This window comes from Oratosquilla oratoria, chromosome 9, assembly GCF_046742065.1.
Source record: "Oratosquilla oratoria isolate Oo_2021 chromosome 9, ASM4674206v1, whole genome shotgun sequence".
Classification (NCBI taxonomy): Eukaryota; Metazoa; Arthropoda; class Malacostraca; order Stomatopoda; family Squillidae; genus Oratosquilla; species Oratosquilla oratoria.
The window spans coordinates 25400597-25472685 of record NC_134785.1 but is presented as its reverse complement, the minus strand read 5'-3'; the positions used below and the strand labels follow the sequence as shown (position 1 = coordinate 25472685).

Sequence of the window (72089 nt, the reverse complement as noted above, 5' to 3'; positions counted from 1 at the left end):
TACATTCTACCTCCACCTTCATTCCACCTTTTCCTGCCACATTTGCACTCAAGTATCTAAAACTATCCACTTCCTCCAGTTGCTCCCCCTTAATGCTCTCTTCCAGTCTACTACCACTTTCACCCCTTGTACATCTCATCACCTTACATTTACCCACATTTATCTTTAGCTTTCTTCTATCACATACTCTCCCAAACTCTCTCACCAACTTCCTCAATCCCTCCTCCGATCCTGCCACAAGCGCAGTGTTGTCCACAAACAACAGCTGGCTCACCTCCCACTTTTCTCCATTTTCTTTAATCATCTCCAATCCCTGACCCACTACCCTTGCATTTACCTCTCGCACTACCCCATCCATGTATAAGTTGAACAGCCAGGGCGACATAACGCATCCTTGACGAAGTCCCACCTTTACCTCAAACACTCACTCTCTCCATTTCTAATCCTGACACAAGCTAGCTCTACTACTCTCATAAAAACTCTTGACAGCTCCCAGAAGCTTTCCTCCTATCCCGTATATCTGCATAACCTCCCACAGTGCCTTTCTGTCTACCCTATCTTAAGCCTTTTCCAGATCCATAAAAGCCCAAAAAACATCCCCTTTCCTATAGCTTTCTCACATATCTGTCTTACCACAAAGATCTGATTTACACAACCTCTACCTGTCCTAAATCCACACTGTTCCTCACCAATTACTACCTCTGTTCCTCTCCTAATCCTCTCAATCAAGATCCTCCCATAAGCCTTCCCAACTACACTTAACAAGCTAATCCCTCTGAAACTACTACATTTACACTTGTCCCCTTTTCCCTTGTAAAAAGGAACTATACAGGCACTCCTCCAGTCCTCTGGCACTCTACCCTCTCTCCAGCAAACAATAAATAACCTCACCAGCCAGTCCACCATCACTGTACCTCCTTTTTTTTTAGACATTCTGCATGGCATCCATCCAGACCAGGTGCCTTACCTGCTTTCATCATCTTGACAACTGCCTTCACTTCATCCTTCCTAATTTCTCCTCCATTTTCCTCACTCATCACTGTCATTTTCTTAGCATTTCCCACTGCAGCTATCTTTCCCTCCCTATCCTCCTTCACATCTAGCAACTCCCTAAAATATTCTGCCCATCTTCCCCTTACTGCCTTCTCCTCCATTATCATCTCTCCATCCGCACCTTTTACCTTTTCTTCACTACTTGATTCACCTCCTCTTCCTCTCTTAATTTCTTTCCAAAACATCTTTTTATTACTTTCAAAATTTTCTGTCAAACTCTTACCCCATTTCACATCTGCTCTCCTCTTTGCCTCCTTTACCTTTTGCTTTACTTCTCTTTTCTTTTCTTTGTACCTCTCATATGACTCCCTTGTCCTATTTTGTAACCAATCTGTGAAAATTTTCATGAAAGTGGCAGTTGCCGACAAGATTGACGAGTTAAACACCATACGAGGACAGGGCCTTTATTTGTACGACGTTTCGCTTATTACAGTTTTTTCAAGTACAAATTGAGATGCATATGCTTGAGATTGAATAAGGGGAAAGGAGGGAATGGGGAGAGAAAAGAAGAAAGGGGGAAGGAAGAGGAGGAGGAGAAGGGGGGGGGGGGATGGAACACTGGGAAAGGTTGAGAATGCTGGCCCAAACGTCCGTGGGCGAAATGTTCACAAAGGGTGGTTTAAATATTTAAAATTTTGCTGGCCATGGGTATTAGGGAAATTATGTGGGGCGAGATGTTAAACATGCCCCTGTTTTGTTCAATAGTGTTCGTTCCTTGAATGATTGCTGCTTCTAAAGACTTCCTGCAGATTTTGTCTGGTTCTCGTATCAGCAGCTCTGCATTCTTCCAGTCCATAAGATGGTTTTCCTTGTTTCTATGTGTCACACATGCATTGGTGGTGACATCATGCCTGACGTCGTAACGGTGTTCACGTATTTGTGTATTCAGGTCACGTGACGTTTCTCCGATGTAAACTTTATCACATCCTGAACACGGAATACGATAAACACTGGCTTTGGTGCCCGGTGTCTGGTTGTTGTGTATTTTTGTTTTCGTGATGTCTTTTATCGTTCTGCTTGTCTGGCACACTACTTCCAAGTTGGTGGTTCTTAAAAGATGTGTCAGGTTGGTGGCAACGTCGCTGGTTGGCAACACGAGATGTCTTGTTGTGCTGTCCTGCTGCCTATGGCTTTCCCGAATCTTAGCGGCCTGCTGTCTGCAATTATCTAAAAGAAATTTTGGAAATTTTAGTGTTAAAAAGTTTAGGTTTATTAAAGAGACCTCTTTAACACTAAAATTTCCAGAATTTCTTTTAGATAATTGCAAACAGCAGGCCGCTAAGAATCGGGAAAGCCGTAGGCAGCAGGACAGCACAACAAGACGTCTCGTGTTGCCAACCAGCGACGTTGCCACCAACCTGACGCATATTTTAAGAACCACCAACTTGGAAGTAGTGTGCCAGACAAGCAGAACGATAAAAGACATCACGAAAACAAAAATACACAACAACCAGACACCGGGCACCAAAGCCAGTGTTTATCGTATTCTGTGTTCAGGATGTGATAAAGTTTACATCGGAGAAATGTCACGTGACCTGAATACACAAATACGTGAACACCGTTACGACGTCAGGCATGATGTCACCACCAATGCATGTGTGACACATAGAAACAAGGAAAACCATCTTATGGACTGGAAGAATGCAGAGCTGCTGATACAAGAACCAGACAAAATCCGCAGGAAGTGTTTAGAATCAGCAATCATTCAAGGAACGAACACTATTGAACAAAACAGGGGCATGTTTAACATCTCGCCCCACATAATTCCCCTAATACCCATGGCCAGCAAAATTTTAGATATTTAAACCACCCTTTGTGAACATTTCGCCCACGGACGTTTGGGCCAGCATTCTCAACCTTTCCCAGTGTTCCAACCCCCCCCCCTTCTCCTCCTCCTCCTCCTCCTTCCCCCCCTTCTTCTTTTCTCTCCCCGTTCCCTCCTTTCCCCTTATTTAATCTCCAGCATATGTATCTCGGCTTGTACTTGAAAAAGCTGTAATAAGCGAAACGTCGTACAAATAAAGGCTCTGTCCTCATATGGTGTTTAACTCGTCAATCTGTGAAAGCTCGCCTCTTCTCTTCTACAACCTTCTTTGTTTCCTCATCCCACCATTCACTACCCTTCCATCTATTTCCTCCTTTCCTTCTTGTTCCACACACCATCTTTGCACACTTTGTGACTCCCTCCTTGAACCATCCCCATTCCTCCTCCACACCTAGCTCTACTCTATCCTTCACTCCCTCCCACTCCTTCAGCTTCTTTTTGTACTCCTTTTCCTTTTCATTCAAAGAGTTCACTCTAAGGTCCTCCCTACCTTTTGCCCCTTTCCTCTTTATCCATCTATCCTCCACTCTCAACTTACCTTCCACCAAAAAATGATCTGATATTCCCCCACCCTCTCCCCTTAGCACATGTACATCCTTAACTCTTCCTATCATAATCCTATTTACCACTACATAATCCATTAACGGTCTATCTACCACCCTTCCATCCACCACCCTCTCCCATGTGTACTTATGCTTGACTTTCTTCCGAAACACTGTATTTGCTATCAACAACTCTCTAGACACATTTCCACCATCAACTCTCCACTACTATTCTTTCCTGGAACTCCACATTTCCCAACCATTCCATCAATTGGACCATTTCCTACCCTAGCATTAAGGTCTCCCAGTACTATTACATTGACATTTCTCCCCAAATCCTCCATGCACTCGTTTAGATCTATCCAAAAGGCCTCCCTTTCTTCTACATTCTTCTCACTGCCAGGCCCATATGCACTTACAAAGACCCACATCTCCTTTCCCAGTTTCACCTTAATCCACATTATCCTTGAGGAAACCTCCTTCCACTCCACTACACGTTTACCTATCTCTTCACTTACTAGAATAGCCACCCCTTCCCTCCCTCGCCCTCTCTTCACTCCTGATAACCTCCCATTTACACTCCCAAACTTACACTCACCTTTCCCTTTCAACTTAGTTTCACTCAAAGCCAACACATCCATCTTTCTTCTCACAAACATACTACCTATCTTTTCCCTTTTACTATCATCTGTACCACATCCATGCACATTAAAAGACCCAAACCTTAGGGTGCTGGTCGGAAAATTCCCAGACCCTCTTATGCCTTTACTTTTTCTTTTAGGAATGTCCCCTGTGGGGCTACAAGGAGAAGGATGCCTAGTCCCAATCCCCGTCACTTTCTTCTCGTCTCTTACGATCCAAGTGGGAATACTTGGTGGCAGTGTTCTTTTCCCCCACCACAGAAAAAAGAATACTCGGAGAAATGGTACAGGACAGCAACAAGGGGTTGGGGGACAGCATAACGGAGGGACAGTCGTAGTATAAAAGTGTCATCATTTCTCTATGAACAGAGTTTTCCTCTATCACAGACAAAATGATGTGTGGCTCTGGTCCGAATTTTTAATGTTATATATACAAATACTGAGATGTTCACCACCAATTTTTATATCATTTGGTTGAAAAACAATGAAGTTATTAATAGAAAAACGTTTTTTGACCAATTACAAACTTTCTCATTTATCCATTGACTGAGCATGCTGAAAAAAATACCACAAATGCTCTATAGCAATACCTAAAAAAAATTCGTACAGTTTTTGGAATTTCCTCTTAGTTTAGGAGAAAGATTTTTTTTTTTTAATACAGTATATTGACTTCTATCACAAAAAATGAAAAACCCCACAATAAAAAGTTTGCAAATTTATTCAGCTTTCAAATGATCCAAACCACATTAAAATCGGCCAAGTAGTTATGGAGGAGATAGAAAAAATGTAGAGAAAAGGGTAGTTTTGAGATATTGAGCTTTGAAGTTCAAAATACATTTCCCTGCTTTTTTTATATATTTCATTTAGATTTTTTTTCTCTGCGACAATCTTCATGCATTCTGTCATTCACATGTTATTCTAAAGTGTAGCTGGTACCTGGTCCCCCCTTTTACGAGGTATTAGCAGCTCAGGAGGCACCACCTCCCTCATTGTCGCCAGGTTTGCTTACTAGAAAGCTCCCGGCTGGAAATTGGAGCTGAACGATAGTTTTCTCTTCCTCTTTCTGGTCTTTGGTGTCCCTTTCTGTTCTGTGTCTTTGTCTTGTTCCTCAAATGCTTTTGTAATGATGGGATTGACTCCAACCAAGTGAGAAAGAAGATTGTGTCCTTCCAAAGTTATGATCAATGACAGTCGCTCTTGTGACGAAAAGCATTCAGAGCATTTCATTTGAAGAGGCACGTGATGGTACGTCACACATGCTCGATGTTTGCGGTGACGTCATTTGAGAAAAGAGGATATGGAGGGGTAGAGGAGTGCGATAATGCGCGGTCAGCGGAGCCAAGCCCGGGCACGCACAGCAGCACTGCTATGAGTCATCTCCAGTAATAACCGAGGCAGAAGTACACTCTTTCTCAATAATTTGATTCAGTTTCTTAGCTTTCATGAAACGCACGTTTCTTCTTCGAATGTTTAGGCATTCTTGAAATGATTATAGCTTCAAATAAAAGTAAATAAAAGTTCTCCAAGGAGCAACAATTCGCTTTCTCCGCCTACTCATAATAATTCAGTTTACTCACGAGTGCGAAGTGCTATCCCCACGTGTAGGACAAGTTTCCAGCTAGTCTATATTAGTGAATAACAAAATACATCACATTTGTGCCATTTTTATTGCGATGAAATAACTTAGTCGAACATATGTGCAGCGAAGGTGTACTGGGAAGTGGGGGGGGGTCAGAAAAATAGCCATAACTCCTTTATTTTTTGGTATTATGCTGAAATATTTCAGTACTGGCTTGCCAAAGGCCACTAGATGGGCGGGGGGTGGGGGGGGAGGTAGTATGTGTGAGCAAAATTTGACGCAGCCCGAAGGGATTTCTCCCCGTCCTCTCCTTTTATGCAATGGGGGGACGGAGAGGGGTGGTCGCCGATTTAATGAAGCGGCCTTGCTGTGGATGTGCTGTGTCTTGCGACACTGCCTCTGACCCAGGGCAGTGGACAAGGTGCAGGGATGACCCGTCATCCAGGAGGTGCTCAGATGGGAGGGAGGGTGGAGGGGTGTGGAGAAAATTCAGGGATGGAATGGGTGGAAATTATTTTATGCCTTTCCCTTTTTGGCTACCTCCCTTGTAAGGGGGAGGAGGCCTTGGTATATGTATGTATTTCGATTTTTTCTGAAATTCATCGCGATGGCCCCCTTAAAGGAAGATGATCAAGGAATTTATTTACTCTAATGTCTCAACCAAGTTGGTCTTCTTCAGTTATCCCTGAAGAAGACCATGTTAGTCGAAACATTATAGTAAATAAATTCCTAGATTATCTTTGTTTTACTTCCACCACCCAATCTCTCATATATACATATACTTAGTATAAGTGGTTAGGAGATTCTCTTTCAAGCATATTTCATTGAATGAAATGGCAAGCTTGCTATGACAAAGCTTCTTGTCAATCTTCTCTCTCTTTCGTAAGGCGACTTTGCCTTCCATAGGCAGGAGTCCGAGTAATTCACCGTATGCCATGAGATACAAATGGGCAGGAGATTCTCTTTCAAGCATATTTCATTGAATGAAATGGCAAGCTTGCTGTGACAAAGCTTTTTGTCAATCTTCTCTCTCTTTCGTAAGGCAACTTTGCCTTCTATACGCAGGAGTCCGAGTAATTTACCATATGAGGTATAGTCAAAAGTCAAAAGCCAAAATGCGTTTTCACACCTGGTGCCTCTTTAGTGGCAATTGAAGTAATGGAGATTCCATGAAGTTCAGCAACTTTTATACCTGGTAATGTGGGTTAGATGAAAAGAAGGTGGATGGTGAATGGCTGGATTGCTGTGAGTTAGGTACAGTTTGTTCTCCCATTGGCTGAGAGGTGCGTGATGTTTTCAGTTTGTGCCCCAGCACCGTAGTGGGCAGACCTAACACTGGTAAAACTTGTAGGTCATGGGCTTGAATATTAAGATTTGGGGAAAGATCTTTTATGTAAAGGGCCTCCAGGATAGGTAATCTTCTAGGGTCTTGGTGTGTAGCTAAAATGTCCATGTTGTTGACCATGGTTTCCCATTGTAAGATGGTGTGGTGAATATCTTTGAAGTGATTCTTAGGTGCACCTGATGTCAGATTATGACAGTCTATGCAACTGCTTCATGGTGGTCATACCAATAGAGGAAGAAGGTTGGGTTGCGCAGTCCCCAAGGGCATGAGATCTCTGAAGTTTATCCTTGATGTGCTTGTTCTTGATTAGTAGGCTTGATGTCTTCTTATTTTGGTAATATATGGTCCTTCCTCAACAAACAATCCCCTTTTTCCAATGCCCCTTTTACCCTATCCATCCATCTTACCCTTGGTTTCCCCCTATGTTCACTCCTTCCACCTCTACCTTCCACACCTCTCCCACCAATCCCTCTCCAGTCACTTCTTCCACGTGTCCAAACCATCCCAACACTTCCACACCAACCCTATCCCCCCACTCTTATATCAGGTATTACTTTTATCAAAAAGTAATCTTGCAGTCATATTCAGATGTGCACATCTTCCTAGTTATAACCTCTTCAGTATGAGTCAAATTCTCGCCTGCAGCATCGGCTGCCATATGAATGATGCATCACACTACTCTAATTATAAGATATAAAGTCACTGCTGTATTACTCGTTCTCTTGTACTCTGAGTAATAAACACACAAAATGTGATCAAACCAGTTCACAGAATCCGGGGGTAACTCGTGTACAACTACATACATACATATACCAAGGCTTTTTCCCCCTTACAAGGGAGGTAGCCAAAAAGAAAAAGGCATAAAAACCATTCCCACCCATTCTATCCCCAAATACACTCAACTCCCCTCCACCCTCCCTCTTATCTTGGCACCTCCTGGATGACTGGTTATCCCTGCACCTTGTCCACTGCCCTGGATCAGAGGCAGTGTCGCAAGACACAGCAAGGCCGCTTCATTAAATCGGCGACCCCCCTCTCTGGTCCCCCCTGCAGAAAAGGAGAAGGGGAGAAATCCCTTTGGGCTGCGTCAAATTTTTCTCACACGTACTACCTCACCCCCCATTCCACCTCGTACATCACATCATCATCCATATACAACCATTCTTCATTCACCCCTGTCTTCTGTCCTCTCCTGTCCTTCCTCAACAGACATTCCCCTCTTCCCCAAAGCTCCCTTCACCCCATCCATCCATCTCATCCTAGAACGTCCCCTCATGTTCACTCCCTCCACATCTGCCTTCCATACCTCTTTTACTAGTCTTTCTTCACTCATTCTTTCCATGTGGCCAAACCATCCCAATACTTTTTCATCAACCCAATTTCCCAACTCCCTTACCACCCCTGTTCTCCTCCTCACCTCCCCATTTCTCATTCTGTCCAGCCTGGTAACCCCCATCTTCTTAGACACCTCATTTCAAACACATTCAAACTCCTCTCTTCCTCTCTTATGTTCCATGTTTCTGCCCCATACAGTGCTGTTGGCACAATCACTCCTTCATACAGTCTTCTCTTAGCCTCCATTCCCAAATGTCTATTCCTCATTACACTTTTTAATCCACCAAGGCATTTACTCGCTTCTCTCAACCTACATTCTACTTCCACCTCCACTCCACCTACAAAAAATATAATCAAGACGCTGATGCCAGCATTCTTGTGAACCCACTCCTGCCTCATGATGCCTTTGTAGGCATCATTGTACCGAAGTGGTTAATGTAATAAAACATACACCTACAGCTTTTACACCCTTACAAGGGAGGTAGCCAAAAGTCGGATGTAATTAAACAATAAAAATGAATTAATGGAAATTTAATTGACATGAAAGTACAGTAGCAGGGCCCCTTAACAGTGATGCTTCAAAAACTATATTCATATTTGTCCCCTTAACCTGTATTAGGGAATATATGTGAACTACTCCAGTATACTGGTACACTCCATTCCTTTGGGTACACACTTATCTCAGCCATTGCAATATATTTACTTCCTTTGCCTGACACTACATGATAAACCTAGGTTTAACCAGCTTTCTTCTCTCTTTCACTGCTTCTTGCCCTCAGTTCTTATTGCCCTATCATTATCTTCTCCAATCACAATTGTTTTTTGGCATCTTTCACTACTACAGTTAAGTCTTCCCTATTCTCCTATACATTCATCAACTCCCCAGAATGCCTTACCCATCTTCCCTTTACACTCCCATTGAATGCATGAGATGCAAATATATTTCATACAAATAATTTTTTATCAACAGTATTTGAAGAACCAGAGGATCCAACCAATAGGAGTTTCTTCAGCGAGATTATATCTTCCATCAGTGATGTCAAGTTTTCTAATAGTGGGCGATATATGATCTCTAGAGACTATCTTTCAGTTAAAGTATGGGACCTGCATATGGAAACAAAACCTATAGAAACATACCCTGTGAGTAATTACACTTAAGAATTTGTTTAATTTTATTATAAGCAGCAGCAGATGATGTATGAAATGTACTTTGGCATTTAGTCATATATAGTGATAAGGTCATTCAAATTATGAACTCTGGTTTCCTCTTCTGACAGGTCCATGAATATTTGAGATCAAAACTTTGCTCTCTGTATGAGAACGACTGTATATTTGACAAGTTTGAGTGTTGTTGGAGTGGAAACGACTCGGCAATCATGACTGGTTCGTACAACAACTTCTTCCGAATGTTTGACAGAACATCTAAACGTGATGCAACCTTAGAAGCCTCCAGGGAAACAGCCAAGCCAAGAACAATTCTTAAACCAAGACGAGTAAGACTGTTCAGATATATCAATTTGACTTAATAATACCCATATGATATTTACCATTGCTACATGTATGTGCCATTTACCCCCAAATTACCTTTCTTTGCTTGTGTGTTACTTATCTCAAATCACCTTTCATTGTTTTTTCCCCATCCTTGAACACCATTGGCTCCCCCCCCCCCCACTCTCTCTCTCTCTCTTGTGTCTGTGTGTTTACCTAATTGTAGTGTACAGGAAAGGAACAACAGTTGTTGGGTTTTGGGTTCTTCTCTTTTCCAGTTTATTATAGGTATCTTCAAATTCTTGTACAGTTCCAACCTAGCCAATATCCTTTATTGCCAATTATAATGTTTAGATTAGAATTCATGTATTGTTCCAATTTGGGCTGTAATAACTTACAAGTCTTTTTTTTTTCCCTTACAAGGGAGGTAGCCAAAAATAAAGGGATAAAAACCACTCCCACCCATTCCATCCCTACCATACTCCACTCCCCTCCACCCTCTTCCCTCCCTCTTATCTTGGCACCTCCTGGATGACAGTTCATCCCTGCATCATGCCAACTGCCGTGGGTCAGAAGCAGTGTCACAAGACACAGTACATCCACAGCAAGGCCACTTTATTAAATTGGCGACCCCCCTCTCCATCCCCTCATGCAGAAAAGGAGAAGATGGGGATATAACCTAAACTATTTTGAGTATTTATGCATCTATATAGAATTTTTTTCATGTCTTTTGACATTTAGTTGTCCTTAATTTGTTCTTATGACGTCTTAAAGCCCTTCTATCCTGATTGTATGTGTGAATGGGCGAAGGATGTGCATATATTTCAAAATTTATCATTTTCTTTGAGAGGCTGAGGAGGGAGGAGTATGCCATGTGAAAGAAGCAATAGGGGTAAACTACCTTTGGTTGTCAGGTCATGACGTAGATGTCACTTGTGACATTGCCTTTGTCTGAAGCACTAGGAATGGAGTATCCCACATCTTGGCATACGTAGGTTGGTCAAAGTATGTTTATCCATAATGACAAGCAGAGAGGAAAAGGTAATGGATGCAGATGGAAAACTTTAATGAAAGTGAGGGTGGTAAGGGGGAGATGGGTAGAATATTTTAGAGACCTGTTGAAAGTAAAAGAGGATAGGGAGGGATTGATTATGGCAGTGGGAGGTGCTAAGAAAATAACAGTGATGGGAGAGGAAAATGGAAGATATAAGAAAAGGTGAAATACAGCTTTGAAGACGATGAAAGCTGGTAAGGCACGTGGGTTGGATGGGTGTCATGTAGTGTCTGAAGAAAGGAGGTGCATATATAGTGGACTGGCCAGTGAGGTTTAATGTGTGTATAAGGGAGTGGAGAGTGATGGAGGACTGAAGGAGTGCCTGTATGGTTTAGCTTTACAAAGGAAAAGGGGACAAACATGATTGTAGTAGTTTTAGAGGGATCAGTTTGTTGAATGTAGTTGGAAAGTTTTATGGGAGTTTGAGAGAAGTTAGAAGGCTTTGGCAAAAGGTAAGGATTTTCTCTGGGCTGGTATGCTGTCCCCCTACTCGACTGTCCTGTACCACCTCTGAATATTAATTTCTCATTTTGCCGAACCCTGTGATGGGGGAAAAGAATCCCCATCCCATTTTTGTCGCCTTTTACGACTCGATTGGAAAGCTTGGTGGCAGTATTCTTTTCCCCCACCACAGGGTTTGGCAAAATGAGAAATGAATATTCAGAGAAGTGGCACAGGACAGTAACAATGAGTAGGAGGACAGCATACTGGATGGACAGTCGTAGTATAATAAAGTATAATTTTTCTATGAATGAATAGATATTTCCTCTACCACAGACAAAAGGATGTGTGACTCTGGTCTGTAGGGGTGCCCCATATATATATATATACCCTAAAGTATCAGCTGTATGCTACTGTTATTTTTCAGGTGTGCACGGGTGGCAAACGTAAGAAAGATGAAATCAGCGTCGACTGTCTAGATTTTAATAAGAAAATTCTACATACGGCATGGCATCCTCATGAAAATATAATTGCAGTTGCTGCCACCAATAACCTCTACATCTTCCAGGACAAATTTTAGCAATGATCCTTACCTGACAGGTTAAGTTGGTAAGTATAGTAACAGGTGAAGAAAATTGTTTAACCCTTTTACCCCTTTCTGGCTGAAATGGTACCATGAAGGTAATTGAAAGTCGACTGGAGACTAGACTTCAAAAATTGATAAACTAAAATAAAATACCTGTGAATACAGAAAGGGTTAAGGCTCCAAGCATTGTTTCTAGTTCAGTGCAATATAAATTGAGATGAACATGTTGGTATAACGAGTTTCAGTGTAATGTGATTAGGTGTAATAATGCCTCACCTTTATGACTTGCAGACAGCAAGATGCAAAGAAGCCAAGAAGTGCTTTTTTGAATCCTCTTATGACGAAGAGGTTTTCACGTCCAGCCAGAACTTGTGCGCTCCCTCAAAATATGGAGGGCTAGGAAGGTTATGTGCTCACCGGATAAAGCGCGCACATGTAGAGACTGCCAAACCTATTACTCCCCTCCAAAGGCACCTCCTAAGGAAGGTTGCGGAGTTTAAATAGAAAATATATGCAGGGGGTAATAGAAGACGGGGTATGGTGGTGGAACCCAGCCAGCCACCCAGTCAGTCGGTCATCCTCGTCTATTACTAACCAGTAGCTGCCCGCCCCTTCCCACTGTGAAGATCATTGTCTAGCGGCCTTTATAATGTCAAGTGTTACTTGTTTGGTCTCAGCCAGTGGACAACTCAGTGTGATCAGTAACCACTGGTTTGGTACATCCAATCCAGGAAAAGTTTTAATCTGTTGGGTTGCTGTATCTTGCAACAATTGTTATTCATTTATGTGGCTGAATAGTTGAAACCAATGTTAAATGTTTAGGAACTTGATTAGTTTAATTGCATAAAAAAAAGGGAAACAATGCAAGACGAAGGCCACTCAAATCAAGTTGTGAACACTTGTTGCCAAGTGGTGTGACCGGTGAATGTCCTCAACACCCAAGTATGGTGAAGACCCCCATAGGTTTGCATTTAGTTGGTGAGCTTAACACAGCCTTGTGATCACACCTGAGCCAGTAGAATTAAATTGTGTGGCTTAATCACACACCAACTTTCTTTCCATCTTCCTTGGTCATGATAATTCATTTCATTTGGAGTACCCACAGATTTCTTGGCTGCAAAGATCTGTTGGCTTGTCAAGGCTACTGTACACTTTTTAAAAAAAAAACTAGTTATTTAATAAACTATTCCATTAGGCAAAAGCCTTGTTTTATGATCATTTATTTTTTTTATAAAGCATTAGAGTTGAATCATTTGTATAGCAGTCTTGTTGACATGAACTAGCAGAATTTTCTTCAAGTCTTTCAGAATGACATGAATCCTTCCACCAGCCAAACTTAGATGGGGCCTATGCATCCAACCAGACAGTTCCAAGTTTCTGTTCCTACATATAGTATGATTGCTAGCAAGCTGAAACAGCTGCTTAGTATTCAGTTACAAATCAGATATGTTTTCTGAAAGTTTCACATCAGGGCTCATAAATTGCAGGAATAGAACGGATAGTTTAAAGGCATTGTTATCGGTTGAGTTTTTATGATTCATTGATTAAACCATTGTAGAATGCCTTTGGGTTTTTGGGTTCTTAGCTACATATATATATATTCATCTGTGGACCTTGGAAGAGTCAAAATGGAAAGGTGCCTTTCTCTACAATAATCAAATCATGACTCCTTTGACCCTGACTTGCTCTGTTTTACTGGTCTTCCCACACATTATTTGTCGAGGTTCCAAGTATCATACCAGTCTCAAAGATTTTTACCCAGTGGTTAAAAATTGGGCAGATGTGGGGTCTCCATGTGGGCTGGTGTGTTCCTCACATGTTTGTGGTTTCTTTTGAAGGAAGGAAGGCTTGAATTTAAGAGGAACGAACTAAGTCGAGCTATGAAGGGGTAGAGTGTTTGGGATGCTTTACCGCCTGTCAAATAAAGCTTAGAAGTGGGTATTAGTGACCAAGGGCTGTTGGCTTGCTTGTATGCATGCATTGTCATAACATAAATATTTTCAATAAGCTGACATGAATGTGAAAATCCTTGCACTGGTATGATTCATAGGTGCCAATATTATGAATGATTAAATTAGGTATTAATATGTTTACTATTTATTCATGATATACTAGACTTTACAAAGGTTATCTTTACTATTGTGAAATCTGGTTATGGTATTCTCAAACTGCTCACTTCTCCCTGTTTTTCTCTCTGGAAGCTTTTTACAAGTGGCACAAGGGGAAACGGGTGTATACAGGGTAAAACAACTTGTACCAAAGCAATGTAAAGTCCACTGCTCAGGCCTATGGCAGACAGCTACTGGCCAAGTACCAGGACTCATCTGGCGCAGCACAAACGTGGTTGGACATTTCAGTTCCCTTTGGAGTACCTTTACTCCAAGCTCTGCTTATTATCACAACAGCCATTTGTGTATGGACGGCTCATAACTCATGCCAGCTTTGCAACCCTGCACATGTTGTCCAGTCCAGGCCAGTTGGTCAGTCGGTGGCTGCTGGTGCCTGCCCTGCCCTGCCCTGCCCTGCCCCAAATGGGACAACATGCAGCACTCCTGTTCCATTGGCCCACTCACTTGGTCCTGTTGCCTCACATCCTGCCACTCCTTCAGTCACTGTACATTGGGTTAAGCAATAGCACTTGACCAGCTCCTTGAAGCCACAACAAATGTACATAAACCCAGCCCAGCCTTATATTCAATAAATAAGCTCTAAAATTCTCTCAGCTTTTATAATCTTGAAAAATAAATCCTCATTCTATTTAGAAAAAAAAAAAAAAAAGAGAAACTGAAAAATTTTGATACTTTGAAGGAAATCTTAAAACATTTTGTGTTGATTAGGTACTAAAGCTGCAATTAATAAACATTTCTAATAATGGTGCAAACACCTTATAACTATACATTGTGCCATTGAAGTGCAGATGTCATGCACCTTGCACATATCACTGTCAAATCCATAGGGGTTGATTCTCATGGCCAACAAATAGCTTGGAGCCATCAAGTTGAGATATTGAACATAACCATTCACTGGAGAAACTGAGAGGAGATAGGCTTAAATTTTACTGTGTTTCAGTTTCAACCAATTATTGACCAAAATTGCAGTAATTTTCAACAAAATTGTATTTCTGAAGCAGTCATAGCCTGTGATATAACAGATTTTAATTATGGAAGGTCTTCAGGAAAATATATTTGCCTAGAATTGTAGAGCACAAGCAAAAATGTGTGAAGTTTAAAAGCTTTGTATAATTATAAGCTTTCAAGCATTTTAATTCCATATGTTCATGACCAAAGATACATATTTTCATATTTGAATTAGGCAAAATTTTTATGTAATGAATGAGCTGTAGGTGAGATTCAAGCCATGATAGGGTAAAGATATTTAGAAGGGGAGGGAGGAAGGTGAAAATTTTCACCTAACCCCATTCCCGTTGTCACCACATAGTCATAAAAGAACACTAGGTCTGGTGCCATCTCTCCCAAGTTCACCTGCAATTGAATGAAAGTTGTATGCCATCGTAAATCTGAACAAAAAAATATCATAAATCATTGTCCATAACTTGGATTTGCAATTAAGTTTTCTGGTCAAACATATTTTAGCAGCAATGAAGAAATACCTCAAAAGATTATGAAAATAGTTTTTATGTGAATGTGCGTCTTTATTAGAGCAAGATGTATACATTGTAGCATATTTAGACCAAGGTTCCACAAGGTACTATGTACACTGCAGTCATATTCTTATAAATTCTATACATATCCTCCTAAGGAATATGGAAAAAAAAAAAAGTGTAGATGTGCTTAGTTGACACACATAAGCCATACATCACACAATGGAGAGGCCTTCCTGCTTACGCTCGATACATACAGAACTTTGTTTTTGTAGTTTTCAAATTGTCTGGAAACTTGAAGGTTAGATGCAGTGTGGCCCATTAATCATAGGTATGAAGTTGCAAGTTTCTGAACATGTTTTACAATAACATGATTCTCAAGACTACTTTTTTTGTACAAAGTTTGGCGAGATGAGATCTAACAAGTGGTATTAATCACAAAGATATGCAGTGTGGAAAAATTATTAATGTAGAGCAGAGTTTTGTGAGATTTTACAAAGAAAATGTTCATCACAGGGCAAAAGAGAGCATAGGTCAGCTAGACACTGGTTTTTGCCTCAGTTAATGACAAGATGTGTGCTGTAACTTAGCTGAATAAGGCAAAGTACATCTCTGATATTGTCTACAAGAATTAGATCCGTCATTCTATTATTTGTACTTTCCCAGGATGAGACAATCATATGGTCCAGCATCTAGGCAGCAAACATAAACGAGGAAGTGAATGCCATACAAGTAGTTAACATGGATATTCATTATTATCAGCACAATTGAACAAAAGAAAGAGGTATGATCGACATTGTAGGGAAATTTTTGAGCTCATAGCTACATAGCACTGAGCCAGGCAGGATCAGATTGACTGAAATATGCATTCAGTACAGCTCATTACATTGCTGACAAATAAAAGAATAGATATGTGTTTTACACACTTTTTTCATTTCATTCCTAAGATTACCACAGGTAAAAACAGGTATGGGGTCACTGTGAAATATATCAAAGGCTTTTCCGCCCTTATAAGGGGGTTAACTAAAAAAACAAAGGCATAAAAACCACTCCCCATTCTATTCCCACATACTCCACTCCTATCCACCCCCTTCCCTCCCTCTTGGCTCCTCTTGGATGACAGGTCATCCCTGCATCTCGCTCACTACCCTGTGTTAGAAGCAGAGTTGCAAGACACAGCACCTCCACAGAAAGGCTGCTTCATTAAATCGGCGACCCCCTCCGTCCCCTCATGCAGAAATGAAGATGGGGAGAAATCCCTTCGGGCTGCATCAATCTGTTTTCACACACACTCCCCCACCCACTCCACCTCATGCATCAGAGCATCATCCATCCATAACCATTCTCCATATCTGTCATCTGTTCTTTCCCGCCCTTCCTCAGACATTCCCCTCTTTCTCAATGCCCCTTTGACCCCATCCATCCATCTCATCCTTGGTTGCCCCCTTAATGTTCACTCCTTCCACCTCTGCCTTCCACAACTGTTTCTTCACTCATTCTTTCCATGTGTCCAAACCATCCCTTTCCTCCGCATATACAAAAAGGCCTGTTCCCCCTAACAAGGGAGGTGGCAGGTCAAGGCATGCACCCACCCTTCATACATCCCATACTCATCCAACACCTCTTTGTTTTCCCATTATCTTGGCTCCTTGTGGATGAAAAGCCATCCCTGTCTTTGAACTCGCTGCTCAGGTCAGAAGCAAGGCAGCAAGAAACACCAAAGCTGGGACCAACATCTAAAGCCGGTTAAAGACATACATATACCAATGGCTTTTTTCCCCCGTACAAGATGGGTAGTCAAAGACTTAAATCCACTCCCATTCACCACCCCTCCCTCTTGGCTCCTGGAAAACTAGTCATCCCTGCATCATACCCACTGCCATAGGTCAAAAGCAATGCAGCTAGGCACAGTACATCATAGCAAGGTTGCTTCATTTAATTGACAACCCCCCTCTCTGTCTCCTTGTGCAGAAAAAGAGAAGATGGCGAGATCCCTTCACTGTATTAAAATATCATTCACACACGATTCCCCATCTCCCACCCACTCCTATGTATCACATCATCATCCATGCACAACCATTCCCCACTCAACCCTATCTTCTCCCTCTAACATACCTTCCCCTCTTTCCCAATACCCCTTTTACCTCATCCATCCATCCATCTCGTCTTTAGTTGTCCCCTCAAGTTCACTCCCTCCACCTCTACCTTCCATGCTTGTTTTGGTAATCTTTACTCATTCCATGTATCCAGACCATCCCAATACTCTTTCATCAACCTTATCTCCCAACTCCCTTTCCACTTTTCACCATGTTTCTTGCTATTCAGCCTAGTAACCCTTACCATACTTCTCAGACAATTCATCTTAAACACATTTAAATTCTTCCTCTCTTATGTTTAATGTTTCTGCTCCATAGAGTGTAGTCACCACAATCACCCCTTCATACAATCTCCTCTTAGCATCCATTTCCAAATGTCTGTTTCTCATTAAACTTTTTAATCCTCGCTTCCAGTTTGCTGCCATCCTCTCCCCTTGTACATCTCATCTCAGACAATTCATCATGAACACATTTAAATTCTTCCTCTTATGTTCAATGTTTCTGCTCCATAGATTGTAGTCAGCACAATCACCCCTTCATACAATCTCCTCTTAGCATCCATTCCCAAATGTCTGTTTCTCATTAAACTTTTTAATCCTTGCTTCCAGTTTGCTGCCATCCTCTCCCCTTGTACATCTCATCACCTTACTTTTACCCACATTTATCTTCAACTTTCTTCTTTTGCACACCTTCCCAAACTTCATTACTAACTTCCTTAATCCCTCCTCTGATCCTGCCACAAGTGCAGTGTCATCAGCAAACAACTGGTTTATCTCCCATTTTTCTCCATTTTCTTTAACCATCTTCAATCCCTGGCCCATTATTCTTGAATTGACCTCTTGCACCTCCCTGTCCATGTTTAAATTGAACAGCCAAAGCAACATAACACATCCTTAGCAAAGTCTCACCTTTACCTCAAATCACTCTTCATTTCTAATTCTAACACAGGCTCTACTACTCTTGTAAAAACTCTCGACTGCTCATAACAGCTTGCCTCCTATTCCATACATCTGCAATACCTCCCAGTGTCTTCCTGTATACCTTGTCATAGGCCTTTTCCAAATCCATAAAGGCCCCAAAAACATCCTTTTTCTAAAGCTTTCTCACATATCTGCCTCATTATGAAAATCTGATCCAAGCAACCCCTACCTGTCCTAAACCCATGGTGTTCCTCACCAATTACTCCCTCTCTTCCTCTCCTAATCCTCTTAAATCCCTCTCAAAAGCCTTCCCAACTACACTCAACAAACTGATCCCTCTGAAACTACTACTTTCACAGTTGTCACTGCCTTACCTGCTCTCTTTTCATAACTGCTTTCACCTCATCTTTCCTTATTTCTCCTCCATTTTCCTCACTCATTACTGTAATTTTCTTAGCACTTCCCACTGCAACTACCTTTCCCTCCCTATCATTCTTCACATCTAGCAACTCTCTAAAATATTCTGCCCATTTTCCTCTTATTGCCTTCTCTTCCATTATCATCTCTCTGTCTGCACATTTTACCTTTTCTTCTTAGCTTGATTTGCCTTTTCCTCTCTTAATTTCCTTCCAAAACATATTTTTATTACTTTCAAAATCTTCTGTTATACTCTTACCCCATTTCAAATCTCTCTCCTCTTTGCCTTCTTTATCTTAAGATTTATTTCTCTTTGTACCTCTCATATAATTCTCTCATCCTATTTTGTAACCAATCTGTGAATGCTCGTTTCTTCTGTTCTACAACCTTCTTTGCTTCGTCATCCCACTACTCACTACCCTTTCTTCTATTTCCTCCCATCCTCCTTGTTCCACACACCAACTTTGCACACCTTGTGAATCTCTCCTTGAAACATCCCCATTTCTCCTCCACTCCTAATTCTACTCTATCCTTCACTCCCTCCCACCCTTCTCTTAGCTTCTTGTCCTTCTCCTTTTCTTTCTCATATAAGGAGTTTACTCTAAGCACCTCCCTATCTTCTGTGCTTTTCCTCTTTCTCCATCTATCCTCCACTCTCAACTTACCTTCCACCCAGGGATCCCATTGTGATCTATGCCAGTTCCCACAAATTAGTGAGATTTTTTCCACAAAATTCCCACAAGGAAATATGTATGTCCACATTTTTCCACACAAAAAAGAAGGAATTATATACACAAATTTCATTGCAACATAGAATTTGCTCACAAAACATACCATGTGAGCAAATTTCTCCCACAAAATGGCATCAGTGCTTCTGCCAAAAAATTATCTGATATTCCCTTACTCCCCTTAGAACATGTATATCCAAAACTCTCCTACTATTCTAGTGACCACTAGATAGTCCATTAAAGCCTTATCTGCAACCCTTCCATCCACCACCCTCTTCCTAAACACTGCATTTGCTATCATCAACTCTTACTAGACACATCACCATCATCTCTCCATTGTGATTTTTTCCTGGAACTCCACACTTCCCAGTCACTCCATCTATTTGGTTTATCTCCTGCCCTAACATTGAGATCTCCCAATACCACTACATTGACATTTCTCCCTAAACCCTCCATGCACTCGTTTAAATCTATCTAAAAAGCCTCCCAGCTACACTTTTCTCACCACCAGGCCCATATGCACTTATAAAAACACACATCTCCCTTCCCATTTTTGCCTTCATCCACATCAACCTTGAAGAAACCTCCTTCCACTCCACCACACATTTACCTACCTCTTCACTTACTAGTATAGCCAACCCTTCTCTCCCTCATCCTCTTTTCATTCCTGAGACCTTTCCAACTACACTCTCAAACTCTCCCTTCCCTTTCACCTTAGTTTCACTCGATGCCAACACATCCATCTTTCTTCTCACAAACATACTGCCGATCTCTTTCCTTTTACTCTCATCTGTACCACAGCCATGCACATTAAAGGACCCAAACCTTTAAAGTTCTGGTTGGAGAGCTCCTCCCAGACCCTCTTATGCCTTTGCTTTTTTAGGAATGTTCCATTTGAGGCTACAGAGAGTAGGATGCTCAGTCCTATTCCCATTCCTTTTTTTGCCGCCTATTATGACTCAAGTGAGAACACTTGGTGGCAGTATTCTTTCTCCCCTACCACAGGGTTCGGCAAAAAAGGAAATGGATATTCAGAGAAGTGGTACAGGACAGTATTAAGACAGGGGGAACAGTATAACAGGGGGGCAGTCACAGTATAATAAAGTAGTATAATTTCCTCATAAATAGAGATTTCCTCCCTCACAAAATGATGTGTGGCTCTGGTCCATGGGGTCGCCTCATATAGACCCTAGAATATCATACTGAGCAGCTTTTAACCCCAGAATATAATGCAGCCAGTACCCCTACACATGTACTAAAAAAAAAAAAAAAAAGCCTCTTCTTTTTTATAATGGTGGTGGCCAGCCAAGGCAACCCACCCTTCACCCATTCCAAACTTTCAACACCTGTTTTCCCTTGTACCTGAGCTTTTTGTGGATGGAGGGCCATCCCTGTACCTTGTCCATTGCCTAGATCAGAAGCTATGCGGCAAGACAGCACCTCCACAGCAGGACCCAACATCCAAAGTGGTTTATCCCTACCATTTCATTGCATGGTGACCCTTCCCCTTAGTTCACTCGAGAAATATAGACAAGAAAAAATCCTATTGGGCTGCATATGTCCATTACCAACCGTACCTGTTCAACAGACATCCTTTTACCCAAGGCCTCCTTTACCTCATCCATCCATCCCATTCTTGGTCTTAACCTCAAGTTTACTCCATGCACCTCAGCCTTCTACACTTTTTTTTTCTGATAGTATTTCATCACACTTTCCACATGCGGAAATTATCCCAGTATTCTTTGATCAACTGTTTGCCAACTCCTCACCCCTGCTCTCAACCTCACTTCGTTTTTCATTCTATCCACCCTCATAAACCCAACCATACTTAAACAATCTCAAATACATTTAAACTCTGCCTCCCTTAAATTCCGAGTCTGGTTCAGTCTTCTCTTTATGATCATCCATGCATACCTATTTTTCATTACTCTTTTCATTCCCTCAAGAAATACACCAACATCCTTCACTCTGCAGTTGACCTCCACCCCTACTACATTTCCTGCTACATGTGACCCTAAATATTCAAAACTTCACCTCCAGCCTTCTTTACGACTTATAACTTGCTGCCACCCCTCCCCTTGTATGTCTCAGCACTGTTAGTTGCCTACATTTACTTTCAAGTGTCTCTTCTCACCCTTCCAAACGCCACAATCTGCTGACCTTCCTTTAACTCAGCCATAAATACAATGTTGTAAACAAACAACTGGCATGTCTCCCCTTTCCGCCACTCTTTTTTACCATCTGCAAACGCCTACTCATCACCCTCACATTCGTCTCTTGCACTACCCCATCCATGTATGCATTTAAACAAACATGGTCACATTACACAAACCTGGCATAGCCCTACTTTCACCTCAAACCACTTAATCTCCTCACTTCCAACCATAACACAAGCTCTATCTACCTATCTATATACCAAGGGCTTCTTTCCCCTTACAGTGCTTGTCACGGCATTATGCCAGCTGCCCCATACACACTTACCAAAATACAAACACATACCATAAAAATATATTGGCACACTTGCCGAGGTTCTAATACTTGGTGCTGCCTCCCTTACGCTTCACAACATCCCTCAGCCGTTTAGGAAGACTCACACAAATTCCTGAGGGTCTGGGGAGGTATACTAATCCATGCCTCACGTACAGCAGACTCAAGCCGTGGAATAGAACTAACAACCTTGCCCATCAAACTTCGCTTCACTATTGACCACAAGTTTTCAATGGGGCTCAGGTCAGGGGAACTGACTGACCAGTCATTAAAGAAGCTCACATTACAGTCCTTAAACCACCCCTACATATCTGGCGGTGTGACAGTGTGCCATCCTGCATAAATACCGTAGCCCCACATTTGTCAAACGCATCAGGTAAATTGTCACACAACACCTCCAAATAATTATATTGGTTCATATACTAGTTTTTAGGGAGCACTATGAATTCACCAACACTGAGCAGTGAAACACCCCCAAACCAAGAGTGAATCCGGGTGTTTGGTGGTTCCACAGGTGTACTGAGGGTCTAGTGGGTTGTTACCTCTGGCCCGGTACACATGTCCACAACGGTAACAGGTGAAAGTGGCTTCATCAAAGCACCTCAGACCACTGTTGAGAAGTCCAATTATAATAGTTAAGTGCAAAATTCAGCCTATGTTTCTTCTGCCGCTTGGTAAGGATGGGTTTCTTAACTTGTCGGTGGCCACTGTAGCCCAGCTCAATCACCCGCCTGTTGACTGTTCTTATTTACCTAGGGAGTTGCTAAATGTGAATGAGGATAGGGAAGGAAAGATAGCTGCAGTGGGAAATGTGAAGAAAATGAGAGTGATGAGTGAGGAGAATGGAGGAGAAATAAGGAAGGATGAGGTGAAGGCAGTTGTTAAGATGATGAAAGCAGGTAAGGCACCTGGTCTGGATGGATGCCATGCAGAATGTCTGAAAAAGGGAGGTCAAGTGATGATGGACTGGTTGGTGAGGTTATTTAATGTTTGCTGGAGAGAGGGTAGAGTACCGGAGGACTGGAGGAGTGCCTGTATAGTTCCTCTTTACAAGGGAAAAGGGGACAAGTGTGAATGTAGTAGTTTCAGAGGGATTAGCTTGTTAAGTGTAGTTGGGAAGGCTTATGGGAGGATCTTGATTGAGAGGATTAGGAGAGGAACAAAAGGAGTAATTGGTGAGGAACAGTGTGGATTTAGGACAGGTAGAGGTTGTGTACATCAGATCTTTGTGGTAAGACAGATATGTGAGAAAGCTATAGGAAAGGGGAAGGATGTTTTTTGGGCTTTTATGGATCTGGAAAAGGCTTATGATAGGGTAGACAGAAAGGCACTGTGGGAGGTTATGCAGATTTATGGGATAGGAGGAAAGCTTTTGGGAGCTGTCAAGAGTTTTTATGAGAGTAGTAGAGCTTGTGTCAGGATTGGAAATGGAGAGAGTGAGTGGTTTGAGGTAAAGGTGGGACTTCGTCAAGGATGTGTTATGTCGCCCTGGCTGTTCAACTTATACATGGATGGGGTGGTGCGAGAGGTGAATGCAAGGGTAGTGGGTCAGGGATTGGAGATGGTTAAAGAAAATGGAGAAAAGTGGGAGGTGAGCCAGCTGTTGTTTGCGGACGACACTGCACTTGTGGCAGGATCGGAGGAAGGATTAAGGAAGCTGATGGCAGAGTTTGGGAGAGTATGTGATAGAAGAAAGCTAAAGATAAATGTGGGTAAAAGTAAGGTGATGAGATGTACAAGGGGTGAAAGTGGCAGTAGACTGGAAGTGAACATTAAGGGAGAGCGACTGGAGGAAGTGGATAGTTTTAGATACTTGGGTGCAAGTGTAGCAGGAAAAGGTGGAGTGAAGGTGGAGGTAGAATGTAGATTGAGAGAAGCGAGTAAATGCCTTGGTGGATTAAAGAGTGTAATGAGGAATAGACATTTAGGAATGGATGCGAAGAGGAGACTGTATGAAGGAGTGATTGTGCCAACAGCACTGTATGGGGCAGAAACATGGAACATAAGAGAAGAAGAGAGAAGGAGTTTGAATGTGTTTGAGATGAGGTGTCTGAGAAGTATGGTGGGGGTTACTAGGCTGGATAGAGTGAGAAATGAGGAGGTGAGGAGGAGAACAGGGGTGAAAAAGGAGCTGGGAGATAGGGTTGACGAAAGAATATTAGGATGGTTTGGACACATGGAAAGAATGAGTGAAGAAAGACTAGTAAAAGAGGTATGGAAGGCAGATGTGGAGGGAGTGAACATGAGGGGACGTCCTAGGATGAGGTGGATGGATGGGGTGAAGGGGGCTTTGGGGAAGAGGGGAATGTCTGTTGAGGAAGGAAGGGAGAGGACGGAAGACAGAGGTGAATGGAGAATGGTTGTATATGGATGATGTTGTGATTGCATGAGGAGGAATGGGCAGGGGAAGTATGTGTGAGCAAATTTTGACGCAGCCCGAAGGGATTTCTCCCCGTCCTCTCCTTATATGCAAGGGGGGACGGAGAGGGGGGGTCGCCGATTAAATGAAGCGGCCTTGCTGTGGATGTGCTGTGTCTTGCGACACTGCTTCTGACCCAGGGAGGTGGGCAAGGTGCAGGGATTACCCGTCATCCAGGAGGTGCTCAGATGAGAGGGAGGGTGGGAGGGGTGTGGAGTGTATTTAGGGATGAAATGGGTGGGAGTGTTTTTATGCCTTTCCCTTTTTGGCTGCCTCCCTTGTAAGGGGGAAAAAGCCTTGGTATATGTATGTATGTATGTATTAACTTAGTTGTATCTTACGGGAAAGGGAGCTACGCTCAGGTGTCCCGTCTCTGTATCTCGCAGTATCTAAATTGTTCTTAAATTCATGTATGTTTTTTCCACACACTATCATTTTGTCCAGTTTGTTTCATACATCCACTACTCTGTGGGGAAAGCTTTTCTTGTTCAGGTCTCTTCTATAACTGTCCTTTTTGAGTTTCTTTCCACGTCCTCTTGTATTTCTCATATCCCATTTTAGTAAGTCTTTTCTATCAATGACTTCCGTACCTCTCATGATTCTACAAATGTCAACGAGTCTCCTCTTTCTCTTCTTTGTTCGAGGGTCGGTAACTCTAGTTTTGACAGTGTCTTCGTATGGCAGTTCTGAAAGTGTTGGGGCCATCTTTGTAGTTGCTCTTTGGATTCTTTCAATTTTCTTTATATTCTTTTGGTACTGGGTGATGATAGTGTTGCTGTGTACTCCAGTCTTGGCCTTATCAGTGTGACTAGTATTTTCTCCACCATTTCTTTGTCCAAGTAAATGCAACTTTTATTGACCTCAGCAAGTTGTAGGTTTCTCCGACAATTTTGTTTATCTGTTTATCAGGGGACTTGTCCTTTGTGATGATTACTCCCAGATCTTTTTTCAAATCCCATTTTCTTTACATCCTTTTCACCAATTTTATATTGTCCTGATATCCTGTTTTTACTTTTTCCAAATTCCATTATACTACATTTCATGAAATTCACTTCCCAGTTCTGACTCCATTCTCAAATTTTGTTCAGATCTCTCTGCAGCGACTCACACTATTTCAGTATTTTTCTCAGTGATATTGCATTATCAGCAAAGAAGTTCATGTAACTATCCATACCCTCGTCCATGTCATTCACATAAATAGCAAACATTATTGGAGCCAGTACTGATCCCTGTGGAACTCCACCAATCACCTCTTCCAAAGTAGAACCTTTATTTCTGAGCACAACTCTCATTTTTCTTTCATGCAGCAAAATCCTCCATCCATTCCAGTAGTTTACCTTGTAAAAAAAACAACAACAAAAAAAAAAAACCCTATGGTTATCAGTTTTCTTAATATTTTTCCATGTGGCACTTTATCAATTTTTTTTTTTTTGTAGATCTAGGACAGCACAATCAGCCCATCCGCCCCTTCCCTATATTATATCTAATAGTCTTGAGTAAAAGGGGATCATATTTGTGGCACATGATCATCCCTGTCTGAATCAAAATTGTCTCAGGTTTAGTATATTGTTCTCTTCTAGATGTTTTGTCCATCTATTTGTAGTGAGTCACATTCCATTTCGGTACTCTCTTTAACAATTTTTAACATCTGCAAAGAATATAGCAAACATTATTGGAGCCAGTACTGATCTTCCCGAGTAGAACTCTTATCTCAGAGCACTACTCTCATTTTCTTCCATGCAAACTTCTCCATCCATTTCAATAGTTTACCTTGTATCCCTCTTATGGTTTCCAGTTTTCTTATTTTTATTTATTTATTTACTTATTATTATTATTATTTTTTGTGGGGGACTTTATCAATAGCTTTTTGTAGATCTAGGAATGCACAATCAGCCCATCTGTCCCTTTCTTGCACTATGTCTAGTAGTCTTGAGTAAAAACAGATCAAATATGTAGTACATGATCTTCCCTGTATAAATCCAAAATGTTTCAGATTTAGGAGATTGTTCTCCAGATGTTTTGTCCATCTACTTTATATAACCTTTTCACAAATTTTAACTACCGTGTTTGTAAGGGAAACTGGTCTGTAATGTGTTGGGTCTTCCTTATTTCTCCCTTTATAAATTGGCACGATATCAGCATTTTTCCAGTCTTCTGGTATATTTCCTTCCTTGAGTGAGCAACTTATTATGGTATATATTTTGTTAGTTTTTTTGTTTTTTTTACATTCTTTTAATATCCAATTTGCTATTCCATCTAGGCTGTGCGATTTTCTGACATAAATTTTTATTATTTGATCCATTATTTCCGTGTTCGTATTATTTCCCTCATGGGGGGTATTTCACCTCTCTCCCTTCATCCCGATGCTGCATTTTTCCTTTAGTGAAAACAGACTTGAAGTGTTTGCTCATGACTTCAGCCATTTCTGTGTCTTCTGTGTATTCCATATTCTCTTGGCATAGTTTCATAATTTCCTGTTCATTTTTTTAGTTTACCATTTACATATATATATAGAATAGTTTTGGCTGATCCTTACATTTTTCTATTATGTTTTTTCATGTTTTCTTTTTTCTTCCCTGCTTATTTTCACATACTCGTTCCTTTGATTAATATATATTTGCCACTTTCTAGGTTTTTTGTCTTTTCTCCATCTTTTCCAAGCTTCGCTGCACCTTCTGTTAAACCAGTACTTAATATAAACCTTTTCCTATTTTTTTTTTGGGACATATTTATCTACTTTGTAGATTTTCATAAGAATCATCCATTTTTCTTCCACTTGTATTTCTTCCTGGTAGAATTTTCCCCAGTTCGCTTTAAGAAAAAATGTCCTGAGTTTTCTCAGTCAGTTTTACTATACATCAGTCTTCTTTTTCTGTTTCTCATTTCTCTTTATACATATTTCCTCCTTTACTTCTAACTTGAGTAGTATGTGGTTACTCTTCGCAATTGGTGTCTTATATTAAATTTTGTCTTCTATTTTAGGGTCTGACATAAATAATCAATCTAGTCTCTGTTCTTCATTATTTCTAAATCTAGTGTTTTCTTTAACCCATTGTGTCATTGCATTTTCTATAGTTATGTCGATCCATTGATCCTCCCCACCTTTTACTGTCATCTCTTCCCAACATATTTCTTTGCATTTAAGATCTCCCATGAGTACTGCTTTATTTCCATCCTTCAGCATCTCGTTTCATGAAGTTTTCGTAGCCTCAAACATTTTGGAATAATTTCTCTCTCCCCAAATCCTCGTTTTTGAGGGCGCATAAATCAGTACAAACTTTCTGCTTTTCATGTCACTATTTTCAACTCTTATTATTGAAATATCTATCCTGTTCTCTCCATATGTAAGCTTCGTCACATTTAAGTTTTTCTTAACCAGGAACATGACTCCTTGCTTCTCCTCCCTCCTTCTAAGCCAGTGATTATATAATCCATGACAAACACTGGTACTAGTAGACCCCTTAATTTTGTCTCCACAATTCCCATTGCATATGGTTTTGCTTCTAGCAGGTGTTTAATTTGTTTAATCCCGGGCTTGATACATCTATGTTGGTATAAGCTAATTTTGATTTTCTATTCCCTCCATTTCGTTCTCTGAACCTTTTTTTTTTTTTTTTCAGTCTCGTATCACTCTCCAACAGAACTGTGCTGTCTCTGTCTCCGTTCTTCTCTCTCTTTTTTAGCTTTGTTTCTTAATGTCTTATTTTTTCTATCATTCATGTCTTTATTTATCCATACATTTTTATATTTTTCGTTTCTTGCTAAGATTTCTTCCACTGCCATTTGTGACCTTAATTTGATCTGTAATCGGTCGACTTTTTCCTTTTCCTTCTGCGTATTTACCCATTCTGTGCACTTCCTCTATATCCTTTTCTAATTCTTGTTATCTTGTACTAATTTTAGAACAATTCTTGCCAAATCTTTGTCCTCCTCATCTCTCAGGAACCAATTTGGGTGATGATTTTTCCTGTAGACCATATACATATTGTCTACTGTATCTCTTACTAGAGTTTCTTTTTCCTTGATTACCTTAATGACAGCATTTTTGGCCTTCTGCATTTGTTGATTTCTTTACAAATTACCTTATCTTCTTTGTCTTTTTTCCAATCATTCCTGAGGTGCTGCAAATCTTCTCTTATGCTTTTTCCCTCTTCCACAGTCATTGCCTTCATCCGTTCCACATTCCACACTCTATCCATATTTGTTAAACCCACTACATTCCTTAAACTCTTCATCTTAAACGCATTCAGATTAATCCTTTCTTTGAATTCCATGTCTTTGCTTCATACACTGCTGTAGACACAATTACTCCTTCATACAATCTTCTTAAATGTACCGGTATTCATCCTAAGAATACTATTTCTCATGGCACTTTTCATTCCCCAAGATATTTACATGCTTCCCATTTTAATTCTAGTCTACCTTCATACCTCTTTTCTATGCCACATATTACTCCAAATAAGCACTCCACTTCCTCCAGCCATTCACCCTTCACACTCACCTCCAACCCACCCCCATCATCACTGCTCGTTTAACTGAACTCCTTACTCTCGCCCACATTCACTTTTAGAATTCTCTTTTCACACACCCTCCCAAACTCTGCCACAAAGTACTACAGTCTATCTTCTGACTCGGCTACAAGCTCAATGTCATCTACAAATAATTTGCTCCTCTCCCACTTTTCACCAACTTCAAACCTAAGCCTGGCACCTTTATGTTTACTTCCTTCACCAGTCCTTCCATATGTTAGACATCCATGGTGACATTTACACAACCCTGGCACATCCTTACCTTCATCTCTGATCAATTTTTCCATTCCCAACTTTCACACAAGCTCTGCTAATGTAAAAACTATTGACTGCCCTCAGCAGACTTTCTCCTATCTCATACACACACACCCTTTGTCAAAAATTAGTCGTCTGTTTTACCACAAAAATTGGTCTATGCACCTTCTTCCTCTCCAGAGCCCACACTGCCCTTTTCAAACTATTTCTTGCATTCCTCTCATAATCCTCTTGAAACCAATATGCTTTACCAACTACATTTAGACTGATACCTCTAACACTACTATTCATATAACCTTTCTCCTTCTATAATGGAAATATACATGTACTCCTCCAGTCCACTGATACACTTTCTTTCCATAGGCACACATAAAACAATCTCACCAGCCATTCCACTATACTTTTCCTTTCATTTTACACTCCACGTGATAACTAATCAATATGACTTACCAGTTTTTATCTCTCAATGCTCTTTTTATTTCTTCCTATATTCCTATTCTTCTCTCCCATGTCACTCCTTTCCCTAGCACCTTTCACTGCCACAAAGCCTCCCTGTTCTTTACATTCAACAACTCCCTGAAATAAACACCATCTGAGGATGGAGTCTTTATTATAAGGCATGTTTACTTATTACAGCTTTTTCAAGTACAAAGTCATGATACACATGATTGAGATTAAATAAGAGGATCGAGGGGAATAGGATATTAGAGTGTTGAAAAGGTTGAGAAGATGGATCAATTGTCTTGGCGCAGGAAAGGAGAGGATGGATAAATTGTCTGGGTGAAGGAAAAATTAAGAAGATTGATCACATGTCTGGGTGCAGGACATTAGTTTACTGCCATTGAACTAAAGAGAAAAAATGAAGAAGAAAATAAGCTGGGAGGGTAATTGTTCACTAAGGATGGACAAAGACCATGGGGGGAAAAGGTTTGGAGGGTGACTAGGGATAGCTCTTTAATATTTTGTTGGTAATTGGAAGCAAAGTAATCAGGTAGGGTGAGATACTGAACATCCCTCTATTTTGTTCAATTGTGTTGGACCCTTGGATTGGCTGCTTCCAAAAAATTTCTTCAGATATTATCGGCTCATGCACCAGTTCTGTCTTTTCCCAGTCCATCAGGTGGTTGCTACTGTTTCTGTGTGCAACATACATGTTAGTAGTGACATCACGCCGGACACCATATTGATGTTCTCAGATCCTGGTTTTCAGCTCGCGAGATGTTTCCCCAGTATAGGACCTATCACATGCCTATTCTTGTCCTTGTAGGACAGTTAGACATCATGAGGACAAGAATAGACACCAGAAAGAAGCTATGGATGTGACAAGTCTTATATTGGGGAAATATCACGTGAGCTGAAAACCGGGATCCAAGAACATCGATATGATGTCCGCCATGACGTCACCACTAATGCATGTGTTGCACACAGAAATAGTAACAACCACCTGATGGACTGGCAAAAGGTAGAACTACTGGTACACGAGTGTGAGAAGATCTGAAGAAAATGTTTGGAAGCAGTCATCATTCAAGGATCTAACACAATTGAACAAAATAGAGGCTGTTCAGTATGTTACCCTACCCAATTCCTTTGCTTTCTATTGGAAATGAACGAGACTGCAAGAGACCATAAGGTCTACACTAGGCAGTTCCATGTCCATTACCACCTTTCATCCCCATCCATGAAGTTGGCTAACTGTTTCTTAAAACAACCGAAGTTTCAGTGCTCACTACATGGTTACTAAGTCTATTCCATTCATTGACCACCCTATTAGTAAACCAGTTCTTGCCTATTTCCTTCTTAAATCTAAATTTGTCCAATTTAAATACATTACTGTGAGACCTGCCCTGTTGTCTTTATATGACAACCTTGTTTGTGTCACCTTGTTAAAGCCTTTAATCCACTTGAACACCTCTATTAGATCACCCTGCCTTCTGCATCTTTCCAGAGAGTGCAAGGTAACTAAAGCTCTCCTCATAAGGAAAATTTCTGAGCCCATGTATCATTTTGGTTATTCTCCTCTGTACTGATTCTAGTGAACTGATGTAGATTCTATAGGACAGAGACCAAAACTGTACCGCATAGTCAAGGATGGGTCTAACGCTACAGTTTGATATTACCTCTGTACTTCTATTCATAACTGTCCTAGCAATGAAACCTAATGCTCTGTTAGCTTTATTCCTGGTGCTATTGCACTGTTTCCTGGATTTAATGTCAGGACACACTAGAACTCCCAAGCCTTTCTTGCACTCAATTTTCTCTAAAATTGTGTTATCTAAGCTATATCTGGTTTTGGGGTTGTGTAGCCGTATGTTTAACACATTGTACTTTGAGACATTGAAGGCCATTTGCCATTTCACTGATCATGTGAATAATTTGTTAAGATCATCCTGCAGAATCTAGGCATCATCTCCTGACCTAATTAGGCTTCCTATTTTAGTGTCATCCAGAAACTTATTAACATAACTATTAATCCCATTACCTATGTCATTTATGTACATAATGAACAAAAAAGGACCCAAAACACCACTAAAAACACTCCATTTGGATTTTACACCATTTATGGTCACCTGCCATTTTCTGTCACTGATCCAAGCTCTAAGCCATTCTAACACTTTTCCTCCTATGCCATGGGTTTTGCTTTTATTTAGTAGTCTCTGGTGGGGCACCTTGTTGAACACTTTGCGTCAAGGTACATTGTAACTATCATTTTTATCTGACACCTTATATACTTCAGTATAAAAAGATAGATTAGTTGCATACGACTTACCTTTGGAGAAACCATGCTGTGAGTCACGAATCAAATTATGTCCCTCGGTGTGATCTTTGATTCTATTATTGATTTGTGCATTTTACAACTGATGTCAAACTAATTGGCCTGTAGTTGCATATAGACGATTTATCTCCCTTTTTGAAAACAGGAACAACATTTGCCTGCTACCAAGCAATAGATGCAAAACCAGTGTCTACTGACTTATTAAATATTTATGTTAACTGGTCTGGACCCAGGGATTTTGTAGCTTTAAGTCTTTCAATTTGTTTGACTACATCTACCTTACTAATGCTGATATAAGTCTACTTTCTTCATCTCCAATGAAAATCGGATCGCAGTCAGGTAGGTACCTTGTCTAACCTCTCCTTAGTATAAATCGAGAGAAAATGTTTGTTAAAAGACTCGCTCATTTTTTCCTCCAATTCTATAATGACATCTTCGTATTTTTTAATTGGGTGGTTGGGCCTATCCCTTACTTATTTTTTGTTACTGGCCAGACACAGTTGAGTGAAGGTGTGTACTGTTTGACTGTCGCATTGACAATGAGCAAGTAGATCAGCGAACCTGTGAAAAGATTTGTTGCCAACTTGAATATTCATCAGCAAAAACTATTCAAATGATTAAGAAGGTATTCTAGGATGATTCAATGAGTGAAGCAGATAAAGATGTGGTACAAATGTTTCAAAGAAAGCCATGAATCTGTCGAAAGTGAGCCATGTTTTGGTAGGCCTTTAACAATCAGAACACCCAAAAATGTTGAATGTGTGAAGACTGCAATCAATGAAAATCAGGGATTGAGAGTCCGAGAATTAGAAGATGATTATGATATCCTGCGGACAAGTGTTTCAAAGATTTTGATGGAAGATCTTGGCGTGACATGTGTGGCGGCAAAATTCGTCCTGCGTCTCCTGTGTGGTGCAGGGGATTCTGGCAAAACGTTCCATCACCCAGCTTATTCAGCCCCCCTACAGCCCTGCGATTTCTGGATTTTCCCAAAGCTAAAATCACCATTAAAAGGAAGGAGATTTCAGTCCATAGACAAAATGAAAGGACAGAGTCCACTTGGCCAGACTGCGGTGTGGCCACCACCCAGCACTTCTAAGCTACCAGAAGAGGCTGGATGACCGCATTGTGAACAGCTGCCCAGGATGTAACACTTCACCCCATACCATACAACACATAATGGAAGACTGCATTATACACAATCATGCACGCAAACAACACAACATACACTCTATAAAGGATTTGTGGGAAAACCCAGTTTCGGCTGTAGCATTCCTTGGGGAGACGGGACTGCTCGGACAACAACAACAACAAAAATGAAGAAAAATGTGATGAGCCAGCTGATGAAGATCCCAAAAGAGGACTTTGCAAAATTTTTTGAAACATGGAAGGGACGCTGGGAGAAGTGTGTAAGGTCTGAAGGAGACCACTTTGAAGGAATAGGGTGCCAATGTCCTAGGTTAGAATTATTTCTTGAAATTGTAAATAGATGGAGATTTTCCAGACAGACCTCATATATATATACATATATATTAGATACTGAAACATGCCATATGTCTATAAATTTGGGGACCAACTGATGAGTCTTGCCTAGGACCCACTAGTAGGTAAATCCCACTGTGTATTTGTGTAGTGCTTTATGTTGTCAAGATTTGTGCAAGACAGGTTTAGCATACATTGCATTGAACCGAGATCTTTGTCTGACAGCTTGAGGTGATGGGTTTGGAGCATGTCAATCCTGTGTAATTTGTGGTGGGTCCTGGGTTGCTCTCTACATCTCTGGCTAATAGGAGGAGAAGGATGATCCCCAGTCACACCTTGGTTTTGAAAAAACATGAAGGTATACTTTTGGGTAAGGGTTTGGCCCCCAATTCCTTCCATGCTTGCAGTTAGGGGGGGGTCCCCACAACATACACACTGCCACATCGGGATCTACATGTGGTTGATTCTATGGGCACATTAGGTTTAGAGAGACTATTTTAAGAGCATCTTTTTCTGAACCTTTCCACATAATGGTTGAACAAAGTAGATTCTGAACAAGGCAGCTCAGTCATGTAGACTGCTGCGAGTTGTACTGCTTTCTAATCCCACTACAGGGTAACCACTGGGCCCATAATGCCTGACATATGGGTTGTGATGAAGGACTTCAAAAGATCACCTTCTATCCCTACCATGGCACACTATCATTGGAAGATTTCATGGTGTTAACTAGAAGAATGAAATTATTGGAAGTGGGAGCAAAGTTTGACACTGTATGCTATCATTCCCAGTTGCTGTCTTACTCTTGGCTCACTCCCAGATGGTTGTTGAACCCAGGGTCATAACAGGGAGATGGTGAGGCAGCTGTTGGATTTCCTTCAGACAGCTCCTGAATCCCTTTTCCAGAGCTTGTCACCCTCTTCTAGGATAGGAGATCAAGCAGAAAGGGCTGCGAGTCAAAATGGGATTCATAACAGGTGGGAACCCCTCCCCCCCCCAGCAACTGGATCACCATTCCTTCCTACTATCCTTCCAGTATGGCTTCTGTGTTGGTTGCAGCATGACAGACATCCTGGTGCAAATAAAAACAATAATTTGTACCACATTTGCTAAAAATTAACATGTACATACCACAGTTTTTGACTAAGAAGAGACATATGACAACCTGGAGAGAGTGGCTCTGATGTAAACATTCGCCTTGGTTTCTGTGGCACTTTGCCTATCTTCACATCCCAATACCTCACTGAACTTTCCAAGTGCATTTGGTAACACACCTAATCCTCACCATACACTCAGCAAGGAGTCTCCAAGGAAGCATCCTCACAGGAGAAACTTAGAAGAAGGGAAATGCTATCTTTCACATTATATGCTGAAATATTCAAACTTGCAAATTCTATCTACATGTACTAGTATACTTTACACTAAATACCACAAAATCCCATGTATTTCATATGTTATATTCAAATAAAATTAGAAAGAAAATTACAAACCAAACTTGACCCTGAGGTAAGAAAAAGTCTAACAAAAAGTGTGCTTTATTTCAAAATTATGTAAATCTTACTGTATATCATTAGGTCACTGGCAAAGCTTCTTCCAATTCATTCATATCTATTTCCTCAATATTCATTTGAGCTGTACTTGAAGTTTTCTTTCCTTGGTACCAATGTTCTTTTTGGCCTCTCTTCTTCCTAAATTGACCACTGTTTCCATGATAACCCCGAATGAATCCTCTCTTAACACCAAATCCAAAAGAAATGGATGAAGGCACAAGAGTATTTGCTCCTTTTTCTCTACTAGAACTGTTTATAGCATCAATTTCCATCTCTGCTGAATCCTGATCTGTTACATCTGGAGTTAACATTTCATCTACTGCAATATCTTTACCCTCTACACTGCTCACTTCATCTGATTCTCTCTTAGCCTTGTTCCTTAATTTCTTCCCAGTCAATGGCAAATCTTTCCATGTTTTGTCAAAACGGAAACTGGGTGGAAAACAGTGGACACTGATACAATGTGCTTTTCTCTCCGTGGGTGTTTGGAATTTCTCGGAGCATGATTCTTGAAGACATGTATACTGAAAAAAAAAAAAAGTATTATGTATACATTTATTGAAAACAGAAGAAAAGAAAGGGATATATATATATATATATATATATATATATATATATATATATATATATATATATATATACATATATATATATATATATATATATATATTCACACTATAAATCTAAAGGCTAAGTTTGGTCAATGGAGACAGAGGTGGGACCTCATGAATGTAACCCATTTTCTATACATACAAATTTCTCCTCACAGTTCATACACCCTTCCAAAGTCATTCACCAACTACTTTAGTCTCTTCAGAAGCAAACACAAGGTTAATGTCATCTACAGACAAAAATTTATTCACCTCCCATGTCATTCCATCCTCATCCACGAACTCCAAACTTCTATTCTGTACACACCTCCTAATGCCTCTATCACCCCTGTTATGTACCTTCTTCAAGTCCACAAAATCCTAAAAATCTTCCTAAACTTTTGCCAAACACTTCTTACATATCTGTCTTACCACAAACACTTGATCTACACACCGTTTCTCTCCTAAACTTAAACTGCTCTTCTGCAATTACTCCCTATGCCTTCCTAATCCTACAAAGGTACACAGTTCTATACAGGAACTCTCAAATCCATTCATACATCCCATTGCTTAACACCAGCACAGCCAAATAAATGGGGGAGGGGGATATATAGTAATAATAATAATAAAGATAAATGATATACTACTAAAACATTAACAACAATCTACCACAGCACCTTGCAACATATCCATAAAAAAACACACTCAGATCACAAAACAAGAACTCCAAGGCCTAGCTTCAAACTCCACCAGATATAAGCCCTACAAAACAATCACTTCCACAACAAGCAAAATCTACACAAGCACAATTGTTTTCAGGCCAACCTCCACCTTTAAAGTAATACAACACAGAATAGGTTTGGCCACAGAAGTAAATTACCCTAGATTTAATCAATGTAGGTGACACTGAACATATCATCTGACACTGCCTTACTGAAGCCTTAACCAGACAACATATTATCTCTGGTGGCCTTTGCTGGATACTTAAGAGAAGTGGGTTTCCTAAAAGAGAGACCTGGGGCAACATATTGATTGATCCTTTATACACAAGAAAATGACCCCTCTAAAACTACAATATTCACACTTGTCTCCTTTTCTCTTGTACAGCAGTACTGTATGTGCACTCCCCCATTTCCGTGGTACAATACCTTCTCATAGACAAACATTAAACAATCTCACCAACAATTCTACCATAATAACTCCATCTTTTGTTGTTCACATGACAGCCTTCCAAATCAGGACTAATGATATACCTGCTTGTAGTGGTCCTGCAAGAGGGACAGCAAAGCTGCCCATTTTAAAAACTTGTCAACCCCATCACCACCAGGGTGTGCAGCCCTGAGGGGCTGGCACTCAGTCTCAGACTGAACCCATGATCTCTATCAACTTCAACTATATTTCTAGCACCTTTTCACACATGGAGAGCTGACAGCTGGCAACCGCTCCCTCCTACTAATTCTAGATGGCGGCATAAAAACAGTCCCACACTAATACCGGTACAACACAGACAACAGTTCAAAGTTTCTTCCCAGAGAAATCTGTGGAAGGGCCTGAGAACCATTCCCAACCTCTTTGGGGGTATGACTAGAGTGTCAGAGAAACTTAAGGCAACAAGCATTATTACCATAAAACCCCGATGCCCTTCCAGTTTTCATTTCTTTTAATACTACTTGATCTCTTTTGCTAGAATCTTAAAATTCTCCTCTCCCATCACAGTTGTTTTCCTGATATCTCCCAATCCCACAATTCTCACCTATTTATCCTCAGCTACATTCACCAATTCTATGCCAACATCCTTGTATACCCACTTGTGCCTCATGATGCTTATGTAGGCATCATCATATTCTAGGGGTTCACACTATCCACTTCCTCTAAGCTTTTTCATCTAAGACTTACTTCCAACTTGCTACCACCCTCTCCCCTTGTATACCTCATCACCTTGTTTTTACCCATATTTACTTTCAATTTCCTCATATCACATACTTTCCCAAACTCGGTCACAAACTGCCTTACACTCTGTTGGCTCATCTACTTCCCTCCACTATCTCTAACCATCTTCAATCCCCTGCTCATCGCCCTTGCATTCACTTCCTGTACCTCACCATCCATGTATACACTGGACAGCTATGGCAACAGGACATGGCCCTTGTCCCCATCTTCACCTCATCACTTGCTGCCATTATTCCCAATCCCAACACAAGGCTTCCTGTCTACCCTGTGAAAAGCCTTCTCCAAATCCATAAAAGGCACAAAAAACATCTTTACCTTTTGCCAAAAACTTCTTGCAAATCTGCCTTACAACAAAAATTTTATCCATGCATCCTCTAACTTTTCTAAACACACACTGCTCTTCATCTGTCCCTCTCCCAATCCTCTAAATAAACACACTCCTATATGCCTCTCCAACTACACTTATGAACTGATCCCTCTAAAACTACTACATTCACATTTGTCCCCCTTTCCTTTGAAAAGTGGAAATATACATACACTCCTCCAGCACCTCCCCTCCCTTAGACATACATTAATTAAAAAACCTGATTAGCCAGTGCCACTATAACCATACCTCCCTTTGCTGACACTCTGCATGAAACTCATTCAACCAAGGTGCCTTACCAGTTTTCATAATCTATTCCTCTGTTCCCCTCCTAATTCTCTAAATCAACACCCTCCCATATGCCTTTCCAACTACATTTAACAAACTGATCCCTCTAAAGTACCACATTCACATTTGTCCCATTTTTCTTTGAAAAGTGGAACTATAAATGCACCTCTCCAGTCCTCTAGCATCCTTCCTTCCCTCAGACATGCATTAATTAAACAACCTGATTAACTAATGCCACTATAACCATACCTCCCTTTTCAGACACTTAGCATGATACCCATTCAACCCAGGTGCCTTACCAGTTTTCACTTTTTTTTTTTTTTTTTTTCAAACTCCTTGTACCCCATCTTTCCCTATACCACTTTCATTTTCCTCTCCCACTACAGTAGTTTTCTTAGAACCTCCCACTGGAAAAATAAATCAATCCCTAGCCCCCTTCACATTCAACAACTCTTTAAAATACTCTACCCATCTTCCCTTACCAGCTTCACTTCCATTAACATTTGTAACATTTGTCCATCTGTACCTTTTACCTTTTCCTCTCTACTTGACTCACCTCCCCTCACTCTCTTCACTTCCTTTAAAAACATGTTTCTATTCCTTTGAAAACTGTCTCTCATAATCCTACCCTATTTTACTTCTGCTCTCCTCCTTGCCGCTCTCACCTTACACTTTGCTTCTCTCTTTTTCTTGTCCTGCTCATATGCTTCCAAGTCTAACTCTACAACAAATCCACAAATGTTTGCATCTTCTCTTCTACTACCACCTTCACCTCATCATCCCACCACTCACTACCCTTTCTTCTATTCCCTCCCATCCTCCTTGTTTCAAATACCATCTTTGCGCACCTTGTCATTTTCTCCTTGAAACAAACCCATTCCTCTTCTACTCTTACCTCTAATCTATCCCTCACCATCTCCCACACTTATCTCAGCTTCTGATATTCCTTCTCTTTTTTCTCCTCATTCAAACTGTTGACTCTTAGCACCTCTCTGCCTTCCAATTTTTATCTCTTCTTGCATTTATTCTTAATTCTCAATTTCCCTTCTACCAAAAAATTATCTCCCACTCTCTCCCCTAACAACATGAATATCCAGAACACTTCCTAGCCTTCCACTAGATACCAGTATATAATCAATTAATGCATATCAAACACCTTTCTATCCACCACCCTTTTCCATGTATACTTATGTTTGATTCTCTTCTTAAACATTGTTATCATCAACTCCTTTTCTTTTCCCTCCCTTGCCCTATTATCACGCTCAACACTCTGCCCACCACATTCCCCAAATCAAGTTGCCCCTCCCTTTCAACTTAGTTTCTCATAATGCTAACACATCTATCTTCCTTCTCACAAACATATTACTACTTCCTTTTTACTCTCATCTGTACCACAACTAAATTTTAAGGTTCTACCTTGTGCCTTGACTTCCCATAGGATGAAGATACAGAGAGCAGGACCCTAGTTTCATCATTTTGTGTTGCCTTTTATGACTTGCAAGGAAATAATGGTGGCAGAATCATCCCCCCCCAAACTACCACCACCACAAGGAATATGACTATAGTTATATAATGGTAAAGGATGGCATAAAGAGAGAGGGGGTGAGTCAAGTAGAAAGGAAAAGGTAAAAGGTGCAGATGGATGGATGTTAAGTGGAAGTGGAATTGGAAGATGGGTAGATCATTTCAGAGAGTTGTTGAATGTTAACCCCTACAGTACGGGCCAAAATCTCGCGGGCAGCATTAGCTGCCAGATGTGCGATGTTGCATCATAATACTCGCATTATAAAAAATAAAGTTACTGCTGTATTGCTTGTTCTCTTTCACCCGTGAATGTTGATAACCACAGAAAATATGATGAAGCCAGTTTACAGTGTATGGGGGTCACGCAGGTACAACTACAATACATATAATCAAGACGCCGACATCGGCATCCTCGCATACCCACTTGCTCCTCATAACACCTATGTAGGCATCATCATATCGAAGGGGTTAAGGAGATTAGGAATTAATTGATTGTGGCAGTGTGAGGAACTAAGAAAATGACAGTGATGGGAGAGGAAAATAATGCGGTACAAAGAGGAGACTGTATGAAGGAATGATTGTGCCAACAGCACTGTATGGGGCAGAAACATGGAACATAAGAGAGGAAGAGAGAAGGAGTTTGAATGTGTTTGAGATGAGGTGTCTGAGAAGTATGATGGGGGTTACTAGGCTAGATAGAGTGAGAAATAAGGAGGTGAGGAGAAGAACGGGGGTGGAAAGGGAGTTGGGAGATAGGGTTGATGAAAGAGTATTAGGATGGTTTGGACACATGGAAAGAATGAGTGAAGAAAGACTAGTAAAAGAGGTATGGAAGGCAGATGTGGAGGGAGGGAACACGAGGGGATGTCCTAGGATGAGGTGGATGGATGGGGTGAAGGGGGCTTTGGGGAAGAGGGGAATGTCTGTTGAGGAAGGACGGGAGAGGACAGAAGACAGGGGTGAATGGAGAATGGTTGTATATGGATGATGTTGTGATGCATGAGGTGGAATGGGCGGGGGGATGGGGGGTGAGGTAGTATGTGTGAGCAAAATTTTGACGTAGCCCGAAGGGATTTCTCCCCGTCTTCTCCTTTTATGCATGGGGGGACGGAGAGGGGGGTCGCCGATTTAATGAAGCGGCCTTGCTATGGAGGTGCTGTGTCTGGCGACACTGCTTCTGACCCAGGGCAGTGGACAAGGTGTAGGGATGACCCGTCATCCAGGAGGTGCTAAGATAAGAGGGAGGGTGGAGAGGGGTTGAGTGTATTCAGGGATGGAATGGGTGGGAATGATTTTATGCCTTTTCCTTTTTGGCTACCTCCCTTGTAAGGGGGAAAAAGCCTTGGTATATGTATGTATGTACAAAGAGCATTGAGAGAGATGAAAACTGGAGAAGCACCAGGGTTGGATGGGTGTCACACTGATTGTCTGACAAAGTAAAGGTTGTAGTAGAATGGCTAGTGAGATTGTTTAATGTGTGTCTAATGGAGGGTAGTGTATCTGAGGACTGGAGGAGTGCATGTATAGTTCTACTTTACAAAAGAAAAAATGGACAAATGTGATTGTAGTAGTTTTAGAGGGATCAGTTTACTAAATGTAGTTGAAAAGGCTTGTTGGAGGGTGTTGAGAGGATTTAGAAAGGAACAGAGTAATTTATAAAAAAAACAGTGTGGGTTTCGGAAAGATAGAGGGTGCAAGGATAAAATTTTTGTTGTAAGGCAGATTTGTGAAAATTTTTGGCAAAGGGTAAAGATGTTTTTTGGGGCTTTGTGGATCTAGAGGAGGCTTCTGATAGAGTAGACAGGAAGGTATTGTGGGAGGTATTGCAGATTTATGGAATACGAGGAAAGCAGTTAAGGGTAATTAAAGACTTTTATATGAGTAACAGTTTGTATAAGGGTTGGGAATAGTGAGAGTGAGTGGTTTGAGGTGAAGGTGGGGCTAAACCCAAGTTATGCTTTGTTATCATGACTGTTCAATGTTGAAGTGCATAAGACAGAATGAGTGGAAGAGTGGTGAGATAAACACCAAGGACCATTGGAGTTTTTATTGCTAATGTTTTGTCTGTCTGAGGAAGTCCTTTCAGGACAAAACGTTAGCAATAAAAACTCCAACAGTTCCTGGTGTTTACCTCACCACCCTTCCACTTACACTGTTCAATGTGTACAAAGATGGGGTAGTATGGGAGGTAGATGCAAGGGTGATGGACAGAGGGTTGGAGATGATTAGAGAGTAAATTGATGTGGTGAATCAATTGTTGTTTACTAATGACATTACACTTTTGGCTGGGTCACAGGAAGGTCTGAGGCAGTTAGTGAGAGAGTTTGGCATGGTATGTAAAATGACTCACAAGAGGAAATTGAAAGTAAATGTAGGTTACTTTGCCTTACTTTGTGAAGATTTCAGTGAACATACCTCAGTTACAGGAATGAGGTTTACAAGAGGTGTGGGTGGCCACATGTTGGAGGTAAGTCTTAGAGGAGAGAGTCCCACTGTTCATTTCCTACCCAAGCATTAAGGTCTCCCAATACTGCTACATTGACATTTCTCCCTAATCCCTCTATGCACTCATTGAAATCTATCCACCAAGTTTCCCTGTCCTCTGCACTCTGCATAATGGAGGGGCAGTCACAGTATACTAAAGTATCATCATTTCTCTATGAATAGATATTTCCTCTACCACAGACAAAATGATGTGTGGCTCTGGTCTGTAGGGGTGCCCCATATAGACCCTAAAGTATTAACTGTATGCTACTTAGCAGCTTTTAACCCCACAATAACATGCAGCCAATAACCCAAATGGGGATGCATTATAATATTTGCATAATATAATATAAAATTACAGCTGTATTATTCAATCTCTTTCACTCTGAATATTAATAACCACAGAAAATATGATCAAGCCAGTTCACAGACTATGGGGGTCACTCAGCTACAATTACAAAATACAGTAAATATAATCAAGACACTGATGTAGGCATCTTCATATACACACTCGCATTTCATGACATCTACGTAGGCATCATTGTATGGAAGGGGTTACAAGGATGAACAATGACACAGGATTGGAAAAGGGCTAATTTGGTACCAATTAAATTTGGTGTTAAGGTGGAACCGCTAAACTATAAGTTGGTGTCATTAACCAGTGAAATAATGATATGTGAAAGGATTATCAAAGATTGGTGGCTCAAATATTTTGGAGAGATGAACATTCTGATAATCTGTCTTTAGATCTGGAAGGTCATATGTGTCAAACCTTTTCAACTTTTGCTTGAGAGTGATTGATGTGCTGCAAGTGAGGGAGGGTTATGTGAACTGTAACTTGATCCACAGAAGGCTTTTGATAAAGTATCTCACATTTGTTTTATGCAGACTGGAGTATATTGGAAGATTAAGAGGCAAACTATTTCAATGGCTGAGAGATTTTTTTTTAAGGGAAGGTACATGAGGACAGTAGTAAAGGATAAGATGTCAGGATGGGGAATATTGACCATCAGTTCTACAATGTTTGATGCTAGCACCTATAATATTTATCTAAGTTAATGAAATGATGGATAATACAAGAAGCAACACCTAAAACATCACTGACCCAAAACCAAATCCTGGGTGGCAAAACACCAATGCCTATATCATCTCTCCACAACTTCGTACAGAAAATAGGACTATTAACCAAACTATAAATATCCTTGACTAACTAATCCAACTTATGAAATATAAGATAATACAAGTCAGTGGTGTGAAATTGTCCATAAGAATGGATGTGCAGATAAATTACAGTTTATAACAACAACAACTGCAAGAAATGCTGGACAACAGACTGACTGACCCTTTCCACCTAACTTACTAGTGATATAAATAGTTCCACATTAATATAGAACAGTTAGTAGTCCAACACTTCTTCCCAAAAAGAACTATGGGAGGATCTAAGGGCTATCACAAGGTACTGTGGGGATTCAGATTTACAGTCAGCACAACTGAGAATACAACACTTTTATCATAACACACAAAAACCTCAATTCTAATTACCATTGGTTCCTTCTCTGACATGGTCTTGAAAAAGGAGTCATGATTTTCTGAGATGTGGATATCAAGTAGGTGGTGGGAAGGCAAAACCTGTCCACAAGAATTGCATGTATGGGCATGGCATGTTTTGGTGTGTTTGGCATGCTCAGCCATAGAGGTAAACACCTGGGTACAGCCAAAGACTCTGCAGGCGATCTGAGTCTTTCTGAAAATAAAAAATGCATTATTCTAGTATCTTTCTGTGACAGAGAAGTGATTTCACCACCAATGACATCTTGCAAGATGTCTGTCTGAGAATCATCTCCCAATTGCCCATCATAAAAACTCATCAATACCTTCACCAACAAGTGTTGCTCCTTTACTTATACTACAATTAGGTAAATACCTTCTTCTGGAGGTGTATCCCTATGGGATTGACACTTAGTTTCCAAATTGGGGTTTCTGTTAAAAATTTCAAATGTATTTTCTCCACCTTTTCAAGTAAGGAGAGTTGAGAACTGGTGACTGCTCCTCTTCTACTACTATAAACCAGTGATATAGAAACTATCCCATACTAACACAACACAAGACAACAGTCTAATGTTTCCCTCCAGAGAGATCTATGGGAGGGCTTTGAGGATCACTGTGGGGCTGTGGTATATGTATGTATGTATAAAGACTACTATCCCTCTCACCAAGTTAAAGTACACACATACACTCACCAAAAGTACACCACTATTTATCCAATACTCAAACAACTAAAATGACCAAATAACAGTACAGCATTAAAAATTATATCAAATACCAGAACAATTAATGATTTTTAACCTTCAATGTGCTGGAACCCAATTTCCAAGATTTTGAAATATCTGGACAATATCTTCATTATCTCTAAGACAAGGAATGACATGGTCAGTCAGAGGAACCTCGTATACTGTTTCCTCACCTATTACTTTACCATTTATGCAAGGTCTTACACTAAAGGAAGGTTTTTGAGAATAGTGAAGATAACAATTAAACCTCTTATCATGAGTCAAATTCTCGTACAATACATCACACTACTCATGTTCTAAAATATAAAGTCACATCTGTATTATTCATTCTCTTTTACTCTGAGTAATTCTAAACACAGAATCCAGAGGTACCTCAAGTACAACTACAAAATAAATACAATGAAGATACTGACACCGGCATCCTTACATACTCACTCAAGCCTCATGATGCCTATGTAGGCATCATTTTATCAAAGAGGTTAATAAAGGATTAGTTTTATCTTGAAGACTTTGTTCTGAGGACAGCAGCTTATCAAGAGATCCAATTGGAATGAATCCATTTGCCAATTCTAATACCTTTCCAGCACTGCAATGCACCAGTTCCAACACAGAAAAAAATATCAGTCAAATCATACCCAACAATACCTGCAACATGAATGTGGTCATGCAGTTTAGGGAAGGAAGGACTGAGTGGCAATTTGTCTTTCAAGATCTGAACAGTCTGTTTCAGTTTGTCCACATAAACAGAGAATTTCAATTTGTCAAAAGTGAAGAAGGTGACCTTTTGGACTAAATCATTAAGAAAAATCAACTGACAATCAAAACGGGAACCGTTAATAGTTTTAAAGTCTTCTATACAGCTCAAGGTGATCTGATAAGAATGAGGGTGTTTACTCAAATGAGCAGTAAAATCAATTAAAAAGGGAGCCTGCAAAGATCCCTCTGGAGTTCTGACTAACAAATCTATAACAGGGTTGATGGATTTAGGACAGATCAAGGAGGACCCTCTACAGCTTAGTTATCTGGGTGAATCTCCTTGTTCTGCTGAACCAAGTGACAGAGTATTATCTAATTTGGTCCTATTCTACAGAGGAGGTCCAGGTGTCTTTTGTCATCACAAAATTTACAAGGTCTGAAGTTATTAAAGCTGTAATGAGAAGCAGTATCACCCTTTTGGGTACACTTGGTACAGAGTGCCTTTTAGTTTGGCCAACTTGGCTTCCAATGTGGGGTAATTTCTGCAGTAAGTTCAAGTGGACTTTCACAGAATTTACATTTATGGGGACCAGAGTTAGAAGGCTTGAAAGTTTTGTTGGATTTGAAGGAGTCAGGAGCATTGGTATCTGATTTGTTAGCTGAGGATTTGTCACACCTTTCATCAGAAGAGATTTTAGAAGGATTGTTGATGTTTAGGAGAGTGGAAATCTTGGTACTATTTTCAAGGAAATCTGAATAACAGGGATAAGAATTGTTGACCTTTCTACATAATTCTCTGAGGAAGAATGCAAGAAATTTGGATTGGATCAGTTTGCTATGAAAGAGTCCTACACTTGAATTTTCATGGAATTCTAGACCACCTTTTCTAACTCTAACAGCTTAAATTGCAGGTCAATAGAATAGCTTTTAACTTGAGTTAAATCTCTGAGAGGAGGAGGAGTTGATCAACTGACCAAGAGTCAGGTCAATCAATTGGTCTTGACAATAAAACTCAGTTTTCAAAAGAGCCATAGCCTGATAACTCTCCTCATCCATCTGAAATTGTTTAATGAGACCAAGAACACAATCCCTTAAGTGGGTCCATAAAAGTAAGAACTTTCTAGCTTTACTAAGATAAGGGAATGGATCTATGGCCTTTGTAAAGATGATATGGTTTAACGTCACACACTCCCCCCTTATTGGGAGGCTAGGACGGTGCCCCTCACAGAGGGCTTTGTAGCGTGGAATTTAATGAACCATGCCCTTGGTTCAACTTTGCTGGTGGAAGGATTCGAACCACCCTCACCTCGACCTTCACCGTAAGTAACGATGCCCTAACCCGCTCAGCCAGCTCAGGGAAGCTCGCTGGCCTTTGTAAAGGAACTTTGAAAAAGGGAGAAGGTGAAAGGGTCCCTTTCATTGTCAGAGAATGAATCAATCTTGATATGAGGCAATTTGAAACTTAGACTATCAGTATTGTGTGAGGAGGAAAGAGCACCAAGCACTTGAGTCAGTGAAGGTTGATGCAGACCTGCCTCTAGCTTAGCAAACTGCAGATGGATACCAATCAAGTGGTTCTCAAACTCTTCTATTTTTTTCATTACACTTCTCCCGGGACAGTGCCTGCACAATGTCATCTTCCACAACTTTAAACTTCATCTATGCACTCTCACTTCTTGCAGAATTTCACAGACCACAGACTGCTCTTCTGCATCCTTGACCACCTTTAGAGTTTTGGTGATTATTCTTTTGAGCACAATACAGCTCGTCTTTAGATCTTTCTTAGTAGCTTGCCAGTTTTTAGTAGTCATCATGAATTTTTGAAGGATTACCTCTTATGAGAGAAAAAAAAAAAAGTGCAATGATGGACACAACAGTGCTAGTTTGAGGAGCCAAATAGGTAATAAACCTAGGGAAAATATTAAAATAAGTAAATCTAGGAATGGAATTAACAGAAGAATATCAATTACCATTTTTTTAGGACAACAGATTTAATTCTACTGAAGAACAACTTCAAGCTGGCATCATTCAGGTGAATACCATCATCCTGTTTGTATACTTTCACCGAGTTAAAGCATTGGAGCCCCAAGAAAAATTTCTGTTAATTATATTACACCTATTTCGATACAAATTTGGAGCAATGTGTTTGTTGGGGGGGGGGGGATAAAAGCGAGGTTCAATTTGTGTGACAATTTAGAGGAGGGATACAATTCCCTTATCAAATAAAAAATCTCAGAGGAATTCTTCTTAATCTGGTCAAGAGCAAATGAAGCAAAATCATTACCTCCAAGAATAGAAATAACATAAATAGGAATGACTAATTTCTCATCTTGTTTCCAGAGAAGGTAGTCTGTATCAAGGTACATATACATACATATACCAAGGCTTTTTCCCCCTTACAAGGGAGGTAGCCAAAAAGAAACAGGCATAAAATCATTCCCACCCATTCTATCCCTAAATACACTCCACTCCCCTCCACCCTCCCACCCATCTTAGCATCCAGGATGATGGGTCATCCCTGCACCTTGTCCACTGCCCTGGGTCAGAGGCAGTGTCGCAAGGCACAGCACATCCACAGCAAGGCCGCTTCATTAAATCGGCGACCCCCCCTCTCCATCCCCCCATGCATAAAAGGAGAAGAAGGGGAGAAATCCCTTCGGGCTGCGCCAAATTTTGCTCACACATACTACCTCACCCCCCATCCCCCCACCCATTCCACCTTGTGCATCACAACATCATCCATATACAACCATTCTCCATTCACCCCTGTCTTCTGTCCTCTCCTGTCCTTCCTCAACAGACATTCCCCTCTTCCCCAAAGCCCCCTTCACCCCATCAATCTCATCCTAGGACGTCCCCTCATGTTCACTCCCTCCACATCTGCCTTCCATACCTCTTTTACTAGTCTTTCTTCACTCATTCTTTCCATGTGTCCAAACCATCCTAATACTCTTTCATCAACCCTATCTCCCAACTCCCTTTCCACCCCTGTTCTCCTCCTCACCTCCTCATTTCTCACTCTATCTAGCCTAGTAACCTCCATCATACTTCTCAGACACCTCATCTCAAACACATTCAAATTCCTTCTCTCTTCCTCTCTTATGTTCCATGTTTCTGCCTCATACAGTGCTGTTGGCACAATCACTCCTTCATACAGTCTCCTCTTAGCATCCATTCCCAAATGTCTATTCCTCATTACACTTTTTAATCCACCAAGGCATTTACTCGCTTCTCTCAATCTATATTCTACCTCCACCTCCACTCTACCTTTTCCTGCCACATTTGCACCCAAGTATCTAAAACTATCCACTTCCTCCAGTCGCTCTCCCTTAATGCTCACTTCCAGTCTGCTGCCACTTTCACCCCTTGTACATCTTATCACCTTACTTTTACCCACATTTATCTTCAGTTTTCTTCTTTCACACACTCTCCCAAACTGTCACCAACTTTTTCAATCCTCACCTCCCACTTTTCTCCATTTTCTTTAACCATCTCCAATCCCTAACCCACCACCCTTGGATCAAGGTATTTAAGAAAATATTTGATGGTGCCACTGACTCTGGTTACATATTTTACATTCAATTCTTGATCTAACAGACCACACCTAGCTATATCCTATATGTATCTAAGGACCAAAACTGTTTTATTGATAGGCTTTGCATTTGCATAACTGGTATATTTAGATTAAAGTAATTTAAATGGGAAAAGTCCTGACAGATGAGTTTGGAAGAAAAAAGAAAAAAGAAAAGAAAAAAAAATCAGAAAATTGTTGTGTAGTGTCAAGATTTTTAACTAAAACTCTATTTATGTAATTATAAGTAGAATTTGATCATTCTGATTGATGAAGATTGACAAAATATCAAGTGAGTAGAAAGTTGTGGTAATTAAAATTGAAACCTTAGAAAAAAAATTAACAATTCAACACGTTACTTACCACTTCCATTAGAAATGAATCACTTAATATGCAGATCAAAGACCTTAATATACAGATCAAATACCTTAATATACAGATCAAAGGAGAACAAGAGCAAATAGTACCGAGAGATAAGAGAGAATGAGTGTTTTGGTAAAGGTGTGAATATGTTTAGGAACTAAGAGAATAGGTTAGTTTCTACTTAAAAAATACTCAATTTAGAGAAATGGAAGGGGAGAACCATTAAGAACAAGGTCTGTGGAGCTTTTCTTGTTCTTATAAGTGCTTACAATGAACTGCCCTTATGTGAGTTTAGAATGAACTGGCTCTCTACTGACCAGTTGGAGCTTGTATTGCAACATGTGGTTCGAACAAGTCTCCAAAGATTAACAAAACAATCTCTTATTATCAAAGGCAAATTTGCCAACATTTGAGAAATAAATTTATAAAATTGCCTTGCAAATAACTTATGCAAGGTTCGCTTTAAGCATTACTGAATTAACATTTCAATAGAAACTGGATCCAGTTAAACAAATCCTCAGTAGAGGAAAGATAACTAGCTTGTAGTTTGGAATAAACTATTATCAATATAATACTTAGAAAATTATCACAGGTTCATGTGTGCAGCATATAAGGACATCAGTAGTGCAAAAGCATCTTATTATTCTTTTATGAGTAGAGATTTTTCTCTAAGATAGATGAATGATGTGTGGCTCTGGTCTATAGACATCTGAAAACAGTCTTGAGAGTACTGAGTACAAGTCATCATGCATTCAATACTCCAGTAAGTTATATGTCTAAGTTAAAATGAAATTAAAAAACAATACTTAATTCTAAGTATATATACACTCAGCCATCCATTTAATGAACCCCATTCAATGGATTTTGGAGGCAATGGACAAAATCCAGTAACTCGATCATGGCATATCAAGAACCTATCTCAATTCTGGTTAAGTTGATATTTAATTACAGTAAATATGTTGAATTTATTACATTCATCAAAATGATGTCCCCCCCCCGCTTTGTCTCTTACCAAACAGAGGCTAAGATGTAATACAAAACAGAACACATACTTGTCTCCAAAAAAACCTTCTTCATCAATATCTGTATATGGGTATTTCATCAGCTGTATACACACTCCATCCCCAGCAGCAAAAAGGGGGTCATCCTTATGAAAATGCCTCAGACCCAAGGACAAAACATAGCTCCAGGGACTACCAACAGTCTCATCCCTCATCTCAAGTGTCATGCCTTACAACTGAAAAAAAAACTGAGAATGAATTATCAATAAAATGGACTATATATTACAAAATCATGGACAAATTGGTGGTATTCTTACAAAGATATCATATGTTTTCATTCTTGACAAAGTACCACATAAGAAGTTGCTTAAGAAATTAGAAACTGAAGGAGGAATACAGGGCAAACTGCTAAATTGGATGGAAGACTTTTTGCAAGAAAGAAAAATGAGAGTAGTGATAAGAGACCAACACTCAAAATGGGATGAAGTAATAAGCGGTGTTCCACAAGGAACAGTTCTGGCCCCAATAATGTTTGCTATATATATTAATGATATGGATGAAGGAATTGAAAGCTATATGAGCTTCTTTGCAGATGATGCAAAACTATTGAAAAAAGTGAACACAGAAGAAGATTGTGAATCACTACAGAGAGATCTAAATAAAGTACAGGAATGGAGTAGGAAGTGGGAGATGGAGTTCAATACAAAGAAGTGTAGTATAATGGAATTTGGAAAAAGTAAAAACAGAATAACAGGATCATATAAATTAGGAGAAGAAGGAATAAAAAAAGTAGAAAATGAAAAAGACCTGGGAGTCATTGTTATGAATAATATGTCACCTGAGAAACATATAAATAAGATTTTTGGAGAAACCTATAATTTAATAAGAACAATCAAAGTTGCATTTACATACCTGGATGAAGAAATGGTGAAGAAAATTCTAATCACCCTGATAAGACCCAGATTGGAATATGCAGCAACGATATGGTCACCAAGTACAAAAAAATGTATAAAAAAATCTTGAAAGAATACAAAGAGCAATTACAAAATTGGCACCTACGCTCTCAAAACTATCATATGAAGAGAGACTAGAAAAACTTGAACTACAGACACTAGAGCAAAGAAGAGAGAGAGGAGATTTGATAGCTATTTACAGAATCATGAAAGGCATAGAAATTACTGATAGAGAGAATCTGATAAAATGGGATGACAGAAATACAAGAGGACATGGAAAGAAAATAAAAAAAAGACAGCTATAGAAGAGATGTGAAAAAGAACAGCTTTCCTCACAGAGTAATAGACAGTTGGAACAAGTTAGATGAGAAAGTGGTGTGTGCAAAAACAATACATGAATTTAAAAATAGTTTAGATAAAACGAGATATGAAAACGGGACCCCACGAGCATAGCTCCCCTTCCCGTAAAATACAACTAGGTAAATACAGTAATAACTGCACTGGGATATGGAATTTTTCATTACACTTATGAATCAATTGTTATAAAGAAAAAAGTTAAGTTCCAAAATGCAAAAAAATTCATAAAAATGTACTTGCTTAATTGAGGCACATGCTGTAGTAAGGTCTTTAAGTGCCCTGTTTAAAAATCCTAGAAAAACACAAAGTTTGCAAATACCAAGATCTCCAAGACCAACCATACAAATTGCATCTAGTTTATACAATTTCCAAGGGAATTTATCTCTAATACTTATCTCAAAATTATTGTCATTTTACTTTATGCTTAATTGCTGCAGTACTTCCTTTCATGGTGCATAATGTTGAAAACTCACTTGTGTTTTCAGAGCTCACTAGACTATTAAGAAAATATTCAGATGGGTGTATATGACCTAATTATTGGATAGAGGAAAATGTGAGGAAATATACCTGAATGATAACTTGAATCTCAGTGCAGTGGTGCTTAGACCTACTATGGCATGTGCCTCAATTGTTTTTAATCTAACTGTAATATATAGGATAAAAGCTCTGCATTTGGGTTCCATCTTTGCGTCTCCTATTATCAAACTTTGCTTTAAATCCATTTATGTCTGCCTAAACTATTTCTTCTATTCCATTCCACATTCCGATAGGAAAGAGTGACCATGTACTAATAGAATTTGAGTTGAAAGAGCAAATGGATCAAAGCAGAAATGATAAACATAGAATAGGAAGACTAATGTACAACAAAACAAATTTTGAGAAACTCAAAAAATTCTTTCACAATGCAAACTGGGAAAAATTCCTAAATGAAGAAACAGGGATTGAAGAGAAATGGAATATACTAAAAGAAATTTATAATGAGGGAGTGAATAAATACATACCACAACAAAAAATGGAAAGAACATACATAAAGAGCTGGTACAACAAAAGGTGTAGTGAGGCTAAGGATAAAGGAGACAAAGCTTGGAAGAAATATAAAAGAGACAAGAAAACAAGCAAATGGCTAATGTACATCAAACTAAGAAATGATTATGTAAAAATATGCAGAGATTAAAAGAGAAACTATGGGAAAAAAAAAAATAATAATAAAAAAGCAAGGAAGAACCCAAACTATTTCACAGGTACGTAAATGGCAAACTGAAGAACAAACAAGAAATAGAAAAGCTGCGCCAAGGTAAACATAAATATACAGAAGAACTGGAAATGGCTGAAATTATGAACAACTGCTTCAAATCAGTATTCACAATAGAAAACTCACCTAACTGTGAGGAAATTGAGAGAGATATATCCCCCTCAATGAAAGAAATAATTGTAATACAGAAGGAAATCAGCGACCAAATCAAAACCCTTGACGTCAGAAAATCACATGGTCCAGATGAAATTGCAAATTGGATACTGAAAGAATGCATGGAGGAATTAACAGATAAAATATACAATATAATTAAATTCTCACTTAAAGAAGGAAAGTGCCACAGGACTGGAAGAATGCATAAGGGAGGAAACAAGGAAGACCCATCAAATTACAGACCAGTCTCCCTGACAAGCACAGTAGCAAGAATTTGCGAAAAGGTTGTCAAAAATAGATGGGTTAAAACATTTGGAAGAAAAAACTATACTGAATCCAAATCAATTTGGATTCAGACTAGGGAGATCATGTACAACAAACTTGATCTGCTTCTACTCAAGATTAATTGACATAATACAAGAGAGATGGTTGGGCAGACTGTGCCTTTCTGGACCTACAAAAGGCATTTGATAAGACACAATAAACTAATAAGGAAGATAGAATCAATAGGTGGCATCGGAGAAAAATTATTGGATGAAAGACTTCCTGACTGGGAGGAAAATGAGAGTAGTAATTAGAGATAAATTCTCAAATTGGAAAGAAATGAAAAGTGGTGTCCCGCAGGGATCAGTACTGGCCTCAATCATGTTTGCCATATACATAAATGACATGGATGAAGGAGTAGAGTGTTATATGAATTTCTTTGCAGATGACACAAAAATACTAAAGAAAGTAAAAACTAAGGAGGATTGCAACTTATTACAACAAGAATTGGACAAGATCTGGAAATGGACTCAAAAGTGGGAAGTGAAATTCAATATCAAGAAATGTAGTATAATGGAATTTGGAAAAAGTAAAAACAGAATATCGAAATATTATAAAATTGGTGAAGAAGAGGTAAAAATAGTAAACTTGGAAAAAGACCTTGGAGTGATGATTAGCAGACTTGACACCAGATAAGCATATTAATAAAATAGTTGGAGAAACCTATAATTTATTGAGGTCAATAAAAGTGGCATTTCCCTATTTGGACGAAGAAATCATAATTTTTTTTAACTACACTAATAAGACCAAAACTCGAGTACGCAGCAACAGTATGGACACCCAGCACCAAAAGGAATATAAAAAAATTAGAAAGAATACAAAGAGCAACAACAAAAACTGCCACCAACTCTTTCCAAAATGACATATAAACAAAGACTGTCCAAATTAGAATTACCAACTCTGGAACAAAGAAGGGGAAGAGGAGACCTACTAACTATTTATAGAATTATGAAGGGAATGGAAATCTTAGATAAGAATGATTTATTGAAATGGGACAATGGAAAAACAAGAGGACTCGAAAAGAAACTAAAAAAAAGATAATTACAGAAGAGATCTGAAAAAAAAAGCTTCCCACACAGTGATAGATACTTGGAACAAATTAGACAAAGAAACAGTGGGGGTCAAACACTATTCAAGATTTTAAGAAAAAAACGATGCTGAGAGATACAAAGATGGGTCACCACAAGCATTGCTCCCTTCCCGTATAATACAACAAATACATACACATATGTACATATTACAACATTTACCAAAAGACCTTTTCCTCCTTATAAAGGGGGGTGGCCTAGCCAAGGCATACACCCACCTTTCACCCATCCCACACCCATTTGTTTTCCCTTCTATCTTAGCTCCTTGTAGACGAAGGGTCATCCCTATCCCATGTCTAATGCTCAGGTCAGAAGCAATACAAGAAGACATTTCATCTCCATAGCAAGGTTGACAGCTGAAAGAAACTCATTTACCACTACCACTTTAGAAAACCATTTCTTAATACACACATATACCAAAGGATTTTTTTTTCCCTTACAAGGGAGGCAGCCACATTCAAAAGGCATAAATCCACTCCCACCCATTTCATTTCTACATATTCCACTCCCATTCATCACCCCTCCCTCCCTCTTTTCTTGGCTCCTACTGGTTGATGGGCCATCCCTGCATCTCGCAAACTGCTCTGGGTCAGAAGCAATGCAGCAAAACACAGCACATCCATACCAAGGCTGCTTTACTTAATTGGTGACCCCCTCTCTGTCCTCTCATACAGAAAATGAGAAGATCAGGAGGAATCCCTTCAGGCTCCATCAAAATATCATTCACACATACTCCTTAACCCCCCATCACCCACCCACTCCCTTCCATGCATCACATCATCCATACACCACCATTCTCCACTCACTCCTATCTTCTGTCTTCTCCCTTCCTCCATAGACATCCCCCTCTTTCCCAATGCCCCTTTTACCCTATCCATCTCATCTTTGGTTGTCCCCTCATGTTCACTCCATCTATTTCTGCCTTCCACAGTTCTTTTACTAATATTTCTTCACTCATTCTTTCCATGTGTTCAAACCATCCCAGTACTCTTTCATCAACCCTATCTCCCAACTCCATTTCCACCCCACTCTCATCCTTGTTTCTCACTCTATCCAGCCTAATAACCCCTATCATACTTCTCAGGCATTTCATCTCAAACACATTTAAACTCTTTCTCTCTTCCTCTCTTATGTTCCATGTTTCTGCCCCATACAGGGGTGTCAGCACAATCACACCTTCATATAATCTCCTCTTAGCATTCACTCCCAAATGTCTACTTCTCATTACACTTTTTAATCCACCAAGGCATTTACTTGCTTCTCTCAATCTACATTCTACCTCCAACTCCCCTCCTCCCTTTCCCAACACATTCGCACCCAAGTATCTAAAACTATCCACTTCCTCCAGTCTCTCTCCCTTAATACTCACTTCCAATTTGCTGCCGTCCTCTCCCTTTGTACATCTCATCACCTTGCTTCAACTCATATTTATCTTTAACTTCCTTCTTTCGCACACCTTCCCAAACTCCATCACTAACTTCCTTAATCCCTCCTCTGATCCTGCTACAAACACAGTTATATCAGCAAACAACAACTGGTTTATCTCCCATTTTTCTCCCTTTTCTTTAACCATCTCCAATCCCCAGCCCATTACCCTTGCATTTACCTCTTGCACCACCCCATCCATGTATAAATTGAACAGCCATGGCAAAGTCCCACCTTCACCTCCAACCACTCACTCTCTCTGATTGTAATTCTAACACAGGATCTACTATTGTAAAAACTCCTGACTACTCTTAACAGCTTCCCTTCTATCTCATATATCTGCAATATCTCCCACAGTGCCTTCCTGACTACCTTGTCATAAACCTTTTCCAAATCCATAAAACCTCAAAAGACATCCTTACCTTTCATACAGCTTTCTCACATATCTTTACCACAAAAATCTGATCCACACAACCCCTGCCTGTCCTAAACCCACACTGTTCCTCACCAATTACTCCCTCTATTCTTCCCCTAATCCTCTCAATTTCTTTCTAATCCTATTTTTTAATACCCTACAAATATTCCATTTTCATAGTTTCTTGCTGATTACTAGATAGTTTTTTGTCCATTATTAATAGATATTCTTTGTAAATCTTATCTACACTTTCCATATTTTTTAAGACAGCAAATATGTCACCTCTTTCTTCTTCCAGTATTGACAATCTAAACTTGTTTAGTCTTTCTTCATATGATCTATTGCCTCTTCTATGAATAATTTCGGTTACCACCCTTTGCATTCATATTATTTTTTCTTTGGGGGGACCACATCAATCAATCAATCAACCTGTTGGCCCTGATCTCCCTTGCAGAGGATCCACGGCCTCTATGTAGGACCATAAGTCAACTTCAGAAGAGATATTGTGTTGCTGGGGATTGTCAGTGTGGGACATTGTATTGGTCCTACTGTGTCCAGCCTGCAAGATAATGCACCACTAAAATCCTTGGGCTGTGAGAAACTCAATATGAAAAAATTGAAGCTCTACCAGACACCTCAATTGGAACAACAGCACATAAATCATAATATGGGTGGTCTATATTTCACCCCTATAATACAACACCAGTATGGTGTCCACATTGCATCACTGTGATACCTCACAGAAAAAAATAATGAGGACAGTTATTTGATCAAAAGTCTATCTATATACTATCTATATACCAATAAGTTTCTTCCTTTTTATAATGTAGGCAGCCAGTTATGGCAGGCACCTACCCAACTCCCATCCATCATCTATTTCCTTTTTATTTTAGCTCCTTGTGGACAAAGGGTCATCTCTGTTCCCTGCCCAGGTCAGAAGCAATGGAGCATGACACAGCACATCCACAGCAGGGCCTGCCACTTCATTTATATAGTGACAGTCCTTTCTTGTTCCCTCTGGCAAAAAATGGAGAAAACAAAGAGAAATCCCTTCAGGCTACATCAATTTATGTTTCATTCACAACCATTCTCCACTCATACCTATCTCTTCCCCGTTCAACAGACATTCCCCTTTTACTCAAAGCTCACTTCACACCATTCATCCATTTCATTCTTGGTCTACCCCTTAGGGTCACTCCATCGACCTCTGCCTTCCACACTCGTTTTGTTTGTCTTTCCTCATTTATTCTTTACATGTGCCCAAACCATCCCAGTATTTTTCATCTATCATATCTGTCAGCTCCCCTTCCAACTCTACCTCTTCTCTTCACCTTATTTCTCATTCTATCAATCATTATTAGAAAGAATCCAAAGAGCAGTGACAAAAATGGCACCTACACTGTCAAATCTGACAAAGATTGGAGAAATTACATTTGTCAACAATAGAACAGAGAAGGGAAAGAGGCAATTTGTTGACCATTTTCAGAATTATGAAAGGGATGGAAATTCTTGATAGAGACGACTTATTAAAGTGGGACAGAAGAGAAACAAGAGGACACAAAAAGAAACTAAAGAAAGACAGTTACAGAAGAGACCTGAAAAAAAAAAAAAAAATCCCAGTGATCGATGTCTGGAACAAACTGAACAGAGAAACAGTGAATGCCAGAACTATACACAATTTTAAGAATAAACTGGATGTGGAGATACAAAAACGGGTCACTATGAGCATAGCTCTCATCCCATGAAATACAACTAGGTAAATACAACAACTAGGTAAAATACATCATACTTATCAGACATATATAAATTTCTCCTTTCAGCCTCCCTTAAATTCCAAGTCTCTGCCCCATACAGTGTTGTAGGCAGAATCACTCCTTCATACAATCTTCTCTCTGCATTTATCTCCAAATACTTACGGTATATCTCATGACTTATTCCAAGACATTTACTTGCTTCACTTACTTAACACTTTACCTCAACTCCCACTCCTCCATTCCCTACTACATGCAACCCTAAATATTAACTATCAACTTTCTCTAACCTCTCTCCTTCAAGACTTATCTCCAGTTTACTGCCGTCCTCACCTCTTGTACATCTCATCACCATGCTTTTACCCACATTTACTCTCAACTTCCTCCTATTGCATACCTTCCCAAACTAAGCTACTTGCTGCCTCAGAACTTCCTTGACCCAGTCATGTGCAGTGTCATTTGCAAATGACAACTGGCTTACCTCTCACTTCCTTCCACTATCTCTCACCATTTTCAATCCCATACTCTTGTATTTACCGTCAGTACCACTCCATCGGTGTACAAACTGAACAGCCATGGTGACCTAGCCAGCACAATAGTGAAACTATATGAAAGATAGATGGACCAAATATCTTGAAAAGATGATCATTCTGACAGAAAGTCAGTTTGGCTTCAGATCTGGAAGATCACGTGTATCAAACCTTTTAAGGTTTTACTTGAGAGTGATTGATGTGTTGCAAGAAAGTGGGGGGTGGGTGGATTGCCTGTAGCTGGACCTAGAGAAGGTATAGTATTACCTCTCATTAATGGGCTCAAAGGGGGGTAATGGTGTCCATTGATGTGAATAATCCATTGATTTGGAGTGGTTTTTGGGTGGCATAGTGATTGCACAGCACTAAACAACAGCACCAAAAACACAGCAAAAACACCGCAAACACAGCTAATTAACGTCCATTAATAAGAGGTTGTACTGTATTTGATAAAGAACCTCACAGTTTATTTAAGTGGAAATTGGAGCACATTGGAGGACTGATAATGCCCGATCTCAAACAATACGAGTTCAAATCTTAATATGATAACTGGAAATCAAAGATATAGATTAAGTTGGAACTTTACTTGAATTTGAATCTAGGTATGTTAGAAAATTACAGAAATGGAGACTGGACCCAATGAGCATTGCTTCTTTACTGTATAAATACAATTAGGTAAATACATCCCTGATGCAGCCCCACCTTTACCTTAATCAACTCTAACCATTCCCAATCCTGAAACATGCTCCACTGCTCTCACTAAAAATGTTTGACTGCTCTTAACAGCTTTCCCCCTACATATATTTCCAATACCTCCCACAATGCCTTCCTGTCTACCTTGTCATAAGCCTTCTCTAAATCCATAAACACCCAAAACACATCCTTACCTTTAGCCAAAAACTTCTCGCAAATCTCCCTCACCACAAAATTTTTATTCATACACCCTCTACCTCTCCTAAACCCACAATCCTCCTCTCATTCATTATTCCCTTTGTTCCTCTCAATCAATACCCTCCCATATGACTTTCCAACTATGCTCAACAAACTGATCTCTCTAAACTTACCATATTTGTATGTCCTCTTTTCTTTTGTAAAGTGAAACTATACAAGCACTCCTCAAGCACACTCTCCTCTCTAAGACATACATTAAACAACCTTACTACCCAATCCACTATCACTCTACCTTCCTTTTTCAGATGTTCCAGCTTTCATAATTTTCAATGCTCCTTGTACCTCATTTCTTCTTGTTGTATAACCAGGAATTGAGAACATCAATTAAGGCTCTTATTGTTCTTAGAACAATATATTTGAGGTGGATGTTTGTGATCCTGTCTGGACTTTCACCTTTGGAGTATTTTAGTTTTTTATGGATCCTTCTGTCTCTTTACTGGTGAAAGAGGGAGTGCCTTCAGGTTTGATTCTTTATATTTCTTCAATGATTTTCCTGTTTTCTGATGTGGGTTTGAAAATTGTTTTGGAAAAATGCTTGCCGGTGTCACATGACTGTATTGGTGATATTTTATTCTGAGTTGCACAAACTGCTTCATGGGTGGGACAGGAATCTAAAATTGAGTTTATGGTTTTTACCATTCTCCACATTTTGTTGGTTAATTTTCCCCTGTTTTCTTTCTGTTTGTTATAAATTACATTTGTGATGTTTCTGTTTAATTGTTTTAGATGTTCTTTTTTCTTGTTCTACTTGACTGTATTTCTTTTATTAATTATTCTTTTTTTTGTTTTTTTCTTTAAGGAGGCTATCTGTGTGTGTAGTTTCGGGTTGACACTTTTCTGTAGCTTCTGAGAATATATTTTTTACAGAAAGAGCAGGAGACTTGTGAGGGATGCTAAAGAAAGTTTCAAAGTAGGTTTGAAGTTAAGAGTAAACCAAAGTAATGTTCAACTTGAGAGTCCAAAGTATAGGAACTACAATCAATGTGGAGACTTGAAGAAGTTGAAAAGTATGATTATTTATCTATGCCAAATGCTAAAAGTGACTGAAGATCATGATAATGAAATAAAAAGGTGTATCACAATTGGTTAGAAAATGTTTGGTAAATATAAAAAGATCCTGAGAAACTCTTTACTTACATGTCTGAAGTGTAAAGTTTACAATGTCAACTATAATTTATAGATATGAGACTTGGCAACTGATGAAGGCAATGGAGATAAACTAACGAGTGCACAGAGAAGAATGGAGAAATCAATGCTAGTAATAACAGGAAGTGAGGAAGAAAGTTAAGTAAGAGACCAAACTGAAGTGAAAAATGTTATGGAAACAGAAAATGAGAGGAAATTAAATTCAACAGGAAAGCTTGCACAAATGAATGATGGGTGATGGAGCACTTGTATTACTGAGTAGATACTGAAGGATAGGAGGTATGTAAGAGGAAGCCTAGATAACAGGTGAAGATGATATAGAGAAGTTTACAGGAGTTGTGTGGCAGAGGTAGGCACAGTAATGCGAGTCATAAAATTGGAATAGAAAGGTCTTTGTTCAGCAGTGGACTTAAAATGACTGATTGATTGTACTCCATATCCATTGTTATTAATTTTCCCATCCAAATTTGGATAAAGCTAAGATAAAAGGGAAACAAATGCGTCAATTAATCAATTTACTGTCCCTGATCTCTCTTGCAGAAGATCCACAGCCTCCAGAAAACTGGCAACAGCTTTCAGGAGGGACTTAGGGATGTCACTTAGGGAGGAAATACTGTGTTGTTGTTTGAGGCCTGTTAGTATGGGGCATTGTAGTATAAGGTGTTCTGGTGCAGTTTGAATCTGTAGTCAGGCCTATTCTGTGTTGGTAAGTCTTAATGATGGATGGGGGTAAGTACATGCTTTGGCTGGCTAGCTCCCATGTATATGGAAAGAAGCCCTTGGTATAAAGACAGAGGTTAAGAGATTCCCTATCTATTTTTTGTGTGCTTCTAGTATTTTTTGTTGTTTGAGATATGTTTACTTGTTGAAATAGTTCTTGTTCTGTGAGATTCAATTCGCTTTTTTTTTTAGTTTATTTCTCTTTTTATGAAGGTGGGCATCTCTAGTATATAGTTGGAGCTGCATTTTCTTCTGTATCCTCTAAGAATGTACTTCCTGCTGGCTGTCTCTACTGCTATAAAGATCTATTTTACTGCCTTGTCTATTGATGGAAATTTGGTTATACTAAAGGTATCTAGCTTCTTTTCTATTTCCTTCCTGTTATATTATCATTTTGCTTTCCAGTAATTTGTGATTTTCTTTATGTAGGCTTTACTTTTCCTTCAATTTCTATGGTGATCTTTACTGGGAATTGGCGTGAAAGAGCATGGATGATTTCCCATGTTATTTGTGGTTGGAGAGGTTAACACACTTATGTTTGGGAATGCTGCTTGTTGACTGTGTTAGGGTGGCTATCTAAAAAGATGTTTACAGGAATTTAATTTGTTTAGGTTGGGGAGATGTTCTAGTTGTTTCATCTTCAGTTTGCTATTTGTATGTAGCCATTGCAGGTTGTATTTGTTCATGTCATCTGGCAGTATGTGATTTGTCACTGCATTGGTAGGTTGGACTAAAGGTGAAAACCCTATGCTAGGAGGCATATAGCTGCAGCTGAAGCAGTCACCTTTGGCCTGTGTGCTTACTGTTAGGGCAGGTAACAGTCATTGCTGGGAGTTGGAGATTATTGCAAGATTTGAGTCCATAATAAAGTATATGTGAGATCAGCACACTTCCAATTACAATATCAGTGCACAAGATGTTGGAGTTGTGATATGTATTTCCTGGGAGTAGATGTTGAGGGTGATATGTACATGTTTGTGATGCTGTAAATAGTTTACTTTGTGGTGTATCTTTATGACTACTTAGCTTTTTTTGTTTTGTTTGAGAAAGGTATGCTGTTGTGTAATTAAATGTTTTCTGTACAAGTGTTATGTATGTTTGAAAAGGAATTGTTGCAGCTCTGCATGACTGTTTGTGATGCTGTTTATATCTATTTATAGTATGATTTATGTAGGCTTGTTATATGTGGAAGTAGTTTTGGAAGTGAGTGTTGATATATGTTGGCCGTAGGTCCAATGCTTTGTGAACTAGTTTGTGTTTCTGAGTGTGGTACAAGTTTAACATGCTGCATTCAATACATGTGTAATCTATAGGTTTTGTGCATGATGGACATGTGTAGAGACCTGCGTTGCTTCTCATGTCACCAGCAGGAAGGAGGTGTGGGAGTGAAGGTGCCAGAGAGATTGGAAGTGAGTGAAATGAGTGAGTTTCTGGGCCTGTTCCACAGATAAGATGCAAGTCCCCTTGGGCATCTAGGTGGAGAGCAAGGGAAGAATTATGATGTAACTCTTGGTTATCCTGTGGACCTATCTCCTCTTTGAAGATGATGATGCCATGAGAGGGCCTATTTCATTGATGCCTTAGCCACTGTACACAGATGTAGCTATATGTCATTACTGTGTAACCTAACCTATCCTGTCCTCTTTCAATTTCATACTCAAATTATACACACATTCGATCTTTCGGTTTCCAATTTTGTACGGTTACCTGTGAATAACCAGAAGATGTTTGTAGTATTGCCCTGCATTACCCCAAGCCCAAGGTATTCTTTAATGCATCTTACAACCTAACTAATCAATGCTCATATATAAATATGGTGCATTAAGTTGCTCGGCACATTGCGAGATTTTTAACAATTCTGAATTTTAATAATCCCGTCTATAAATACCGTGCCTATGAGGCAAAGGATATGGTGACTTTTTTTTTTTTTTTGGAGGGGGGGGGCTCTAGTATTGTTATAATGTTCTGTGCAAGGTTCAGTTTCATATTAGGAGTGATAAAGTTCGTTAGAAATTTAAGGAAGTACTGATACTGTATGTATCGCCAAATGTGTATTTGGGGGGCAGGGGGTGTATGTGTCTGTGAACAGAGGAATAGATAAAATGTTAGATTTAATTAATAGGTAACCCTAGCTGCAGTGAAGGATTCACTATAACTACATGTTGTTACAGATGTTGAATATTGTAGTATATCATTAATGGTCCTACTCTGATATAGTACTCACTCATACATGTTGATACAGATGTAGAAAAATGCAATATATTATTAATGGTACTACTCCGATATAGTACTCACTCATACTGTTTTGTTACAGTTTAACATTATTTTGTTGTTCCTTTGATTAATGCAAGGTTCCTTTTGGATGGTGCTCAAATATTCGGACTCAATGTTCCTATGTGTACAAACATTTCAGTAATATTAGCAAATCTATAACAATGTTTACGTGTCATATGTGTACTGACTGGTATTACTCATGAGTGTCTCTGGTCCCCTCAACCCCCTATGTATGTTTGTCCGTGTGACTTAATGTAGAAAAATTACCTGATGAGGACCACAATGGAAATAAGCGTTCATGCTTTTTGTGTTATCCTCGGCAATTTACATTTATCATTTCGAACTATGTGTTCTTGTCATTATTTGCACTTCATGTACATTGATTTATTGCCAAATAAAGTCTATCTATCTATCTATCTAGATGCAGAGGTAAATGGTTACAGGTCATTTCGCTACATGGCCAGTTCGCACAATTACAGTATCAATTAAGTCTTTGTTTCTTCATATTTCCTTATGTAGCAGCATTTATCCTGTAGGAAGTCATGAAATTTTTGATGAATTACATTTATTGATACTTTAGGGGTTTAGGAAAGTGTGTACAGTATCATAAACATAATATGATAATATAATTATAATAATTACCTTCAAACATGGATCTAATCTTAAATGTATGATACACACTCGCACGGCAAAATTCGAACACTGTATTGAGGCGTAAATAAATCGCATTGTTTCATTAAATCCAAGTCATGTCCAAATAATCTACATCATGTATGTACTTCCCTACAATTGTAATTACACTTTGACTTAGTAATTTTGAAATATGTGAAGACAAAGGAGGTAAATGTTCAGTTGTGTGCATGGACGCGATATAGCGTTAGATAATTAATTATTAATTTCTAAATTATAATGTATCAACGTAATATGCAATTTTCTTGGCGGAAATGAAAAACAAAAAAGTTGCTAAAACAGATTTCGTGAGTAAAGAAGTCGTGCTGGACGAATGGTACGCCATGTTTATTATGATAGATGCCGACGTCCAAAAAATGAAAGAAAGATAAATTCGTCAAAACTAACCTAACCTAACGTGTATTTAGTAAACCGGTACCTTATTCAAGGTCATCCGGATCCTCCTCCTCGTCATCGTCACGGATGTTGGCGGCCTGTTCAATCACTCTTTCTGATTGCGGAGTGTGTGTATATATATATATATATATATATATATATTATATATATATATATATATATATATATATATATATATATATATATATATATATATATATATATTTGTACAACACTGAATGGGTCCCAGTGATTAGAGATACATTTTAACAACAGCAGTGCACTTTAATTCTAAGCTATCACAGGCCAGCATGCTGAAATTGAAATATGGTACTGCCCAGGACTCGAACCCGGCATCCTTATGACAAGTGCGACAGTGACTTTCCAACTAGGCCATCAAGAGAGGTATAAAGTGAGCGCATTATTTCTTATATATTTGTATGCTCGAGTTACATACACATATATGAAATTTTGCGTTCAACCCATCTCCACTATGATAGTACAATTGGAAGTATACGAACGCGGGAAAGTATTTCTACAACAATGAATGGGTCCCAGTGATTAGAGATACATTTTAACAACCGCAATGCACTTTAATTCTAAGCCATCACAGGCCAGCATGCTGAAATTGAAATATGGTACTGCCCAGGACTCGAACCCGGCATCCTTATGACAAGTGCGACAGTGAATTTCCAACTAGTCCATCAAGAGAGATATAAGCCGAGCGCATTATTTCTTATATATTTGTATGCTCGAGTTACATACACATACGTATATGAAATTTTGCGCTCAACCCATCTCCACTATGATAGTACAATGGGACCTTTCGCAGTCAGCCCCCCCCCCCTTGTATCCGCGCCTGATACCTCGCGAGGTACTGGCGGAAGTACCGAGGGCGTACACCAGGCCTCAACTGGACCTGGCAGACAACACTTGACAAACGACAAGATGGCTAAAAACACATTAAGTTTGTGACGCATGATCGTCCTTGTCTAAATCCAAATTGCCTTGGATTTAGTACTTTTTTTCCAAATGACTTACCCATCTACTTTTTATAATTCTTTCACAAATTTTAGCTATCGTACTTGTATGAGAGACCGGTCTATAGTTAGTAGGATATTCCTTGTTTCTCCCTTTATATATTGGTACTATATTTGCTCTTTTTCAATCTCCTGGAACTTTTCCTTCTTTCAGTGAACTGCTTATTAGACTATGTATTTTGTCTGTTAGTTCATTCCTGCATTCTCTCAAAATCCAGTTTGCCATTTCATCTGGTCCATGCGATTTTCTGACATCGAGATTACTCAAGTGATTCATTATTTCATTCTTTGTTACTTCTATCTCTTTCATAGAGGAGACTTTCTCCTCCCACTCGATATCTCTAGGTTGTATGTTCTCCCTTGTAAACACCGATTTAAAATGCTTGTTCATAATTTCTGCCATTTCTATTTCCTCTGTGTATTCGACCCCTCCTTGTCGTAGTTTCTCTAATTCTTGTTTGTTTTTCAGTTTGTTGTTTACAAATCTGTAAAATAGTTATGGTTGATCTTCACATTTTTCTATGACATCTTTTTCATATTTTCTCTTTTCTGCTCTGCACACTTGTACATATTAATTTCTATAACTAATATGTATTTACAATTTTTCAGATATTTTGTCTTTTTTCCATTTTATCCAACCTTTATCCCTTTTGTCTTTTAACTCCCTATATCTTTTGTTGTGCCAACACTTTAATATTCTTTTTCTTGGTTTTGTTTTGGAGCATACTTATCCATTCCTTCTTTATAAATTTTTGTCAAAATACTCCATTTATCTTCCATTGTTGTTTCCTCCTTGTTTATCCTTTCCCAGACTGCTTTTTGAAAGAATTCTCTTATTTTATAAAAATTTGTTTTTCCATACATCAATCTTCCCTTTCTATATTGTTCGTTTTTTCATGTATTTTTCCTCATTTAGTTCCAGTTCAACCAATATGTGGTCACTTTCACTTATTGGTGTCTTATATTCAATCTTGTCCACTATTTCGGGTTCTGATGTGATCATGAGGTCTAGTCTCGATGGTTCTTCCTCATACCTAGTATTCTCTTGTATCCATTGTGTCATTGTATGTTCTATAATCATATCAAGTAGTACATTTCCCCATGGCTCGTCTCCACCCTTCACTGTCATCTCTTCCCAGCAGATTTCTTTACAATTAAAATCACCCATTATGACTATTTTCCTCTATCTTCCATTATCTTATTTAGTGTTATCCTTGTGTCATCCAACATATTTTTGTGTTCTCTCTCTTCCCACGAAGCCGTTTTAGGAAGCACATAATTTACTACAAACTTCCTGCTCTTCCCATCCCTGTCCTCCACTTCCATCATAATCATCTCTACTCTATTCTTTCCATATGTGACATTCCTCACATTTATATCGTTCTTAGTCAGGAACATAACTTCACCCCCTTGTTTTACCTCTCTGTTTCTAATCCAATAATTATATGCACCATGTCCTACACTGTTGGGTGGTAGTGGACCTTTCAATTTTGTCTCTACAATTCCCATTATGTCCGGTTCTTTTTCTTTCAGGTAATCAGTCAGTTCGTTCAAGCCTGTTATTAAGCCATCTATGTTTGTTTATGACACTTTTAATTTTCTGCTACTTCCATCGTGTTTTCTGTTTCCTTTCCGTTTTTCTCTGCTATTAACCATTTCCTCACTTTCATATCCACCACTCTCCAATAGAATTTCTCTTTGTCTGACTCTGTTCTGTTCTCGTTTCTTTTCTTAGGTTCTTGTCTTTTTGTTTTCTCATCCTCTCTTTCCTCTTTATTCATTTTTCTTTTTATCCATACCCGTTTATATTGATCACTGTCTTCTAGTTTCCCTGTTTTTGCTAAGATATTCTCTGCTGTCGTTTGTGACCTGAATTTGATCTATTGGTCTGGACTTATCTGTATTGTATTTCCCTATTCTATATATTTCTTAAATTTCTTTCCCTGTTTCTTGTCCATCCTCTTGAACTACTTCTAATATGTCGTTTACCTTTTCCTTTTCCTCTTTTACTCTTGTGGTCCTATTTGGATTATGCTTCTCTTCTATCCCTGATATAATTACACATTTGTTTTTGTCTGCTAAGTCCCTTACTATATTCTCCTTTTACTCTCATCACTTTAATAACTGTGTCCTTTGATTGTTCTTTCATATGTTGCGTCACTATATCTCCAAATACTATTTTGTTGTTCTCTTGGACTTTTCTCTAACCCTGTGCTTCGTTTGCTATGGACTCCTTATTCTCTTTATTCTTCTTCTTTAATTCCTCATTCTTATCTTTTACTTCTTTTAGCTGTCTTTTTAATTCTTCTATTTCTTTAGTTAGGTTCTGATTCTCCTTCTTTAGTTCTTCCAGCTTATCAACTCTTTGGGTAACTAGTGTTAATTTGTTAAACCTAACCTCCCATGCTTCGTTCATTTTCTTTCTTAGTTTCTCCTCTAGATTTACTAGTCGGGTAAGGTTGTCACCTCCTCCCTCATTAAATCCATAAAAGCAGTTATCTTCTCTTTCCATTGAGTTGCTATTATCTATATTTCTGCTTTTGACATTTCTGCTTCCTTGTTCTTCCTCGTCTGTGTGTTCTGCACCTCTTTTGTTTACTCCCCTTCTAACATCCGGGGCCCGTTCGTCCCCTTCTTAATTTTCTTCCATTTTCCTCACTAATCCCTCTCTTTCTCATTTTTCTTCACCTTCCCACTACACCACAAGCTTTCCCCTTCCCTACTAATACAACAAAGGTACTCCCTCGTTGTTGAGATCGATGAAACTCGAAATTTCCTGGAGTTCCAAACTTCGTTGTCACTTAGTACGTGTGTATTTACCTAGTTATATTTACCTAGTTGTATTTTACGGGAAGGGGAGCTATGCTCGTGGTGTCCCGTCTTCATATCTCATTTTATCTAGACTGTTTTTAAAATCATGTATTGTTTTTGCACACACCACTTTCTCATCTAACTTGTTCCAAATGTTTATTACCATGTGGGGAAAGCTGTTCTTTTTCAGGCCTCTTCTATAACTGTCTTCCTTGGTTTTCTTTCCATGTCCCCTTATATTTCCACTATCCCATTTTATTAGATCCTCTCTATCAATAGTTTCTATGCCTTTCATGATTCTATAAATAGTTATCAAGTCTCTCTTCTTTGCTCTAATATCTGCAGCTTAAGTTTTGCTGGTCTCTCTTCATATGATAGTTTTGAGAGTGTTGGTGCCAATTTTGTAATTGCCCTTTGTCTTCTTTCAATTTTTTTTATACATTTTGTTTTGTACTTTGTGACCACATCGTCGCTGCATATTCCAATCTTGGTCTTATCAAAGTGACTAGTATTTTCTTCACCATTTCTTCATCCAGGTTTGTAAATGCCACTTTGATTGTTCTTATTAAATTATAAGTTTCTCAAAAAATCTTGTTTATGTGTTTCTCAGGTGACATATTCATAATAATGACTCCTAGGTCCTTCTCATTTTCTAGTATTTTTATTCCTTCTTCTCCCAATTTATATGATCCTACTATTCTTTTTTTACTTCCAAATTCCATTATACTACACTTCTTAGTATTGAACTCCATCTCCCACTTCCTACTCCATTCCCATACTTTATTGAGATCACTCTGTAGCGACTCACAATCTTCTTCAGTGTTTACTTTTTTCAACAGTTTTGCATCATCCGAAGAGAAGCTCATATAACTTTCAATTTCTTCATCCATATCATTAATATATATATAGCAAACATTATTGGAGCCAGAACTGTCCCTTGCGGAACACCACTTATCACTTCATCCCAATTAGAGTGTTTGTCTCTTATCACCACTCTTATTTTTCTTTCTTGCAAAAAGTCTTCCATCCACTTCAGCAGTTTGCCCTGTATTCCTCCTGTAGTTTCTAATTTCATAAGCAACTTCTTATGCGGCACCTTATCAAAAGCTTTTTTAGGTCTAGAAATGCACAATCAGCCCATCCATCTCTTTCTTGTATTAAATCAATTAGCCTTGAATAGAAACATATTAAGTTTGTGACGTATGATCGTCCTTGTCTGAATCCAAATTGTCTTGGATTTAGTACGTTTATTTTTTTTTTCTAAATGACTTACCCATCTACTTTTGATAATTCTTTCACAATTTTTTGCTATCGTGCTTGTTAGAGAGACTAGTCTATAGTTGGTAGGGTCTTCTTTATTTCCTCCTTTAAATATAGGCACCATATTTGCTCTTCTCTAATATTTTGGAACTTCCTTCTTTCAATGAACTGTTTATTAAGCTATGTATTTTGTCTGCCAGTTCATTCCTGCATTCTCTCAAAATCCAGTTTGCTATGTCATCTGATCCATACGATTTGCTGACATCAAGATTACTCAAGTGTTTCATTATTTCATTCCATGTTACTTCTATCTCTTTCATAGGGGGGACTTTCTCCTCCCATTCGATATCACTAGGTTGTATGTTCTCCCTTGTAAACACTGATTTAAACTGCTTGTTCATAATTTCTGCCATTTCTATTTCTTCTGTGTATTCAACTCCTCCTTGTCTTAGTTTCTCTAAATCTTGTTTGTTTTTCACTTTGTTATTTACAAATATGTAAAATAGTTTTGGTTGGTTTTTACCTTTTTCTATAACATCTTTTTCGTATTTTCTTTTTTCTTCTCTGCACACTTGTACATATTCATTTCTATAACTAGTATATATTTTCCATTTTTCAGGTCTTTTGTCTTTTTTTCATTCTGTCCAAGCTTTATCTCTTTTGTCTTTTAACTCCCTACAACTTTTGTTGTACCAGCACTCCATTTCTCTTCCACTGTTGTTTCTTCTTTGTATATTCTTTCCCAGTTTTCTTTTTGAAAGAATTATCTTATTTTATCAAAATTTGTTTTTTCATACACCAATTCTCCTTTTCTATATTGTTAATTTATTTTAATGTATTTTTCCTGATTTAGTTCCATTTCAACCAATATGTGGTCACTTTTACTTATTGGTGTCTTATATTCAACCTTTTCCACTATTTCAGGTTCTGATGTGATTATTAGGTCCAGTCTCGATGGTTCTTCTTCATTTCTATACCTAGTGTTCTATTGAATCCATTGCGTCATTGTATGGTCAATAACCATATCAAGTAGTACATTTCCCCATGAGTCGTCTCCACTCTTTACTGTCATCTCTTCCCTGCAGACTTCTTTCCAATTAAATTCACCCATCATAACTATTCTTCCTACATCTTACATTATCTTATTTAATGATAGCCTTGTGTCTTCTAACATATTTTCATGTTTTCTCTCCTCCCACAAGGCCGTTTTAGGAGGCACATAATTTATTACAAACTTTCTGCTCTTCCTATCTTTGTCTTCCACTTCCATCATAATCATCTCTACTCTATTCTTTCCATATGTGACATTCCTCACGTTTATATCCTTCATAGTCAGGAACATAACTCCACCCCCTTGTTTTGCCTCTCTGTTTCTAATCCAGTAATTATATGCACTATGTCCTACACTGTTTGGTGGTAGGACCTTTCAATTTTGTCTCTACAATTCCCATTATGTCCGATTCTTTTTCCTTCAGGTAACCATTCAGTTCATTCAATCCTGTTATTAAGCCATCTATATTTGTGTAAGACACTTAATTTTCTGCTACTTCCATTGTATTTTCTGTTTCCCTCTTGTTTTTCTCTGCTATGGTCCATTTCCTCACTTTCATATTCACTACTCTCCAATCGAATTCCTATTTTTCTGACTCTGGTCCGTTCTCGTTTTTTCCTTAGGTTCTTGTCTTTTTGTTTTCTCACCCTCTCTTATTATCTTCACCTTCCATTGTGCTGCTCTTACCTATATTTCCAATCTTTACATTTTTGTTAATCCCTTCATCATCTCCCTCAATCCTCCCCTTCCTAATTTCCTTCCATTTCCCTCAGTAACCCCTCCCCTTTTCCATCACCTTCCCACTATACCACGAGCTTTCCCCTTCCCTATAAATACAAAAAGGTACTTCCTCAAAAATTTCCCTTCTTTTTCGGAGCTCCAAGCTTCGCTGTGAATCCGTCTACGCGCGCGCGCGCGCGTGTGTGTGTATGTATGTGAGGAAAAGAGCTACCCACTAACATAGCCCCAATAACCTGACTGTAGGGAGATTACTCTCCTTACTATCCATCCCCAATTGACTACCCCTACTTCCCACACCTTTGGATCTACACCCATATGTTTGTGTCCATAAAACACAGACGATACAATATTCTAGATCAGGAGTCACCAAACTACAGCCCGTGGAGTTGGTTCATCCGGCCCGCCGATGCTGAAACGTATAAAAAAGGCTGCTAAATTTTTGGTAAATATGTTGGTTATCTTTATTATTATTATTATTATTTTTGTGTATGTATTCACCGTATTTTGTTGATCAAAA

The 72089-nt window shown here is 39.3% G+C and overlaps 2 protein-coding genes across 12 annotated transcripts in view; one reads left to right on the top strand and one right to left on the bottom strand.

Moving 5' to 3' along the window:
- Nucleotides 1-14606, top strand: part of tws (protein phosphatase 2 regulatory subunit tws) — a 181172-nt gene extending 166566 nt beyond the window's left edge. For 5 of the 6 annotated variants that reach the window (XM_076190119.1, XM_076190121.1, XM_076190124.1 and 2 more), the window contains 4 exons: nucleotides 9291-9460; nucleotides 9598-9813; nucleotides 11731-11912; nucleotides 12181-14606. In XM_076190119.1, the coding sequence (XP_076046234.1) occupies nucleotides 9291-9460; nucleotides 9598-9813; nucleotides 11731-11883 (539 nt within the window). In that variant the 3' untranslated portion in view covers nucleotides 11884-11912; nucleotides 12181-14606. Of the gene's footprint in view, nucleotides 1-4201; nucleotides 4346-9290; nucleotides 9461-9597; nucleotides 9814-11730; nucleotides 11913-12180 lie in introns of those variants that run through there. The other variant, XM_076190120.1, reaches the window with a different exon arrangement.
- Nucleotides 14607-32406: 17800 nt separating this feature from the next.
- On the bottom strand, nucleotides 32407-64785 carry l(2)k10201 (zinc finger protein 511 lethal (2) k10201). Of its 6 annotated transcripts, XM_076190127.1 has the most exons (5): nucleotides 64247-64402; nucleotides 50317-50501; nucleotides 43886-44087; nucleotides 35155-35667; nucleotides 32407-34665 (listed from the first exon to the last, which is right to left on the bottom strand). In XM_076190127.1, the coding sequence occupies exons 2-4, from the start codon at nucleotides 50490-50492 to the stop codon at nucleotides 35164-35166; spliced, it is 882 nt and encodes a 293-aa protein (XP_076046242.1). In that variant the 5' UTR covers nucleotides 50493-50501; nucleotides 64247-64402; the 3' UTR covers nucleotides 32407-34665; nucleotides 35155-35163. The 6 variants fall into 6 exon arrangements, with proteins under 6 accessions (XP_076046242.1, XP_076046244.1, XP_076046246.1 ...); XM_076190129.1 differs by lacking the exons at nucleotides 32407-34665; nucleotides 64247-64402 and adding an exon at nucleotides 64713-64785 and having other exon boundaries at nucleotides 35117-35667; XM_076190131.1 differs by lacking the exons at nucleotides 32407-34665; nucleotides 64247-64402 and adding an exon at nucleotides 64682-64700 and having other exon boundaries at nucleotides 35117-35667.
- Between the last annotated feature and the right edge of the window lie 7304 nt (nucleotides 64786-72089).